A 72,089-nucleotide genomic window follows, 5' to 3' on the forward strand; every position below is an offset into this window, starting at 1 on the left:
CTGATTGAAACGTTTTGGTACCTCAGAAGTCCATATCGCATCTACCAGGGGGTTGCAGTTCAGTCCCGCCACCACCTGGCTGGCCACGCCCGTCTAAACCTTCGTTCGCAGAAGATTTGCCTCCCGGTCATTGTTTATCATTTGTTGGACTTGCTCCATCGTTAATCCAGTCACCGGGTTGTCCACCAGAGTCGGTCCCTGTCCCTCCTCCTCCTCTGCCTTTTCGTTCTCCGATTCCTCCCCTGTCTCTTCTCCGGACTCCTCCTTACTCCTCTCTCTTTCTCTTCTCAGCTCCTCATTTTCCTCCCTCAGCCTTTCAATCTCTTCCCGCATAAGCCGAGCTTCTTCTTCTCCCCTTCCCTCCTCTCGCTCTCGCTCTTCCCCTTCCTCCACCGCCGCTTCTGGCATTTGTTCTAGGACTCTTATCTTTCGAGGTCTACCCGCTGCCTTCTTTGGTGCCATTTCAACTGTCCCCACAGACGGCGCCAAATGTTACAACCCAATCGCTGTTACTGTCACTATTCCCTGGTTCTTATAGCACTATTCCCCCCTACTCTCTGTTGGCCGCTCTCCTCTCTTTTCTTAGGTTTTCCCTCGTATCTTAATGAATCCTCCTCATTTCCACTCTTCCTCTTTCTCTTTATATCTCTTTCTTCCTCCATCCAGGCCCTCCACCTGTCCCTCAATCTCGCGGTCTCCTTCTCTCCGCGTGTAGGGTTCAGATCATCGCGGCCATGTGCCTTAGCTCTGATCTTGTACGCCGCGGCTAAATTCCTTTCGTCGACTCGGGCGCATCCTCCCTTTGATATTTCGGACCCCCATACTACCACTACACAAGTCTTGCACTCCCGCTCTGAAGGTAATTTTATTCGTAACAACCAATGAGTGAAGAATTGCTTGAAACCTGTAGAGATTGGAGCTGGGAGATGGGTTGCAATGTAAATAAATGCAAATAAATTTATTTATTTAACAACCAATGAGTGAACAAACAATTTATTTTAAGACAGAATGTAAATAAATCGAAACAAATCTCGCAACAAGGAAATGAAAAAAAAAATGAAGTTGGAATCAAACCTATTCAAGAGGCATTGTTGGCAATATTTGATACAGCAAGGCTTATTATTATTTCACTGGTTCTTGCAGTTAGCCAACAAACGGGATGTTCTTTGTCGACACTACATCAACCAATCAATCAATTAGATCAAATTAACAAACGAAACCTCAACAAATCAATTTACCTGGTGACACATCTTTGAGAGTCCAAAGAATTGATCTTTATCACATTTGACTCGTTTTGAAGATGGGAAACAGAGAATGGGAAATGGGTTTCGCATGGTGTCAACCTATTTGGGTTTGATTTTGGGGATGGAAATTTTGGGAGAATGAATTGGGTTATTCCAATTTTCGATTTCCAGTAGTAGTGGAGGAGAGAGAGAGAGAGAGAGCGCGAGATGGTAATAAGGGTTTTTTATCACAGAAACAGAAATGAAAAGAAAAATGTCTCTTGACTTTTGCTTACGTGGATATGACATGTCACCAGCCACCTCAGTGTGTTGGTTGACTGTGTCGATTATCCGTGTCAGTGTAGTATTATTCGTCGGCTATGGATACATTTAATAGTATCCAAGTTTTAGAATCCTGCAGCAATGTGAATTGATGTGTCTTTGATGGGTGTGACTTGTTGAAGGATGTCCGTGTTTAGAGGCTCCAAAAGATCAGCTTTTCCGGAAGTCACAGCATAAAATAATATGGGATCCATTCTCGTCACCTCAAGTGCTAGACCATTGGCATATGCCATTTGACCCTCGATCGTACTCTCAACTCTCAAGTGCTATACAATTGGCATATGCCATTTGATCCTCGATCGTACTCTCAATTGCTAGACCATCTGAATACCCAGCATTTGCCACCTCAAATAAGATTGGATCCATGAGTAGTACTACTATCTCTAGCTATTATCTCTGTCAGTTTTTGTTTTTGCTATTAGATAGATAATCAAACAAACAGCTGAGAAATAAGGACTTGTCCCTACTTGTAAAAAGATGCAATGCTTATTGATCACTGATCAGTGATGCCAACGAAATCCTTCTATTATTCTCTACTCCCCTTCATGAAAGATGTAGTGATCACTGAACTTGGAAAAATGAGAATATTATTTAATTATCAGTTAATTAAACTACATAAAACTCTATGATCAACCTAGATGCAAAACTATTTTAATACAGTAAGAAGAAATCTAGCATATATACTTCAAAAAACTCCTCAGTGGCGAAATATGTAACGATTGCCTAGTAGAAAGTATTCCCTGGTATTTATTACTACTAATATCCTATTTAATATTCCATTAGAAGTTTTTAAAAAAGGTGTGAAAGGGAAGCATGCAAGTCTTTAGATATATATTATAGATGTACCCTCTTGGCTCTATTTTTTGAGCATTTACAGTCTCCAATATTTGTAAAACTCTTTGACTAATTACGAAAAAGTAGGAGACTAATATGGAAAAATCAGACAATTGGAGCACTAGACTCCAGTTTTTTCTAAACTCTATTACTAATTAGTAAAAAAAAATATGATATAAAGAAGTAAACAATCCCATGATCTAGAGTTTCATAGATTCTCCAACTTTTCCTAAACACTATAGCTAATTATAAAAAAATAGGAGACAAAACTAAATTGCTAAAAACAATAATTTCCACCGAAAACGATTTTCCTAAAACCCTTACCCTTACGCCACGAAGAATAGTTTCCACACTAATCTTAGGTGAAGTTTAACATAACAATTTTTTTTAAGAAAAAATACAATGAAATAACGAAGGAAAAAATAAATTGAGTTGCCTAAACATTTACTTTCTATATTTGTTAACCACACATGTGACTGAGACAAAAAAAGAAAAAATAAAAGTCAACTAATCATAAAATAAGTAACAGTGTACACTCAAAACTAAGCGGACAACAAATAAAATTGTATTGTATGCACTTTATGTCTATATGGGCCTAAACAAATAAAGTTGGATAGATTTAATGCATCATCCACTTTGGGATTTAGACATTTAGTCATCGTTAAGGATTTCAAAAACCACAGTAATTACGACATATTCCAATTAAAATTTTGAATTATAATTTTTTTTTACGATATACCAAACCAAAACAAATTACAGTGGAAAATTAAATTATATAAAGAATAACATCACAAAACATATAATAGAAAATTTTGCATTCATTCTAATGCAAGCTCACATATATAAAATAAAATAAAAATAAAAATAACGGCAAACCAATAATGACAAATATTTTAAAATATATATAATACTACATGAAACTAAGCTCAAAGAACAATTAATGGAAACCGAAAGATGCAAATGCATCGAACTAACCTCAAATAATATTTAACAGGAAATCGGAAACTTAATACAAATGCAAATATTAAACTAATCTTAAAAAGTAATTAATGGAAAATCGGACTATGGATACAACTGCATTAAACTAACCTTAAAGAATAATTAAGGGAAACTCAAAACTTTGATACAAATACATTGAATTAACATAAAAAAATAATTGTCGAGAAATCGAAAACTGGTTGGAAATGCATTGAACTAACCCTCAATGATTAAATTAATGGAAAATCAGAAACTGGATGCAACTGCATTGAACTAACATCAAAGAAAAATTAACTATAAATTAGGAACAAGATGCAAATGCGAAGAACTAATTTTAAATAATAATTCATGGGAAATCGGAAACCGGATGCAACTGCATTGAACTAATCTAAAAAAATAAACTGGATGCAAATGCATTGAACTAACCTCAATAAATAATTAACGAAAAATCGAAAACTGGATGCAAATTCATTGAACTAACCTCAAACAATAATTAACGGGAAATTGGAAACTAAATGCAAATGCAACCTTATCGAATAATAAACGAGAAATCAAAAACTGGATGCAAATGCATTAAAATAATCTCAAAGAATAATTAACGGAAAATCTGAAATTGGATGCAAATGCATTGAACTGACCTCGAAGAACAATTAATAGGAAATTTGATGCAAATGCATTGAACTAACTTCAAAAAATAAATAACGGAAAATCGAAAACTAAATACAACTGCATTGAACTAACATCAAAAAATAAATAATGACATTGAAAATCAGAAACTGGATGCAGATGCATTAAACTAACTTTTTTTTTTGTTCGGTAAGTGTAAATTGAATTAAGGTAAGAAACTGTACAGGAGTGGTAGAACCTACATGCTATACGATGTAGGTTCAAGATATTCTAAAATAGCAACCATATGGAACCTCCCATTCATATAGCCATGGGGGTCTGCCATTTGATACAAAAGCCTCATTCTCAGCTAAGAAAGATCCAAATTTTGTCACCGGGTCCATGACTAGGTTAGCCTCTCTCCAGTTGTGCGACACTTTCAAGCTTTGCACCTTCATCATGCAAATTTTCCATCTACATAGGAGTTGCCAAGGGATGCCCCCTGAGTTAAAAGCTGTGACAACTGCTACCGAATTTGATTCCACTCAGATATTGCTCCATCCTTTTGAAAGGGCAAGCTCCACACTCTCCAATATAACCATGCACTCGGCTGTATAGTTGTCTGCAATTCCGATACTATTGCTTAAGAGTAAGACAAAATCACCATTAACATTTCTAAAGTATCCACCCAACCTAGCTGGACCTGGGTTCCCTCTAGAAGCCCCATCTATGTTGATCTTAATTTGATCACCAATTGGAGGAAGCATTAAACTAACCTCAAAATATAGTTGTGTTATATATTGTAGGAATGTCTCGATAAGTATAGTTTTGCATTTAAAATAGTATTTATCTTATCACTTTTCATATGATTGGAAACGCCTTACTATTTAAGTAGCTTCCATATGAACTTTGCCTTATTAGGCAATCTCACAAAACTTTAATCAAACTTCTATTATTAAACAACAAAATGAAGTTGAAAGGTTTTATCAAGGGTGAGTTCTTTCTTTTTAATGGATAGTGGGGTTTTCACGTTATAAGAAATTTGGATGAGTGATCAATATAATATTTATATATAATAGTTCTGCATATATAGTTGCAAATATTTTTCAGAATAATTAATATAACATCACACGTTCGTAGATAATCTTTGAAAATCCCATATAGTAAGTCATGTATAATTCCAAGAATAATTAACTAGAAATCGGGAACTGGATAATTTTTGATGATCCCACATAGTAAATCAAACATAATTTATTTTTATGTCCTGTTTGAAGTTGATATTACATACCATATTGGATTATTAAAAGAAAATCAGAAACTGGATTCAAATACATTGAACTAAGCTCAAAGAGTAATTAAAAGAAAATCGAAAACTTTATGTAAATACAATAAATTAGATTAAAAAAGTAATTAACTAAAAATAAAAAACTAGATGTAACTGCATTAAACTAACGTCAGAAAATAACTAACGATAAATTAGAAATTGGATGCAAATCCTTGAAAAATATTTAACCGGAAATTGGAAACGGTATGCAAATACATCAAACAAACTTCAAATAATAATTAATAGGAAATAGAAAACTGGATGCAAATGTATTGAACTAATCTAAAAAAATAATTAATAGAAAATCAAAAACCGAATACAACTACGTTGAACTAACCTCATAGAATAATTGGCGGGAAATCAGAAACTAGATGCAAATGCATTGAAATAACCTTAAATAATATTTAACAAAAAAATCAGAAATCGGATGTAATTGCATCATATTAACCTCAAAGCATAAATAATAAAAAACTAGATGCATATATATATTTTGATGGTTGATGCATATATATTGAACTAACCTCAAAGAGTTATTAACGGAAGTCAGAAACTGTATGCAAATGCAATGAACTAATCTCAAAGACTAATTAACAAAATATCGAAAAATGGATGCAACTGCACTGAACTAATCTCAATGAATAATTAACAGGAAAGCATAAATTTGATGCAACTACATTGAACTAACCTCAAAAAATAATTAACGGGAAATTGAAAACTTGATATTGAACTAACCTCAAAGAACAATTAACTAGAAATCGAAAATTGGATGCAACTACATTGAGCTAATCTCAAAGAATAGTTAACAAAAAATCAGAAACTGGATGCAATTGCATAAAACTAAAATCAGAGATTAATTAATGGTAAATCAGAAATTGGATGCAATATCTTGAGGAATAATATTTCACGGGAAATTAGAAACTTGATACAAATGCATTGAAATAACCTCAAAGAATAGTTAACTAGAAATTATAAATCGGATGTAACTGGTCGAACTAACTTCAAAGCATAAATAACCAGAAATTTGAAACTAGATGCAAATGCATTGAACATCGAACTAACCTCTAAAAATAATTAACTGGAAATCAGAAACTGGATGCAGATGTATTGAACTAATCTTAAAGAGTAATTAATGAAAAATTGGAACCTGAATGGAAATGCAATGAACTAATCTCAAAAACTAATTAAAGAAACATCGAAAACTGGATGCAACTGCACTAAATTAACCTTAATGAATAACTAACGAGAAATCATAAACTTGATGCAACTGCACTGAATTAACCTCAAAGAATAATTAACAGGAAATCGAAAAGTTGATGCAACTGCATTGAACTAATCTCAAAGAATAATTAATGGAAATCGGAAACTCACATTGAACTAACCTCAATGAATAATTAACAGAAAATCGGAAATTTGATGCAAATGCATTGAACTAACCTCGAAACATAATTGTAGGGGAATATAATGTCTCAACAAGTATAGTTTTGCATTTTAAATAGTGTTTATCATAATTCTTTTATTATGATTGAGAGTGTCTTGCTATTTAAGTAGTTTCAATATCATCTTCGCCACACTAAGCATTCTCATAAAACTTCAATCAAACTTCAATTGTTAAACCTAACAGCTAAAAGAAGTTAATATTTTTTATCAAGGTTTGGTGTTTTCTTTTTATTGAGAGTAGTGTAAGAAATTTGAATGAGTGATTAATATAATTATCATATATATCTCATAGCTATGTATAATTACTAATATTTTTTAGAATAATTTAATATAACGGCACCCGTTCGTAGGACGGGTTCGAAAACTAGTTTGATTGAAATAGCAAATTAAACTCTAGATTGGAAACAATATTTTATTGTGTTATGTAAATTTCATGTGATTAGTGGGAGAAAATAAAGATTAAGCACTTTCCATTCCCAGTTGTGGATGAAATTCATACTTATTTTAGTTTTTAGGTTAAGAATCAATTCAATGATTAAGATTTAAGATTAGGGCACAAGTAAAAAGACCAATAATAATTTTGCCATAAGTCTACTTCAATTTTAATTTCGCCATAAGTTCAAAATCGGGATGAAGTCATCATACGACATCATTTTTTACTTATAATTTTGGCTCAAGGACAAACCAGGCTAACGTCATCAGATGTAAATTCAAATTTACACCGTTTGTTTTTACCTAAATTTAAATTTACATAGTATTTTTACATATGCAAATTTATATTTACATATAAAATTTCAATTTAAAAAATTTACATATATAAAATTAAATTTTCATATGACATATTTTACATATGAAAATTTAAATTTAAATTGCTGACGTCGTCCCGTGGTTTTGGACTTAGGGGAAAATTAAAATTCAAGTGGACTTGGGGCGAAAAGATTTGGGAAATTGGGCTCTATGCCCAATTTACTTGTATTCAATTTTGGATTGAAGATATAATTTGAAGTTGAAATTTCGGTGGTATTTGTTTGTTCGGTGTCTAGGGAAATATGTAACGCTCGTATTTTTAAATACGTATTTTTCTATTTATTTATTAATTAATTTAATTATTTATTTTCAAAATTGGCCGGATTGGATTAGGGATAATGGGCACGGTTTTGGGCCCGAAGTTCAGGTTGGGCTTGGGTTTTGGGACCCAAGTATATAAACACATTTTTCTAGAAAATAGGGTTGAGAGAATAATAAAATAATGAAAAGGAGGCGAGAGATAGAAGTTTGGATTTCTAGAGCGTTGAGCCTGACGGTTCGACGACGAGGGATTCGTCGAAATAGCGTCGCCGTGAGTAGCTATTTTGCTATTTCACCAAACTTATGGTTTTCTGTGTATTGATATTGTTCATTATACTGTTGTATGGGACTTCGTGTCATTTGTATTAGTAAACTTTGTTAAATTCGGATTTGTATTAAACTGTCCAAACTCTGTGAGTTAGGTAAACTGTCGAAACTTCGACAGAGCATCAATGGCAGCCCCTGTCCGTAAGCGTGTTACTGGGATACTGTGGGGGGGCTAAGTGATTGTTATGGGTTGTTTGAAATCGGTGATTGACTGTTGGGATGGAATTAATCGCCGGTTTCTTGGGTTTCTGGAAGCTCTGTAAAACTCGTTAATGGCGGTGGCCGAACCGGTGGTTGGGCTGTTTTGTTGGTTGGATTGGTTGTGGGGTTATGTGGTGATGTGGTGAGGTTGGTTAGTGGTGTTTGAGTGGGTGAGGGCGGTTGAATAAAAGCTGTCGAAGCTCTGTTAATGGCGGCACGCCCCACATCCTTCCTCAGTAATAATTTGAACTGTTTGGATGGATTGTGTTGGTGTTTTAGGATTGATGGTTGGGGTATTGGTGGAGTGATGAGGGCTGTCGAGTGGAGCTTGGAGAAGCCATTAATGGTGGCCGAAATTGTAGATCTAGGTTGAGAAGAGTTTTAATTTACTAAGATTTGTGATTTTCGGTTTCATTAAAGTTGTATGGGTTGTTATGGGCACTACACCATAATAGGATATTTGCAACACAGACCTTTTTTGCTTTGCAACGATTATTTAGCGTTAGTAAATTGTCAACGCTATATAAGCGTTGGTAATGTTATAAAGTGTTACTTTATTTAGGTGAATTATAGGAATTAATTTCTAACGCTTAAAAATCGTGTGAGAAGTGTTGCAAATTAAAATCTTAAAATATAAAACATAACTTTGCATTCTCTCCCCTCTCTCTCTCTTCGCCGCTACACTCTCCAGTCTCCTCCCTCTCTCTCTCTGCCCACACACACTCTCACCGTAAGAACCCTAACTCCTGAAAACATTTTGGGTTTTTCTCGTCTTCGCGGATTTTCTATCGTCTAAAACCCCAAGTTAGTGAGTTAGGACTCTCGAGATTTCGATTTGGAACATGTTTTTAAGTACCGATTTAAAAATCAATTTTAGCGATTGAAAAAGCTTGTTTTTTTACCAATTTAATCAATGCTTTCTTCAAAACGAGAGCAGAGAAAAATTCTAGGGTTTTGTAAACTTGTAATCAAGAATGGGTTGTGTTTTAAATCAACTGTAGTAAAGGATGAAACTTGCAACTTCGTCAGGGTTGGGGCAGCAAGTTCAAGAAGGTAAACAGTTGTATTTGGCTCGTGTTTCCGATTAGTTTGGTGTATGAAACATCCTTTAATTGAATTATTCTGCTAAATGGTGATTACGTACTGTGGAAATTTCTAATAGGGGAGAAGAAATGTTTGAATTCAGAGCTATGGCACGCTTGCGCTGGTCCTCTCCCTTCTGACAGTTGGTACCCGCGTTGTCTACTTTCCTCAGGGACATAGTGAGCAAGTATGATGGGACATTGCATTTCTCTACTTGTTCTTTTTCAATCTATTGTAGATTTTTTGTTTAAAACTGCTTTTGAACTCAGGTTGCTACTTCGACTAACAAGGAAATTGATGGCAGTATTCCCAATTATCCAAATGCCTCAAGAATCGATCTCCGTCAACTTCACAATGTTACAATGCACGTAAGTTTGATGTTGTAGTTGACACATAAGTGTATTTGTATTGAAATATGGATAATGATTTTATCTGAAGATGATTCTTCTAATCCTCACTTATTGGTATGTTTTCACTTCCATCCATTCATTAATTTTGTTTACTTTAATTGGATCTTAATAGTACTAGTGTAGTTATTAATAATGCACCCTTTATAATTTATGTGAAAACAATCTGTGTAAGTGGCTTGACACGCTTAGCTCATGAAGGTTTGCTATTTCAACTAGAATGAAATATGAGTACATCATTAGTAAAATTATTAAGTCATTCCAGAAAGAATGTATTTGGTGAAGACTGAAAAACGAGAGAAAATAATGAGATTATTGAAGAAATGTTTAAGGTAAGTAATTTATGCAAAGAATAAATTTGATTGCTCCATATAGATGATCAAATCTGGTGCTAAACATATATTTTTAAGTTTTTATTTATTGTATTATACCCCATGTGTCTGTTTTGTTCGTTCTTGTGAAGACGTGAAATGGAAAAACAATGTAGATACCACTTGAAGTTAGGGCAAGAACTGTTCTTTCACACTATTACATTGTGAGCACGTTAACTACCACCATTATTATGAACCCATTTGCCAAAAAGAAACAAAAACTTATCAAGATTATATTGTTTTCTTAGGAGCTCAAGTTTGTAAAACAGTAGGTCACTTCTTCTAATCATATGTTATTTTTCGCCTTACCACTTGTGAGGTTTTTATTATTGGTAATTCATTCTGAAGAAATTGCTGAGGTATTTAAAAATCAACAAAGATCCTCAAATATCACTTAATGCTATGATGTAGGTTCTAGTTCAACATCCTGCAAATTTATATGCTGACAATGGCACTGCAATGGTTCTCGCAGAAAAAGGACAGTTTGACGTTTCCAAAGATATTTTTATGCAGGTTGGCTGAGTCGACTTTTCCCAGTTCTGAACATTCACGTCTAATTGAATGTCTAATTGACGTTTGACGTTTCCAAGATCCTGATAGAATTCTGAACATTCATGTCTAATTGAACTTTTGAAATCTGATTTAATCTTTGTTAATTTAGGTTCAAGAAGCTGCTAGTGGAAGCATTTTTGTCCAAATGCCAGATGTTTGGATAAATTTAGCACATGTTTATTTTGCTCAGGGACAATTTACCTTAGCTGTCAAAATGGCAAGTCAACCTTATGATTCCTTCTTTTCATTTATTATGTATATTTTATTCATCATTTATTGCTATTTGGCATACACTTATTATTTGCTTTTCGCCTTTTACAGTATCAAAATTGTTTGCGGAAATTTTACCATAACACCGACACTCAAGTACTTCTTTATCTTGCTCATTACACATTATGAGGCTCGAAAGCAATGTCAAGATTGCAAGAAGACGTTGCTTAGAGCCATCCATTTGGCACCTTCAAATTATACGCCACGGTTCGATGCAGGTGTTGCATTGCAAAAGTTCTCGGCATTTACTCTACGGAAGACAAAAGAGGACTCGCAGATGAGGTCGGTGACCCAATTTCTTTCTTTCGCCATTTGTAAGTGCACCCGGAGCTCGTTGTGTGTGCATTCCTTCCGGTTGAGCCCTATTCTGAACCCGACCTGAATTCAATTTTTTTTTTTTTTTTTTCTTTCTTTCTATATCATCCATTGAAGTAAATGTTGCTAGTGTCATGAACACGGTTATTCCTTAATTCATTGAGAGGATCGAAGATCGATTAGGGATGTTGTTGTCCGAGGATATCATATGCCTCTTTGGTTGCAGATTTATGTTCTTTGTTACTTTTCTCGTAAGGGTCTAGCGTGTGTCTTTTTATTAGGCAACTTAGTTTATGAGCCAAACTCGGTGCTTGACAACTTCCTCTTGAAAGCTTCTTGTTCCCAAATTGCTTGCTCCAATTGTTCGGCTTGACATGATGGATCGAGAAAGATCAATATTGTCATTCCAATTTTTTTCCAACCCGATTGTAGTTGTTTCAGGTTGGCTGTGATAGCAAGTGAGATAGTGGTGAGAACACTTAAATCGATGACTAGCTTTTCCAAATGTGCATCTTAGTTAAGTTTCCTAGAAAGAGTAAGACCGGGGATGTCTCATTTGTGATTATTTAAAATGAAATGATTCTATGGACCATATCTACTGCTCTGTCTTAATGTGTCTGTAAATCTTTTGGGATGACAGAACCTGCTTTGAGACAAGGAGATTCAGTCTATCTTGTGGGTTTAAGTAGAAGTTTGCAGGCTATATCTAGAAAATCCCTGTGCTGCTTTGAATGTTGGTTCCGTTGACTACCCACGCTATAGAGCAACAAACATGGAAGTTATTGAACTTGATACAAGTACTTATTTTTCCATGTCTTGGATTTATCTAGGTGGCTGATTTACTACGATAGTTACACTTTATGTTTTTCTTTTCTATGATTAGTTTCATATTGTTCTTATTTTCTTTTTGTTCCAGATTTCGGTAGTACATTCTCTGGTGTGCTAACTGATGACCGTGGAAGGGTTCAAGCAATTTGGGGAAGCTTTTCGACTCAGGTTTGTTTAGTGCTACTTCTTTCTCTATGATACTTATTGGTTGGAAGAGCTAACATACCCGATTGTAGCTAAAATACGGTGGTAGTACATCTGAGGATCATCAATTTGTAAGAGGGATTCCAGTATTTGCAATTAGCGAAGTACTTTCGACCGGATAATTTCTACGGTGGTAAAGGGACTGGACTGATAAATGGAATCAAAAGGCCAATGCTTCTTGTTAGAATATTGGTAGTTGAACTCTATCCGATTAATCGCTTTCAAAGGCCGGGGAGTTTGGACTAAGCGATGATTGGGTTCAAGTATGTTTTCATCTTCTAAGCTGTTTCCTTTTCCTTTAGAAATTCATACATATTTCAAGCGTTTTCACCTTTAGTATCGTTTACCAAAACGCTGATTTATTGGTTCATATGTGGGAGAAAAAAGTACATGGAAGCCAATATGCTCATAGTTCAAAGCAGCTAGAACAAATTCAGGTTCGAGATAAATCGGTGTTTTGGACTAAAACTATATTATTTATTTTGTCTACTCTTTACCTCCAAATTGTTAGATACCATTTTGAACTTGTCTCGATATGAGTTTTTGTAGTTTGTAGCTTCATCAGAGAGCGTGGTTTAGTACTTTGTATGTAGTGGTGAATTCTAGTGGATAAAGTTTTGGGACTAGTTAAGGTGGTATTGTCTTGAAAAGATTTTGTGGTGGGGATAGAGTTAATTAACCATATAAAGTATTGCACCCATGCAAAATCTATTAGGAGCGGATTCTATAGCATATTTTCGTGGAAACTATGTTCTCTTTCTATAATTTACGATATCTCTGGCACCTCATATGGTGCATTGAGAGAAAAGAATAGGAAGTTGGAAAACATAAGTAAATGGTATGGACCACACAGAAAATTTGTGTGTGTGTGTGTGTGTGTGTGTGTGTGTGTGTGTGTGTGTGTGTGTGTGTGTGTGTGTGTGTGTGTGTGTGTGTGATGATGTATGCAGCTACATCACAGTTAGATGCAAAAATTATGCTTTTTGAATTATTTATTATTGTAATTTTGTGTTGCACTTGAATAGAAATACTTTTACAAGTTACAGTTTTCCCTTGTTTGGATCCTTCATTCCTTTTTTTTTTTTTTTTCTGAAAGTTGAATTGGATTTTAACTAGTTAAGGGATTCTGTGTTTACACTATCTCCAGGCCTGTTTAATTGCTTAGATGGTTGCTAGTTAGCCCTGATTACCCTAATTGTTGCAGAAACTATTAGGCACTATCATTCTGGAGTTCGCGGGTTTGTAGAGGAGACGGGGATGGAACAATGGTCTATTACTTACTTCCTTACTCGGTTCAAGCAAAGGATTCCAAAACTAATTTTAGTTACGTTGGACATGAGTTTCTTAAATTACGCTTTCAAAGTCCAACAATTTTTCTTAAAGTTGCTTGTGAAGGAGATTGGTTATTACCAATTATTGTTGGTATGTGAATACCGACCTTGTTGCACCTTTACTCACTTCTTGTCATATTGGTATATTTTTGAAACTTTTTCTTCTATTATCTTTTACGGCATAATTTATAAAACTAAGTAGGCCTCAATTGACCCACCTGGAAATGTTGATAAGAGCTGATCTTTGTGTGGGGACAGTCACACCTGATATAGACAAAATCACATAGTTAACAGTGAGGATTGAAATTTTGGACATTGTAAACTTTTATCCATTCATCATATTTTTTTGTAGTTACTAAAAAAAGGATTTCCAGATGATCCCCATGGTCGTGTTATCCTTAAGAACCATTATTTTGGCTTTGAGAAGTTTAGTAATTCTATTTGTACCGTTTGGTCCACAATCGGTCGGTTTGCTTCAATATCGGATAAGGAAGTAGTCGGGGGGACTTTTGAGCCGCATAATGGTTAAACTTCTGAAGGTGACTCAAGGAGCTGTTAAAGCAGAGCTGTCTACAAACTCCACTTCCACGAAGATTGAGAACTCGGCAAATGGAAGTTCTCCGTTGCCAACTTTGCAACTTTTAATTAATAATCTAAATTGAAGCTATTAATTGGGATTGTCTTGATTGGTGGGCAGTAAACTACTTGAATTGGCGGGAACTGAGATATCAAAACTTAGAACTAATGTTCTCAAATTTCAAAGAATGAGAATCGGCTACTTGCTCAAACAAATGCACGGATAACAATAGTCGGTTATGCTTTACCCCTTCTTTTTACTATATGTCTTTGGATTACTACATTTGGCGATGGATGTAACTCTACTTTTTATTTGATTTTTGCGGAACGCACTCGTGATAAAAGGGGTAAGCATTTAATGTTCTAATTTCTCTTTCTTTGGATTACATGCTTTTAAGAGATGGGTTTATTAATTTTGTATTTTTCATTTACAGATAAAAGTTCTCGGCATGAGCTTGCTTACTGTAAAGGAGCTTTGCTTATAATAAAGGATGTGGAACTTCGGTCGGTCTTGCTTATTATACCCCTCCTGTTTTTTATGCTTTTGGGATCACTTGCCAATATTGTGTAGTCCCATTAACATAGAATGCTTGTTTCACGGGGAGAAAGTAAAGAAAGAACCAGGTCAAATGTCTCAAACAGCTAAGGTATTTGTGATTTTAATAGAAATTAAAAGTTGCAACAGCTACGGGTCGATATAAACATTTGGTGGAATCATAGATACATTTGCCAACTTTGTATGGGAACCTACTTGTTGTTAATGTATTCAATGTTCTTTCCCATGTTGTTTTGTTAGTTTTCTTTTACCTACATTGGTCGTGATTGCAAATGTCTCGGATAAATGCTATAAATGCGACAACAGAGGATGACTTGCCTAATTCTAAGTGTGGGCGAGACCGTGAAGAACCCAAAGGTAAGGTTTTCTCCGGCTAGTTGTATGGCGTTTGTAGTGTTATCTATCAAACATGTTACACTTTCGGCCAAAAGTTCGTGTCTTCATATCCCAAGAGTTCGGTTTGTTGTTCAAATTTTATTTTTTTTTCATTCCAACGTGCCATCCTTGGTAGTCCGCGGTGTTTTAATTTTTCTTTGCATTGTTATTTTCTAATGGCTATTCATTGTATTGATAATCCAGTCGGAGAGTGCACAAGGAGATGCTACTGCTAGAGCGATGGGTTGAGGGTGTGGCGGGGCAGGTTTCTGTGGCCGTGGAAGGGGAATGCAAAAGCGTTGAACTTTTTGGGTTTGAAGATGCCAAGGACTTCCTAGAGTGAAAGGAAGATTTTGAAAGCAAGGGTAGTTTGTTTCGTGGGAAGTTTGCTTTCTGTCCTTAATTTTGTTTGCTTCAGTTTGGAGTGAGTTTGTAGCTATATATATATTTGTCTAAACCATTCTTGTATTCATTGGATTCTTGTATTCATTGGTTATTGTAGATTTAGCTGGTCTCGCTACAAAATATGAGAAATTAATTTTTTTTTATTAGCAACCCATCAGCAACGGTTTATAACCGTTACAAATGAATTTTAAATTATGGAAATTTCTGTTTGCAACGCTTTTTAAGCGTTGCAAATATTTCCAACACTTTACCGACGCCATATTTGCAACGCTTAAAAAGCATTGCAAAAATTATTAGCAACGCTTTTTTGCCGTTGCAAATAGCCTGTTATGGTGTAGTGGGGGAGTAAAACCGCGGGGTTATTTTTGGGTGATGATTTGGAATTTGTGGTGGCCGGATTTGGGCTGCTGGTGGTGGAGGAGCCTGTTGGAGAAGATGACCGGCTGGGCTTGGGCCTGGGTCGGTTTCTCTTGAGGCTTGGGCCCAGTTTAGTCTAAAGTTTTTGGGCCAAACCCCATATTTTATGTTGGGCCAGTTCATTCTAATATTTTGTTTGGGCCCGGTTTGTTTTAGTTGTTTGGGCCAACCTCTTATTTGTTTTGTTGGGCCGGTTTCAGTTCTATTTTTCGGACCGAACTCAGTTGTGTTTTGGGCCAATTCATTCTAAAGTTTTTGGGCCCGTTTCTAATATTGTTTGGGGCCAGTCCATAGGACTTAAAATAGATCTACTTGGGTCTTTAAACGTTTTAGACTTTCGGGTTCTAAGGTTTGGGCTTGGCGGTTAGTACGAACCATGACCTTAGCCATGAGCCCATGAACCATACACCTTTGACCTTAGCCATGAACCATGGCTATGACCCACGATTTGTCGAACATGGAAACGACGGTTTGACTTTGACCATGACATGTTGAGTTTGACCTTGACCATGATGTGTTGACCTTTGACTAGGACCGTTGACTTTGACTAGGACATGTTGACTTTGACCCGGGCGGTTTGACTTTGACCAAGACCTGTTGACTTTGACAAGGACCTGTTGACCTTTGACCATTGACGGTTGACTTTGACTTTGACCGTTGACTAGGAAATGTTGACTTTTCTAGTTTTCACACGTTTGTTTATATTCATTATCTAATTATGATTTGACGTGAGTAGTGTGTAAAGCATATATATATTGGGCTTTGATTGTGGATTGTAGACTGTATAATTGTGCTACATTTTATGTTGTAAATGGTATGGACAAATTAAATGTGGAAATGCTGTGGAAGCTGATATAAATCAAGTTGTCATTATCTAATTAAGATTTGACGTGAGTAGTGTGTAAAGCATATATATGTTGGGATATATATATTAAATGGAATAGTTTTAGAGACATAAAGGTATTAATACTCCATTATTATATATGTGAGATGCTACTATGAGGTAGCACAGTATTGGTGAATATTTGCCCACGGGAGTGTGGTGTAGTGCAATAATATATTGGCACGTGAAAGTATGAAAGTGGTTATGAGATATAATTGAGATATTTCTAAATATTATGGCTTAGTGCAATAAGGTAATTGACCTGCACGTGATATAGTGGATTTATTATGAGTCATTAATGTATGACACTTGAATAAATTACGTAACGAAAATCCTAGAACCTGACTACCACAACTCATGTGATTGGCCCTTCTGGTGTTTCAGTTAATCTGAATGGCCTTCGGGTGGCCCTTCTGGCGTTTCAGTTAAGCTGAATGGCCCTCCGGGTGTAGCCGAATAGTGGCTTGATTATTCCGTTCGCAAAATAGAACGATGACGCGCGATATTTTATGCCGAATAGTGGCATTACTTACATAATTGCTTCCGTGTGAGGATTTACCTGGTGTGCGGCATCCCGCTCAGGGTGGTTACTCACGGAGTGGTTCATTATGTAAGGGGAGGCATGTGGATGTACATGTTCGGCGTTGGGTAGCGATTGTGGTAGCCAGGGAAACTAGGTAAGACATAGATATGACGTGATTTTAGGGACACGCAAAGAAAACCTTAATTAATATAATTATGGTAATATGTTTGTTAATGATGTATATGTAGATAGATAATTATATATGGTTTTGCAGAGGGTGGGTCAAACTAATTACTTGGGCGAGACGACCCACTCGTGATTGAGCATGAAATGAGGTGCACGATCTAATATGTTTGTTTGGTTATTTGTTTAGTTGAACCCTAAGGCCTCGATGGAGGAACTACATGCCTTATTTATTATGTGTATAGTTTGTTGTGTGGTTAGTGGGAATTCGATTGGAGGAACTACCTGCCTTAATTATTATTCTTAAGGATGTTGTATTTGTCGTTTGAAAGTTAAGGAGCCTCGGTGGAGGAACTAAGCGCCTTGTGGATTGTGTTTATATTTGTATAAGTATATGTTGTTTTAGGGCTACTCACAAAGCATTGTTTATAATGTCAACCGATTGGATGTTTGCTTATCGGGTGTGTTCATTAAATGAACATAGTTGATAAGTCTTGACGAGTTTAGTGATGAAGAAGATTGGTTCTTTGCTTGTGGTTTATGCGTTAGCATTGCATCTCGGGATAAGTTTTGTTTTCCTCGAGGTGATATAGATTTTCAGTTGAGATAAGGTTATTTGCATTTTCATTTGTAAATTGTTTTTGGTAATGAAGATGACTGTTGTTTAAGTTAAAATTTTTATTGGTTTTAATTATCCGCATATTTTAAAACTGTTTATGGGTTTTTGGGAGTGGAGAGTGCGTCACACCTCGGAAATCGAAGAGTCGGGGACAAATAATGTTTTTCCGAATTCTGTCGAAATTCGGGGTGTGACAAAATATGTGTGTTTTACTCATCCAAATAGCTATCAAGGTTTAACTAGTTTTTGAACCCGTCCTACGAACGGGTGCCGATATATGAAATTTTAATAAATATCCATAGGAAAAAAAAATGGTGCACAAACACACTCAATGTCGCCTATATCAGAATAATCACTTCAATAACTACTATGCCAATATTATTATGATATATCATTAATATAGTGAAATAAATAAACTTGTAAGAAAAAACATAAGATAAGAAACTTAAATTCAATAAGGTAAGACATTGCTATTTCAAGTCTGGATCTGTTTAAGATAATTCCTCCTTATTCTATATATATTTAATAACAAACAGATTCATCCTACAAAATCCTTGAATAACATACAATATAGTACAACAAAAAACTCACTTACTGGAATGGTGTGCATTCTTTGCTAACTGATGATGTTCTTGCTATCCATAACCAATTAACTAACTGCTTGAAGAGTCATTGTCAGAGTAACTCCATTATGTTTAATCTTGTCCATATTACTGACCCATTTCAGCTATAGTCATCCACTTGCAATGTTAGATAAAGATTCAACCCTTGCTTATGATCAAAGATTATATTTCTAATGAAAATAAGAGAAACAAACCAACATAATCACATAAATGTAGTGACTCGAGACACTTGAACTATGATTATCTAGTTGATAAGCAATATAATTTCAAACTCGAGCTCAAATTCAAAACTCAGGTTATACCAAATTCAATTGATCACTTACTATTGTCTGAATATATGCACGTACCAAGTACCTTAATAAGTTAATAACCGTGGGACGTCATTAGGTTTTCTATTGAAGGTATTTGAAGTCTCACCACTATCTGTGTAGAACTGTAGCATGTAGAAAATAGAAGCAGATCATAAACCGTGGCGTAACAATAGTTCTAGAACTCCACTTGACATGCCTAAAGTTCTCAACGTAACAATAGTTCTAGGCATCCACTCGCCGCATGACATTGCTAGTACCTTCAATGTCTACATCTCTACTTCACAAACAAACCTTTAATTTCAATTACAGCCAAATCAAGACTATCTTGTAAAACCTAAGCCATTATTTACGCTGTCCCAAACTCTTTTAAGATTGTTTGTGCTACACCTGAGTCTTTATACTGCTTCCTACTTACATAACATCAGAAAGAAACAAAAGTGATGCAACAGACTTGAAGAAGCCAAAACAAACTACACATGCCAGTGGCCCTTAAGCAACTCCAAATAAGTAAGCCTAACTGGCAATAAAATCTAAATTTTCTAGAAACTTCTTCACCAACTTTTGCTTCAACCATACAGAACTCAGTTACAGCCTTAACTTTCGTCATTGGCTGTTGCACTTAGGTGAGTATTTTTCAGTACTAATTGTTTTTATTATACCTGAGAAACCTTACTTCAATGAACCTAGATATGAAATGACACATGGTAAGAGAGAGGGTGAAATGCACACCCAGAATTACAATGAACCATGATCACCATCCTATATAGGAATTCATGATAGATTTAAAGAGTAACCTATATTACATTAAATAAATCAAACTACCAAAAGATTATTCAAGAACTTTTCAAACCCAATTAATTTCTCAAGTATTAATTGATAAATAAACTACAATACCAACTATGCTATGTTTGAATAGTGAAATTCAGACATTGTGAATGTTTGAAGAATGAACCTTTATGGAGAGCTGGATCCCCTTTGGAGCTAAGCAGAAGGGAAGGACTCTATGTTACAGCTCGCAACTATGTGCAAATGAGTATGAACATGCTTAAATAATAAGACCAATTACAATGGCATCTCTATGTCGAATTACTCGAACTCGGAGAACTTGTACCGAAAACAACCCCTAATCTCATTTACCCAGACAAACTTGTATTGAAAACAACCCACCAAAGATGCCGTGGCATCCCCAAAACCACCACACTATTAAAACTAATTATTGATAGTTCTACCAATACCAATTCCAATACAATCATCCTCATTATAACAAAATTAAAAATCAAACTCAAAATCTCACCAACAGCGAGTTCACTAAGATGCTTATTGATAAGCACCCAAAAGTGTATTCCCTATTAAGACATATAAATTTGGTTAATTATGTGTTTAATAATCATGAAATAAATATGTTTTCATACTTTTGCAGGTATTCGCAGTAAACATGAAAATATTGATTAAACCTGCGATAAAGCACGGGGAATGACGTATATATGAATTCTTCCAAATCCGCACAGAAGCATCAAACTTCCGAAGCTCCTACCTCTTGAACCAGGACTCCGAATGCAACAAGTGAGCTGCCCAGACAATTAGGGCAATGAACTCTACGCATAGGCGGGAAGTTGTAAAATTGCCCAAAGATCAGACTGCCACTAGACTGCACATGGATCCACTATGCGGGCCCACAAGATTGGATGAGTCATCAATCATGGAGCATGTCAAGACAAAAATGACAAATTATTGGTGCAAAGTTGACACATTGTATGTAATTAATTAGATTAGGTGTTAATAGTGAAAAAAAAGGCAAGGTGTCACTTTGTTTTAATGTGGTGGATAAAAATTAAGTAAATGTGGTTTGATATTTCACGTGGGAGGAAATGAGATTTCTCTCAAATGGAGAAGAAAACAAAACAAGGGGGGGACACTCCATTTACTCCCTTGACTTCTTTTCCTTACCTTGTATTATTTTAGTTCCTTAGTCTTAGATTTTTATTAAGTTTTTTATTTTGGTAAGAAAAAGGTTGTAATAGTTTTAATGGAGGAAACTTTGGTTTTCTTCTAGTGGAAAATAAATCAAAAGCAAGTGAGTTTAGATAGTTAGTTTTCTTCTTCTTTCTCTTTCTCTCTCTTTTTGTTACATTCTACACTTGTAATCCTTTATCCCAAGGATCATGAGCTAACTTCCTTTTTGGGGAGTTAATAAAACTTATGTAAGGGAAAATATAATCTTTGTTGTTTGGTTTGGTAAGTTGTTTAGGAAGAACAACTAGACCTACATCCTATCCCAAAATGATAGTTGGTGTAGTGTCTAGTTAGGGATCAAAGTGATGAGCTTAAAGATAAGTCATTGCCTTGGTTCCACATGCTAGAATGTATGAGCTTAGAGATGAGTCATACATGTTAGGGATCAAGTTTTCTTTTATTAGGACTTGTCTATGAGTTCTAGGAAGAATAAAATGAACTTATTAAAATCAAACAACAAAAGTTATCTTCACATGAAGAGGATTAACTCTCCACCTTTGCTTTTAGTAAAATTGTATTGTGTATTAGTTGCATGATTTTTGTAACTTAATGTTTTTTATTTTTGTGTAGTAAAGAAACCAAGTATTTAGCATTAATATAATCATATTTAAACTTACTCACTAGTTCCCTAAAGAGTAAAACAACCAAGTTGTAGTTTGTCCTAAGATTTAGGTTGGTTCAAATCCTTACTCCAAACTATATGAACACGAAGATCGTGAGTAAGGAAAATCTTTGAATTTGCACTTTTGCATAAAAAGAGATTCAATTCTCTAACATAAAAAAGGTGAACATCACTTATGTTAAAAGGACATAGCTCTAAAAGCTCACATGTACTGGAGTTTGAAACCTTTAACCCTGAAATTGATTTCAAAAGCTCACATGTACTGGAGTTTCAAACCTACAATTACTGAAATTGGTTCCATCCATGAAAAGTATAGATAACTTTTTTTCGTAGATTGGTGAAAGAAGGGACATAAGTGCCATACCCTCAGTAGCATCCCTCAACAATGGTGGGAATAGCTGCGATTTCTGGGAAAGGCTGAAGGGCCAATACAGAGAGAAATGCATATGTATCAACTTCATACCTGAATCATAGAGAATCATAAATGAAGAAAATTTTATGAGATATTTAGATAATTCATAAAAGTGTGAAAATCGTCCTAACCAAGGGTAATAAAGAAACTTTGCCTATTCTGGAAGAGCTTGAAGATCTATTAGAAAATGAAATAATGCATCTATGCCAACATCAATTTCATAGATGTTGAAGATACAACATGACCACCAAATATAGTTCGAAAACTTGAGAGAGAATTTAAATGTAACCTACTCCTACTAAGATTAGTAACATCTTCATTACTTATATTAGTTATATGCATGTTAATTTAACTTTTCGCAAGGAAGCATATCACTTGCTTGGTTTGAAATTGTACATAACCACTTGTTCGCATACTCGTTCCATATAGAAGTTAACTATTCAATTGGAATATGCTTTATTTTGTGGATGAAGCTACTGTACCTTTCCACACTTCTAAAATCGCCTAAAACTAAAAGATAGATTATTTGTTTTAAGACACTTACATCAAGTTCACAGGGCTAAAATTGTCACTCTAGCCTTGAGAAGTCCACACTTTGATTAAAAAAAATCACCTCTATTAATTGGAGTTGTGGTTCGCAGAGACAATACTAATATATGACTTTCAAAATGGTTTAAGAGTCTTCAGGCCGAGGCCCAAAGCCCTTCAAGTGCACACAAAAAGAAATTGTTCTAGGTTCAAATATGACCGATCTCCCTTTGCAGGCAATATATTAACAGAACACGCCTTATCAACAGCTGCTCTTTCAAAGGATTTAGTCAAGCTAAGGCTGCAACTCTACTCCCCTTTTGGAACAAAATAAATGGGTAACCTAGATCATTATATGCTAAATGTACTGAAAAGGACTACATATATATCCCACAATTATTCATTACTTAAGCTCAAGTTAAGTTATTTGCATTGTCTAGGCGTCCTTTGTGCTGCCAACCTATTGATACTTTGTTTCCAATTTCATTCCAAAGATACTCTCTCTCGAACTCAGTGCAAATTTGTCAAAAAATGACAAAAATACTTCCCCTATTTTGTTAATGAAGCATTACACTAATAGAAAACACCAAATCAATACGTTACCAAGAAAGCATTTTGACTTGCTTGGAAAATCCTAGCCAATTCTCTGGGCTAAAGAACATGTGATGCACTGATACTACATTGCCTTTTACTGTATTGGTGAAGTACATATTACAACCTGCCCTTACTATTTAACATATACAAACAATCTGCGTTCTACAAAAACATTGGAGGATCTCAGATCGACTTTTCGATCTTTGGGATCCGGAACTAGGCAAGATGTCGCCACTTTGACTCTTGCCTTTCTAGTCTGCTGTTGGTAGCTATGCATTTGGCAGGATATAAAATTGGGACAGGGATAGGCTTTCAGGGGAGGGATGCCACGGGCCCCGGATCTATTATAGGCTCTAGAGCGGATGAATAAACAAAATCCCAAGAATCGTTTGTGGGTTGGCATTCGTACCCCAGCATGCTTCATTGCCTGTACCCACTTGCTGAACTCCTCTTCAAAAGCTGATCTTTATTCATAAAAAGCTTCCCTTGCCCATCCGCATTAGTTAAAACCAAACTGTTAAGCGTCTGATGCTCAGAAATTATAGGCTGTAGCAAATAATGCCTAGCCGAAGCAGCAATCAAAGAGCTAATAGTCCAAACCACTCGCAATTTCAAACCGCCATTTGTATAAAACAATTTAGGAATACATTATCATCTGAACTATTACCAACAGCCCCAATAACATTATTCTCCTTAGGAATAACTGATGACGCGCATAAAATGAAACAGTTATCAACCGATGAACCAAAATCCGCTCGCCATTTCAATAAAACAGCATCCCCTATCCCCAATTCCCTACTGGGCAGCTCAATTCAAAGGCTACGAATCTCGTTAAAATTCTTCAACACCTGTGTGGGTGAATGATGAGTCACACCACTTGATGATGATCCAATCTCATCATCCGACATGGAAGTAGTAGTCAAATTTATAGACCCACCACTCAATCTTTTCAACGATCCAAGAAATTGTCCAATAGATTGTAGTGGCTTAACAATCCCACCGTAAAAGAATCTAACAAAACTCGAGAACACCCCTCGAATTTTTTTTTACAATTGTTATTAAATAGAATCATAGAAAACCAAATAAAGATCAAATGAACTAAAATGGATTAAAACAAAAAGTGAAACCTAAAAACCAAATGAAAAACCAACAGACCTCAGCTTCTAGTGATGTTCCAGAATCCCCCATGGTGCCACATAAATCAGGAAAAAAGAGTAGCCCACTTGACTGCCTTCCTCAGTCTACCAATAAGGTGCCTTGGCGTGCATTTGGCCCATTTGGCAACTGTTTTTTCTCCATGGCATGACTTCAAGCCCTCTTTGCCATATAAATAACCACATGGAGATACCTATTTCAAAACTCAAAAGATTAAGTACATCAAGATCAAGTATTGTGACAAAGAAAGCACATGACCACTGAAGAACCACGACTTTAAACAAAATGACAGCTTTCCATAATACTATTGCAATTTCGTGTTGAACTTTCTAGCAATACTGTAAACGTTCAATGTGGCGAAGCTTTCCACTTCAAAAAATCAAAGATGAACAGGGAAATAAACCAACCCATTATCTGAAGATGGATTTCATTGGGAAAAAAATGAAAAATAAAAATAAAAAATAACAATAAAATATTCGGGCTAAACGCCTATGTTAGGTCCAAAGAAGAGAGAGAAAGTTATGGGAAGAGAATCCAAGCAATGGATAAGAATCATAGAGGTTCTTATGTGAGAAAAACTGACTTGTATTATTCATCACTATTATATTTCCCTTAAACCCAACTCTAATTGGTACAAACCACACTGGTGCATAAACCCTTGAATAGGACTCAACTATAGTTTCATGCGCTTTTGTCTTCTAATAAAAGATTTGGTATTCGAAGAGATACAATCTAATTGAGAATGGAGACGGAGTGTTTTAAAACGAAGGTTTAGTGGGATTCTTACTTCCTATTTAGTTTTTTCTCCAAGAAATGGGGCTCAGCCCATTGGTTTAAATCCGGATGAGTGTAAACTCCTTCCTATCGGCCCATACCACATAACCTCCCTATTTATCGGCCCATATCACAAAAACTCCCTGCTTTCCAATAACAGCAAAATTCCAGTCCGATTTCTATTTCCTATTTTATGTTATTACCCATTTTACCCTTTTTCCATATTCATTTCGACCAAGAAGAACCAAGAAATGGGGATCAGCCTTTTTTTGAAGAAGAAGTGAAAAACGAGAAATCCCCACTTTCTGAGTTTCTTGAATCACATTCAGAGGCGTTGAGTAGTTATGAAGAGCTTGCAAAAGAGGATCCCAACGACTACCAGCCTTATTTTTATCAGTTTGTGATTTATAGCTTGCTTGATCGGAATGAAGAGGCGAAGGCGCAGTTTGCAAAGTGTCGTGAAGTTTGTCCAAAGGATTTTAAGGTGGAAGGATTTGTGCACCCCATTATCAAGAGCGAAGCTCTTTGGGTCAGGCTTGGATAATTGATCTTAGAGCATTGTTTCGGTATTGATAATAATTGGAGGTGAGTACTGTCTTTGTTAAATTTTGTTATTATGTACTTTTTCACTTTAAAGGAATTTCATCCCTTCTCTGTAAAGTTTTTATGCCCTGATAGTTTTGTCATTCTTCTTAGACAAGAATTCTATGAAGCTTAGTTGATGAATGAAGTAGTAGTTTCTATTATTTCTTAGAATGGACATTAAAGTTGAAGGAAATGTTTTTCTGCTTTTAATTGTTCCGAAATAATCATGAAAATGTATGAATTTAGTGAAAAAATAAAATGAATAAAACTCGTGAACTTGTGAGCTATTGTATCTGCTTATTTACCGATGCTCTAAACATCGCGCATCAACCTTGAGAAACACCTGCTATGATTGCAATGGTTGACACTGTAAAGTATAGATATCTTGTCAGCCAAAAGTTGGATTGCAACCGCTCCAAACCTCTGATTTGCACAGGGAATGCGTGGGTAAACAAACCTGTAAATCTATCGTTAGGATAATTTCACCATCATCTTTTATATGTGCTTTTTGTTTAAATCTAGGTAAAGGGGTGACATCTGACAACAATTGACACTACGGTTGCTGATGGCCTTGGCTAGATTAATTTTCATTGGGAACTCTCTATCAATGAGTGTCTCAATTCCATGACTAATGCAAGTACTGTTGAGATTTGGAGATTCCATAGTATTGTCAATCGATTTATTGAAAATCAAAGCCTATTTGATAGTTCTGATGTGGTTTGTTTATGCTTATAAGTTCCCTACCATTATCCCTCATTTCTGTTTTTCTATGAAACTTCTTATGGCTCAACCTGAAATCAGTTTCACTGTCAAGGTCATATAGTGGTCGTAGGGGTTAGAGGATTGCTAGTTAAATTATTAATAGGAGTCCAACAATGTAGGAAGTCTCATTCTTTCAGTCCGTGTCTCCATAGAATGTTAATGCCAATCTTGTGCTATAATTCTTCGTGAACAATTGATATGGCTTCTGAAAAGCCGCTAAAGTCACAAGATACATTCAACTTTTGATGCAAGTGTTTGAGGCATCTGCTACTGCTAGTATTGGTCATTGGATTCTGTCTCATGTTTGCTATAAACCAGAAAAATAGCCTTATCTCAAATTCCTCACTTCTTACAGGATATGTATATTACAATTCACAGAAATAAAAAGAGAATAGACTATAGGATGGAGTCCGAAGAAATATAAAATGCCATGCTCCACTGTCACTATTTATTCATAGAATATAACTTCCTTGCATGCAGAACTAACTTATTTTGTAATTATTTTGCAGAAAAAGCCAGGCAAAGAAGGTGGTATGTATTCCAACACCGGCAAAACCGCTAACAAAGCTAAGGTGCCAAGTGGAGAAGTTGTTCCATCTGACCTCTGGGCATGGATAAAGTATGGTCAGAAACCAATCAAAGGTTCTCCTTATCCTAGGTATGTATACCCTATGAATGTCACATTAATTAATTTGTAAAGTATCCAATGAACAAATATAACAGTTTTTTTTTTCTTGTGACCAAAACACCAAACATGCATTCTCATCTCATTCAGCCAGCTATTACTATTCTCTTAAGTTCATGAATTAAGATGTAACTACTTCTTTTCGATAATCTATTACAAAGTATTCAGGCATTCATTAATTTAAGTCGTAATATCATTTAACTATGATCCGGGGATATTATAGATGCAAAGCAGCTCGAAAGGTTGCTCGGCCAGAAACAAGTAGAACAAAGTCGAACCGATCCAAACATGTTGGTAATCACCTATACCTCCGAACATAATCACCCATGGCCAACACAAAGAAATGCACTTGCTGGCTCAACACCTAACACGACCACCAAAGAACAATGCTACTTCAAAGAGCTCATCATCTCCTCAAACTTCATCAAAACCCAAAAGTTTGAAGGAAGAACATAAAGATAATGTCAGCAATGGTATGTCCATATCTGTGGTCGACGGGTCAATAAATGTGAGCTCTATTCCTATAAAAGAGGAGATTGAAGATGTACATGAGGAGGCAATTGAAATGGATGATCAAGATGGTTTGGAAATATGAAAATATGAATTTACATATGCAAATATGAAGTTACATATGTGCATACAAATTTACATATGCAAATATGAAATTTCATAGACATTTTTTTCGATTAACCCGGGTGACACAGGTTATGTAAATATGAATTTTCATATGTAAATATAAATTTAAATTTTCTTATGAAAAAAAATTTTATATGAAAATTTAAATTTAAATAGGTTAAGAAGACTATGTAATTTTATATTGTCATATGTAAATACAAATTTACATAGGATGACGTCAGCCCGATTTGTCCTTAAGCCGAAATTATAAGTAAATATTGATGACGTTAGCCTGGTTTTTACAAGGGTATTTTGGTATGTTTGGGTATTTTAAAAAAATAGGGGGTTTTTATGGGTTTGTACGTAATGAGGGGTTTTATGCTGATTATGTATCAACCAGGGAGATTAAACCCAAAATCTGGTTTTTTTTCTCACAGCTTGTTTTTCTTTTTTATCGGCAGTTTTTTTCCTCGTAATCTTCCTTTTTTCTCTCCTGATTTTCACAGAAGTACTTTCGTAATATTCCTCTTTTGTCATCCTTATTTCCTGTGAGTAAAAACCCCTAGGTACTTAAAATTTGCTGACGTGGACACCCTCAGAGACCAGGAAAAGGGACTTCTATTATATATATATAAAGACAAAAGTTTTCTACTCAATGTAAAAGTCAAAGCAAAACATTGGAAAAATCCAACACTCGTACGTCACTCACTGGCAATAAATAGAAAATACCCATGCCAGAGATTAGGGGTGTATTAAGTAAAGTTGAACAAATCAGCTTAATTGGCATTAAAGTCTAAAAATATGTAACCACTTTCATGCCTTCAAAACCATGTTAAAACTTTGTTGTTAGTACTTCAACAACCCAAGACAACATAGTGGTTTAACTCTCAAATTCTCACCCAAACAAACTATTATCATGGGGTGTTTATCAAACAAAGATTGTAAGAAATCCAATCCACACAACCAGCAATGAACAAACCAACTTTATCAATTAAACCATAACACTCATGTCGAGATTTATATCCCATAGATTACAACACCCGTGAAATAATATATATTTTTTGAGAAAAGGCAACCATTTGCTAAACAAACATTGCTTGAGATGTAACCAAATTTCAACTATATAAGTCACTTATTATCAAACTTTCCAAATTAACTGCCGCAAAATACCCTACTCCAAATCAAATAGTCATGTCTCATACTCGAACCACATTCAAAATTTAAAACCACCCATCCATGACAAACCAAACAAATAATAGCAGAAAACACAATTAGAAATAAGTTTAGAGAAATGAAGATAAATACCTCACTTCACATATCTTTCTTTGATTTATGCTAAACATACATGCTCCTTCTCCAATTGGTGCTTTGCTGCTTCCACATTGCTAAAGAAAGCAATCCTGATCTCTAACATCAAAAAAAGTAATAAAGCTAAGCTGCATTATCAAACATAAACAATTATAGGAACATATATGAAAGTAGAATGATATCAATGTGGCTACTTGCTGATTTCAATATGCCAATCAAACTGCTTCAAGCATGTCATTAGCTTATCAAATAAACCCAAAACCGATATTTAGATAATTGTTTTTGATAATTATTTTATTGTACTTGCCCTAAGATCATTGACTGTGGAACTACAAACATAGCAAAAGAAAATTTACACATTGGTAGCCTTTTTATATATGAATGATTCTGCATCCTAAAACCTAAAGGCTAAAGTCCTAAAACTTGAACATGGTAGATCACGATAATATTCATATGAAAGTTTCGGTGTGTTGACTGAAAATAATATCTATGGGTCATACATAAGACAATCTGGGACAAAAAAAAAAAAAAAAAATCAAGACCGATGATACATGGTGAACCATATGCAAGAAATTTACTCTGTATCTAGCTACCAACTCTAACTGAACTTTCATAGTAACATGGTTCACGTTGACGTTGAATGACCAAAGAAATAAAACTTAACTTCTTAACTTTGACTCTAACTACTGCTCAAAGGCATTCAATATCCACCTGTTTAATTTAGCTTTGAGGTTAGAGTGTACCTTAATTTCTACTGAAGTTCACTCATCTTACCTACGTAGTTGAAATTTTTGTTGAAGCAGAACCAACTATATAAGCAAAATAAAGATATGTATCAATGCATATTTGAAAACAATGGGTGTCTTTTACATGCTACTAATATAAAAATAAAAATTAATATTTTAGAAAAGAATCCACATGTTCTCAATCTTAGCTTGGAAAAATAATTGAAGCAATCCATTTGCTACAAAGAACCAAAATAACTCCGCTTCTCATATTGCCAACATATTTTTCAGTGTGAAATTATCAACAGTAGAGAAACATTGGACAAAAACAAAAATAGCATATGTTACACCATTTAATAATCAATCACACTCGTAACGCGAAATATATAATCCTATAAGTTCAAACACGACTATTGGATTGGATTTCTCAAACAATTAGGAAGACTCTGATCAGGAAAAAAAAATGTAGTGGGTTACCACGTGTTGGGCATTATACTACTACTTTTTCATTTGATTCCTTGAACGGAGATCCCTCAGAGGAGATGATTTCTACAGCAGTGCAAGCAAATGCAAACATTAACAAAGACAAATAATATGAGACAAACACAACAAAAGTTCCAATTCACAGTGAAAGTTAGATACCAACTTTTCCTTCTTTATTTAGGTTAAGAGGGAAACACTGACCTATCATTAAAGTGGTTTATGTAGAGTTAAACGGAGCCATCCCTGTTGTTAAGTCATTTTAAACATGTCCACATTGCAATGCATGAAAGGATGCATAACTGTCTTCTTTAAATTCCACACACCACACATCTATTTGGAATACTCATCCCTTGCCTTTGTACAATGTCGACTGTCAAGATTCGATTAAAAAAGCGCACAACATGAAAGAACGAATTTTTTAGGGGATTGCTTTCTTCCACACAACCTTGTAAAAAAAGTTGATTGGTCCTGTTGCTCCTATTGCAATCCCATGCTCTCCAATTTTTTCATACAGCGAGTTACCTGAAAACACATTGTTCATTTCCCATGCCCACGTCCATTGGTCATCACTGTATTCTCATTGAAATTTTTGTAGCAGCTCCAACATTTGCACCACACTATTGACCTCCTAATTATTAATTAATGCTAGAATATGAAGATTCCATGATACAATGTTGCCTTCACCATTTATAAAGTCCAAACTTTCTCCTTGACTTTGCATACAAATGTCGAAACCTGTTTGCAAAAGAAGTTTCAGCATACAATGCTTCTTGCCATAACAGTGTTCATACCATTTCCTTTCAGCATTATCAGAAAAGTAACCGTTAGCTGGCATTGAGCTACCAACTTACCAGTATACATTATCCTACGTTCTCCTTATGTATCATATTTATGCCTTTGGAAAGGTTTCTTAATGACTAACACAATCTTGCTTTCTGGTCACAGTATCTATCAGTTTGGCGCTTCTCTAGTGATACATATGTAGATTTTCAAGCCATTTGGCTATTTCCACCAATTTTTTAAATTGCCCACGTAAGTTTGTTGAAGCCCCCACCTTTTCGGACGATGGAAAGTCTACAGGCGTATTGTGAGGTTTGACCAAGCAGAGTCGTAATGGCTAGTAAGACTATCAAGTATCAACCAACACATTGTAAGATGTATCAACCAACACATTGTGGGATCTTAGGGCGAGTAATAACTTTACTTTGACTATTGATGCATTTGTATTTTGTGAAACTCATGAACAATGTAAAAACAGTGTGGCCTGACCATTAAGGATGGAAAGTCAAAGAAGAGAGTCTGTTTGGAGTTCCTGCTAGCCAGTGGATTTAAGTTTTATGCTGCTGAGCGACCTATGAAGCAAAGGTATATATTTGTACTTATTGCCCCATGCGAGTAGTCGTTACAAACTCATTTCTTTTACGACTATCCTTTGGACATTCATAATGGATACTGGTTTCAGTTAATTCACATCTGAAATTTATAAACTTCCATACATAAGCATGGATACCAAGTCCCGACTCCAGATCATCCAGATATTTTGAACTTGGTATCCATGCTTACATATGGTGTTTCAGAAATCCCATTCAAATTCAGGTACTCGTGATATTCATTACTGCTTCTATGTTGACAGAAAACTTCACACAATGAATGAAATTAAACTAACCATTTATTCTTAACAAATCAAACTTAACAAACAAAAAGCCTATAAGAAACGATCACGCAAATTCAACCATGCACGGATCTTTGTTGAATATCCAAAATTCAATCAGTAAATCGGTTTGTTTGATATACGTACATGAGCAAACAAAAATTTCTCAAAGTAATTAATACATCAACCAACACTTGAAATATAGCAAAGAGAAAGTAAACCTCACCAACCTGTTAATTCGAGCATCAAGCCTGCACCAAAAGGAGAGTGAAGAAGACGATACAGTAGCCCGCAGCAGGATGGGAAAACTCGATCTGTAGCAGATTGCAAGAATGGAACACCAAGTCCCTTTATGAAATCGTCCTATTTCAGTCTGGGAAATATAGCTATTACAGAAACAGCATATATAAAGATTGAAAAGATTAGAGAGAAGAGACAAAATTTTAGCGAGAGAATCTCTAGGGTTGTTTTTAATTTTAGTCGTGAGGTTTTTTTTTTTTTTTTTTTGGAATAGTCGTGGGTTTTTTAGGAGGGTTTAGCTAACTTTCCATTCTGAGTGGGAGACATCTATCGTTGTCTAAGATAAAAATTTATTCTAAATAGTTACATGAAAGGTTTTTGGAAGGGGAAGAAAGGTTTTTTTATGCGATGAATTGTTTTTAGTGTGAGGAAGGTTTTTTCAGTTTCGGGAGGTTGTTTCTCAATTTAGTAAGCAATAAACCAAATAGTAAATTAAACAATGTAGCAGTATAACCAAATTTCAAATGATAAACATCGATAGTATTGGAGAAGAATATTAGACCTGTTATAGATCAAACAAACTATTTTCTCAAATCCATCAAAATAAACAGTGCTGCCGAGATGTTTTTTCTCAAACACCGAGCAATGTTAAGATGGGAAACTAGAAAGCCCCAAATACACCCGAATATAATAAAAGCATAAATTCAGAAGTGTACTTTCATATAAAAGAAAACCCATACAAACTAAAATGGCGATTTTCATATAAAGAAAACCTGTACAAAGACCTAAAAAAATAAAAATTAAATGAATGACATAAAGGCATACCTTCAAACACTTGGAGAACTGTCGATATGGCCCATAATCACAACCTATTAATACCACGACCTGCACAGCCAGTGTGAATTTGATCATCTACTACACTTACAATAAATGAAACAAAGAGCTCCCATTTGTTCCTAATATAATAATCTGTTGTAGATTGGAAAAACAGTCAATGTGGAAAAGTAGACCTTCATCTCAGCAGATTTCACACCTGGCGAATCTTTCCTCTTGACATGTATATTGAGCCTTGGCTGTAAACATTGGTGGAAATGAATAAAGCTCAGAGATTCACCTTTATTAAAAAATGATTTCATTAAAGCCTATCACCGAGATGAATTTTTGCAAATCTATACAAACCCTTCTTAATTTCACGTGAAAGGCATTCAAAAAGGCTGTTATTCTACTGAGCATGAGATGGAAGGTAACCTGAAAGCCAGAATTACCAAATAAAAGAGGATTTTTTTTTTTCATTAGGAATAGGAAATCAAAATGCTAAATTGCTAAATCAATCAAAGTGTTAGTAGTTACAAAGAATGAGCTAAGAGGACCTCGGCTCATTCAACAATTCATGTTTCCAAATTTAGAATCCCCAATCCATAAATTTGATAGTGATAGATACATAGCATTGCTAATGGAAAGAAGAAGAGAGAAACACGATATATTGAAGTTTTGTAAGAAATTTTTATATCATATAACAGGAAGAGATCTACTACTTTCTTTCTTAATGAGCACATATTTTATCAAGGAAGTAGGAAACAATGGCTTGAAGTAGATCATCGATACTTTATGCTCTATTTGGTTCAATGTATTTACATGCAATTGCACCTATTTCCATGTAAACACTCACAAAACAGTGTTTGGTAGCAAAATGCAAATAGGCGGTTGATGCAACAAGTTGCAATTATATGCACTATATAAATAGTTTCCATGACATCCACTTGTAGCCAAAAAAATTGTGTAAATAGATGCAAACACAAGAGAGGTGGTTTCTCTTATATAAGATGTGAAAAAAAGTAGTAGGATAATGTAACCAACTTTATAAGATGTGAAAAAAAGTAGTGGGATAATGTAACCAACTTTACATCCTTTTGCATTGGGTTTACCAAGCACAAGTAAGTTGGATGCAATGCAATCAGATGCAATACAATCACATGCCATTTGCAATTATTTGTCATTTGCAACTCGGTGCATCGAACCAAACAGAACATTTAATCTATTAAAGATGAGCTGATCCGGTCAATGTATTCAAGCATGGAGGAAGAATCAAAGATCCAATGAGTTGACACAACTTGGGATAGCGTTGTCGCTGAATCAAAATAGAAGGATGCTTCAAAGATTAACTTGATCCGGATTTGATACCACTTTAGTCAATCAACACCCATGAAATTAAAAATTAATCAAAATCCATAAGAAAATTAAACACTCAATCATGGCGGAAGGAACTTTTTATGAGGAGAGAAGTCTGTCTTAGTAGGGAAGAAGAGAAAAGTGGGAATACATAGGGTTAATGGGTATTGCATTGCCTTTTCTTATTTCTTGTAATTCCCCCTTGTATGATAGTTTCCTTATCTAAAGAGGCGTGTTATTCTCCTCAATTATCGTAATCCCATTATGACGTTGACACCCTTAAAGAGCTCAATAAAGGGCCTGCTATTATATATATCTTTACTGTTTCCTAAAAAAATTCGATATAATAATAAAATTCAGTAAACTGTTCCATCATAATAAGGCGCCATATAAGATGTTCAGATGAATGGTAAAAAAGAAAAGGTACCTCTTCATTGGGGTTGGGAAACTCAATCTTCCTGCCAATTCGTCCAAAGGAAAGGAGTGCTTATCCAATATATCAATTAAATTTTTAGCCATTAAGACCTAAGATAGAACAACACAATAATGTGTTACAAATAATAAGGTGCTAAACTGCTACCTTCTTGTCTAATGAACCAAGCTAAGGGTGTATGAAACTTAAAAGAGCAAGGAAAACCTTTCCTTTGTTTGTTGCTTCAAATCCATCCTACTGATTAAGAAGCTCAAGCACTTCATTGTCACCATTGCCAGTCCCAGATTCCATTTGCATATCCAATGCCTATCAATTTCATCCATAAATATGATTGATGGGGCAGGTTATCTGTTGGAATATCCAAAGAACAAGGAGAACATTTATGCACATAAGACATGGAAGTAAAAAAAATATTTATGAACACTGTAAGGAAAGAGAGTGGGTGAAGCATGTTCCAACTGAAGTTTGGTTATTAACTCGTTGTAGAAGCACCCGGATAGCACACACACAGACACATCAACATCAAGAGTAAGCATTCAAACAAACACAACCAATATCAAAATTATAATGTAGATACCATCAAACTAACTTAGTGACATGAAACAATTTTTATTTATTTAAATCATAAAAGATTCCTTCATAATGGAAAACATAACAAAATACAATCAAGACAGGTTGCTATCAATGCTCAAATTACATATAAGAGTTCTTGTCATTTATGCAAGTACTTATAATAGTTTTTTCCTTAAGGGTTTCGTATTATAGATTGTGTATGCATTAGTTAATTAATTGTAAGATCTATAGGGAGTTAAGGCACACAAATTTATAAGGCGTGTTTTGCCAGAAAAATAGGTACCTAGGTTTAATTTGTACATATCGTCATGCCCAAGACACTAAATCAAATAAAAAATATTCTATACATGTAGATATGGCTCACTCAAAATAACCAATTTGCACAACTTCAAAATGTTCAAGTAATTATTATCTGCTCCGAAGACTTTTGCTTGAAGCTAGTTGTCTCTACTAATTGCTTAATTGTCTTGAAGTTAATTGGGTAGTATGTTAATTATCTCTTTGTAAGGTTCGTCATATCTCGAGAACTACATATTCTACACCTTACCAACTATACAAATAGTAAAGGTGAATCTAGCTAAGAGAACGATGAAGAAATGAACAATTATCCCTTGGTCAAAATTTGAGAATATACCAATATAGTTGATTACTTGATTGTTTCATAAACTCAATATTCACACATATTTTACAACAAATATGTTGTTAAATTCCTTGTGGGTTTAGATGTAGCAGTTCATTGTAAGAGTAATACACCACTTAACATATTTGGAAGAAGAGCAGGAAAAAAAACAACAAAGTACAACTTAACATTTAACATTGTACCCAAGTTTTCAACTTAACATTATTACCTTGAGAGCCACCCAACATCTTAATGGCATTCGCAGATCATCGGTGCAAATTTGGTGACCGACATCTCCTTGGACATCTGCTTGCTTTGCTATGAATCTGTGAGTTTGGAGTAGAGGCCATTAAAAATTAAAGATTATCTTCTTTATTGCAAAACCATGAGGTGATTTCTTCTTCATCAGTATATATTTTTTTTAAAAAAACTCAATTTTTCTCAGCATTGTAAAAAAAAAATGAAAATCTTTAGAGATAATTTATTTGGGTTCTTTACCGGAGTTGAATTCGGTAAGGGGAGAAGAAAGAGTTTTAGACGGGGAAGAAAGGGGTTTTTCTAAGTGTTGTGACCGAATTCGTATTGGTTTTTGGGATTTAACTTTAATTTTGGAGAGGAAACCATAGGTTAGTACGTAGGGGTTTATTGAGTTTTTTAGTGTTTTGTTCAATTTAAAGGTTTTTTTACTTCCTATTATTTAGTCTCCTATTTTATAGAAGCCTATTATTAGGAAACCATCTATATATTCGGTGAAACTAACAAAAGTAGAATGAGGGAGGTTAGCTTTGGGACTCTAATTCTACTTACGCCCTTGTTTATTTCCTATTTTTTAGTATGTTTCCTGTTTTATCTGTGATTTTATAGTTTTTTTTTTAAAGTAAAACAAAATTTTCTTTTTTCACTCCTACTTTTTCGTAATTAGCTTTAGAGCTCTATAAACGCTCTAACAAAAGAAAGCATTGTGCTCACAGTATGGAGCAAATCAACAAAAACAAATGAAATTGTTTCAAACATCTTAAAGCGCCCAAGGCTTTTAGTGTAATAAAGACTTTTTTACCATTCAAGTTTTTGAAACCGTAGTTGGAATTGAGATCTCATTCAAAGAGAAAGATACCTTCGATCACCAAGAACAGCTTAGAAATTCTTCCATACTGCAGATAGTCTATTTGAATCCATTTAATTAATTATGTACTATCTTATTACCATTACTTTGGAAAAAAATTATGCACCACGTTATCATACACACCATAATGGTCACTCTATTTTCTTAGCTCTTTTTCGGTCCTAGAAGGTATAGGTAGTTTTTTTTTTATGAAAGATGGCATTTTCCATAGCTCTGCCATTAGCAATAAGCCCTTATAACGAACTCGTGATTTAAGTTGGAGTCTCTTCAAATTGGAAACGTACTGCTCCATAAATAACTCCGTAGTATTTATAAGAAATAATATTAAACCTATCATACACTTTATATAGAACTTATTCTTAAGCCAAACATTAGCTAATAAGTGTTAAAAGGTTAAGCATATTCTTATGTTTTAAAAAGTTTTTGACATGATTTTGAATTAGCTCAACATTAGCAATGCATTTTAGTTTAATAAGCTGATATGAGATGTTAAGTAATTCAATTAAGCGCACGCCATGACATAGCATATAGTTCAAATTTCACGTATTAATTATCGTACAATCAAAACACTAAACAACAAATGAGATGTGTACCTTATTGAGTGGTGTTTTGATGAAGCAACTCTCACAATTAGACTCCTGCCCCTGTAATAGAGATTTGAAAGAGATCCATACAAATTTAGACTTATGCAATATAAACACCTGGAAAGCAAATTCGAACACCATTTGAATTAAGTCATGAGATTTTTTTTTGTGTGTAAGCGACACCGAGACATGTAGCTCGTTCTCTCATTGCCAATGTGTCACAAACTCTTGTTTCCAAAGATAAAGAAATGCGTCAAGGAAGTGACAAAATTCTGGTATATATGTAAATATTTTAATGTGGTTCTCTATGAATCAAGCATTGAAAAGAGTTGGTGATTGTGGATCAAATTATGCAGCATTAGTAGCATGAGTTCATTGTTGTAATGAGAAAAATATGGCCCATTGGCAAATCAATACCTGCTATCACTACCTGATGATCAATCGCCCGCATCACAAATTTTTCAAGTATGTTGTTCACAATTATGATTATCCATCCACCAGAATATTAACAATAGTAGAGTATATCATATCAGAATAGATTATTGACGTACTACCACCTGATTCTATGGGAATACTTAATCTAATCCTTAAGTAAGTTTTTAAGAAATAAAAATCATCAAAAGATGAACAGGAAGAAATCCATGGCAATAAAAAAAAATTAATGTATCTATCAATGAGGTTGGCAGAGCCATAATAATCTAAGATTTCTTGAAACTCAAACCCCGATATCCCCATCCAAAATTAAACCCATCTTAGAACTCATTAATCCCAACAACACATTGCAAGTCATTTCAATTTGCACCCGTCCTACGGTAACAAACATGTTTCAGTTGTAGGTTTATCAAGAAACAACAAAAAGATTTCATAATTAAGTTGCCCAACATACTGAAATGTTAGTGAGTAACGCAACTAGCCAAAGAACTTGCCTTGCAGATGTATCTGAAGCCACATCAAGCGACGTTGCTGTGCACGTTAAATTTCACTGGCAACAGATCATCTAGAGGTGGCTCACATGCAATTTCAGTGATGACCTTATAGTTAAGAGTATCAAACCCCTAAACAAAAAAAAAATATAGTCGAGCGATTGTAAATTATACTTAGGTCGAGTTTTCGAACACCATAGCTGAGTAATAACCATAGTCCTATATATATATATATATATATATATATATATATATATATATATATATATATATATATATATATATATATATAAAAAGTGCACAATAACTATATTTCATAAACAACGATAACCCCATAGTCGAGTGATTGTAATAAATATATATTTTTTTAAGAGAAAGTGTAATTAATCTTCATTATTCAAATTGAAGTTACCTTATATGATGCATGTTTATTGTATCTTAGTTGAACATAAATGAAACTATACACTATTCATAGTTGAAAAGATTATGCTCATATACACCTGAGCATATACCATTATGCTAACACTAAAAGAATTCCAAAAAAGGAATGATGTACACAAACAAAATAAAAATAAATTCTTAACATTTATCCATGACCTATATAGGCATCAGTTTTGACTCGTATCAAGGAATTCAAGGTAAGACTACAACTTAGACAAAGAAGTAGTATAAAAGGAGTGATCCAAAACCCCTCTAATTGGAATCCCAACTCATTTAACGCTTGCTTGAAGGTTGCAAAAAAAAGAACTTAATCGCACTATTGCCAAATTGCTTTACCATAAGCCTTGTGGAAGCTATTGTTAGTGAGTGAAACCAAAGATAAATTATTGTGCATACAAAAATATATACCTTTTGCATTTTTTGCTTCTTGTGCATCACGGGTTCACAAATCAAAATTCCAACAACGTGCATTCCACTTCATTATGGTCAAAGGGGCATGTAGGTACGTGCCTTGCATAAGCAAAACAACTACAATCAAAAGTATATAAAGTAACATGGTTTAGAAATACTTGAAGTTAGAAATTGCAACAAATAATTTGAATTAAAAGATAAAATAAAAATAAAAATCCAAGTCTATCTCTTATACAACGTGTTTCATTTTCCCATACGGTACATTAAAATATGATTTCAATAGAAATTATGAAGTGTTTAACAAAGCCCAATTTGGAGCATAAGTTTCTTCAACAACAACAATTTAGAGTATTAATATGACGTTCTTTATAATAAAAGGAGTGAACAACAATTTAGAGTGTCACTCACCTAAGTGCAACTCACCTAAGTGCAACAGCCATGACGAAAGTTAAGGCTGTAACTGAGTTCTGTATGGCTGAAGCAAAAGTTGGTGAAGTGTTGTCCAATCCCAGCAAGTAGAATCCTTGATTTGCAGTTCTTCTATAATCAAACAACTCAATTCATGAAGTTGTAATACCACAGTTAATTAACATTAGAAACCTTTATCAATAGACAACAGTGACTATATTATTACAATTGTACCCGTCTTTGATCGCTTCTCGCCATTTCCATTCCTTAGTAATGCCATTAATGTTGGATTTTCCATCGGTTTCCCTTGAAAAAAAAAATTAGGGCTTTTTTCAACAAAAGAAACCTGTGATCAGTATGTTATTCAGAAAAACCAATTGTAGAAACTATAATAGTTGTATTGGCAAAACCAATTGTGCTGAGTGTGATAGAAGCAACTCGAAACCTCAAAAGAAAATGATGAATGATAGTACTTGTAAACTGCCTATCAGAATGATTGAAATTGGCAAAACACCTAGAGTTAAAAAGGATGTGAATTCAGAGGCGAAGAAAGAAGGTTTTGGGGGACTCGTGGGGTTTAGAACCTTGTTTGTGGGGGACTGAACGTATAATTCTTTTTTTCTCTCCTTCTTTCCTGCAATTTTTTTTTCCTCTCCTGATTTCTCGTGAGTAAAAAGGGTAGTTAAAATTTGCTGATGTGGACACCCTCAGAGACCAAGAAAAATTACTGCTATTATATATATTAGCCATTTGGCCCGGCCTATGGCCGGACTTGCTACATAGATAGCTAATGACTCAAAAGCCTAAAGTCCACTTGAATAAATAATATATGTATATTGATAGCTAATGATTCATTGCATACTTTGTTTGAAGGGTTTATGTTTTTTCTAATTTTTTTTAAGAGATTGCAAACTCTCAAACCTTGATCTAGTGACAAATCGATGTCAATTTCAAATCTAGATGAATATCATGATATAGGTGACAATGAATGTTTGTTTGTACACCATATTGCACCATTTGCAATATTGAAGTATTTAGACAAATAATAGTTATCACAACAAAAATGTAATTTCTTTAGATTCCCAAGTCAATTTGATCATTCAGGTTACCTGCTTTGGAGATTGACATTTGCTCTATCAATTCATTGTACTTAGGACTACTTCAGGAAACTGTTATACATGACAGCTGAATTCTATAGTCTTTCGAAGTAGATGCAACTTTAAGAGCTTGTCATTGAGGCAGCTATTTACTTATTTTCGAGACCGGGTTCGGCTAAGATAAGTCACATTTGCACCACACAAATGTTTGCCATCTGAATGTAATTGTAGTTGTGATATTATTTTCTAGTCACTTGGAAGGGTATGTTGTTGTGAATACCGTCTCATTTATTTGTGGGCGTGTCAGAAAATTAGAGTTGGAGGCCGTTTGGTTTTTTAGCCTCTGAATGCAATGTGCTTCTCATTTATCTGTGGGCGTGTCTGAAATTTAGAGTTAGGGACCAGTTTGGTTTTTTGTAGCTTCTGAATGCTAAAATTTGAATGTGCCCTCTCCTACCTCCGAAAGCCTTTGAATGCAAAGCTCTGAATGTTGTAAACATGTTTGTTTTTTTTTTGTCAACTGAACCTCTTAATCAAAATAGAGGTTGTATGAATTAAACGATGAAGGTGCAACTAAGCATTAAGAGGCTTAATCAAAAAATAGAGTAGTTAACATCATTTTTTTGTTAAACATAAGTATTTGATAAAGACGTACTTCACAAAGGTGGTACGATAACTAAAGAAATCCACAAAGCCATAATGTTTTGCTCACTGCTGCAAATTGTTGGACTTACTGTTAGATAGTTTAGTTTAAATCTAAAAGCTACCTGCATCAAAATGACAAAAAATGAAAAAGAATATCGTCCACTAAAGCTGTAAGCCTCAACTTAGCAGTAGTGCTCTTCCCTTCGAAAGTGTTGATTGTCCCTTTGGCATTTTCCTTCAACAATAATGCTCCTAACCTGCTGCTGTTTGGCCAAGCTATACTACTATAAGAAAGTTGGGTTCCATAGCATTTTTTACCCTCACCATCTCGATCAATTGCTGCTGCCACTCTCATCCCATTGTGGTCCCTAATAACCAAATAAGCACATTTTCTCTATTTCACAAAAATAGCAACAAAGTTTACTTTCATCCAACCAGGAGGTGGAGAGATCCACAATTCCTCAATGGTTGGAGACTTGGAGGTATATATAACAGTACCAATGGAGAGGTTTCCCGTATCAACAGATTCCGACATTGTCCAATTCCCATGAGCACTTGTGAGAATAGAGTGCATGTTGGATTTCACATTACTATTTTTTTCCCCGATAAAATCAACTTTTATTATTAAAATAAGAAATAAAGTACAACTATGGACATTGCAAAGAGAATGGTCCAACTGTTTATCTTAAAGAAAGCAAGATAGGACGATGTACTTAGAGAATCTGTTTTCTATGAACTCTCTCCCTCATGGGTTATTCTCAATATAATCTATTAAATGATATAAGCCTTTGAGGGCGGGGGTTCAAAGAATTTTGGTTCTCTCTCTTAGAGTATGTCTACATGTTTAGACTTTAGAGCATCACCAATGGCAATTGGAAAACTCAACAACACTGGCTGCTGTATGCGTTATCGAATTAAGGACATTGATCAACTGTGGCACATACTGTTAAACAAAGTGGTCGTATACTTTGGTTGAAAACTAATAATTGAATCCCCCTCCTTTGGTTGTTTATTGCATGTCTCTTCCTTTTTGTTCTGTGGTACATATTTCCTAATCAACTTTTTGGTTTGTTTTGTTTAACTTACAAGCTCACAAATTTTCTATTCAGCAAAGGCCGTCTCATTCTCTAGTTATGAACTATTCATATTATTCGTGTACCAACAATTAAATGTTTTTACAGCTCTCTTATAAAGGACTGCTCTGGAACATTCAAACCTTCGGTACTGTTTCTACCGACATATAACAATTTTCATATGAATGGTGTAAAATGTCCAAAATCCTTATCATAGACTGTTAATATATATTGGTTTTTGAAACCTGATTTATACAACATATCACGGTTCTGACACACAATAACACTGAAACCTGATTGGAACAGCCCTTGTTTAATTAAAGGGATAAAACAATACGTCTTTTAGATGTAGATATCAGAAACTACTTCAATCATCCAATCTTTTCTCTATCTGTTAAGCCACGCTCAATTCCAAACTCAGCAGCCAACGCATATATATCGGGTGTGATCTCCCAGCTGCCTTCATGATCCCAGTGCGTGTGTCTTGACTGGGTTCCACATCTCTAATAAGCTTGCTACAAGATCTATTTGGTTATGAATATCATCAAACTCCCTCGCAAGAATAGCCTGCCTTATCCCACCCATTTCCATGTCAAAGCTTTTCTTAGGCATTTCTAGACTCAAGCGATGACCCAATGACAATGAAGTATTGATAGCTGAAGAGTAATCCTTCTTTAGTTTTGCTCTGAAGTCTTTTTTGGAACCAAGACTTTTTTAGAAGAAGATGTCTCTGACGTTACGTATCAATCCAAGATTATGAGGATTTGTATTTCTATGTATCAATCCAAGATTATGACGATTTGTCTTTCTACTATAACGGTACCTGAAATTCTCATACGTTGTCTGCAAAAAGAACAACTGGAACTTAATGTGCTTGAGGAAAAAATGTATGAGCAAGTTGTGACAATCATAAAGGAACAATACCTGGTTAGTGCAGATTAAGTAGATGTGGAAGATCGTGAGCCCACCCACAAACCAAGCACCCACAAATGTGTACAATATGAGAGTTGCTTAAATAGGGGATTTCTTAAGAGCCTTCCAGAGGTTACAATAGTGTGCGTTCATTGTGCTCCTTATGTCCAACCAGCAGAAGGAAAAAATACATAGGCAAAACATAGTTGTTGAAGTCACAAACATGAAAAAAACCCGGTAATTCCTCTGCACGAATTGAACCAATTTAGTTGTAGCAATCACCAATGGTGTCCGATACGTATCCACGTATCCGTGTAACTTATTATATGTGATTTACCTCTATTTTTCTTATTTCCCCATGTCAGACACTTCGTATCCGTGTCAGATGTGGACAGATGTATACGTGTCAATGTAACTTAGCATAATATCAATCATCCAACCCAATTACCAGTAAATTAAACTTTAACATCACGTCTTATAGACTGCAAAAATCCGCAATACTGTAAACTTGTAAAGGGTGTTGATCATATATAGCTTTCATCAACAACATCCTATGCCTTAATTAAAGCAATCATGACTATCACTTCTTGTTTTATGAGCCATATCAATTTGAATGATGAAGGAGCAACAATAGCCATTATGTGATAATTTATACAAAGTACAGGACCCTACTGAAAACATGATGCAAATTGGGCTCATCTAAAGGATGTTTTATCCCTAATATCATTGCAGTCTGACTACACTACTAATAAAATCAAAGTCCTTGTATGGCTTCTCGCACATATAGTATTATAACTATCTGTGAAGTACTCGTAACAAATTAAGAAACTAATTAAATGAGAGATAAACTATCGATGCGGAGGTTTTCTCGAGTCAAACACATTAGGCCATATAATCTCGACAAAGCATACATTTAATAGGTTTTGTAGAATATAGAATAGGTGCCTTAAGCAAGTATTCATCGTTCTTTCGCTCCACACGCGTCATGCACTATGAATGTTCTTAAAGATCATAACTTAAATAGTTTAATGTGTACATAGTAATTAAAGTCAGCAGACTCGGTTTGAAGTTTACAAAGTCTAATGCAAATCAGCAAAGGTTTTGGGAAACAACTTGTATAGTGCAAGATAACTAACAAAGTTTAGAATTAGTGTGCTTTCACCTTCTTTTACCCCTTCGTCACATCGGCAAGCATCATACTTATGCACCATGTCTTGAATCCCCCAAAGACCACACTACCAACTCTAATGTCGTCTTGTACCGTGTTACAATGTTTTTCGTGTTTAAGCTTTCTTCACAACATACATGAGCTAAAAAATGAGAATAACCACCTAGCTAATTTAAAACGTTGTAGATGTTCAAGAATTGCAAAGATGAAAACATACCTAAGTTAGTGAGTTTCTTGGCCCGAAGTTATGACTTTGTAAATCTTCGTGAACTCCGCATGAATACTGCCGTTTGTTTTACCATGACTGATGTTACCATTTTTTGTCGGTGAGAATGGAAGTTAGAGTCACCCTCCTCAATCCTCGTCTAACGAATCAACTGTATTAAAACTCGGTAAATCATATTTGTCCACCTTTAAACACCCTGATAAAGATAGAGAGAGTGATAAATGTAAAATGAGTAGTCTACCTACGAATGAACGATCAATTCAATCCGTAAGTAGGCTAAAACTAATCTTTTAATCTCAATTATCAAAGCTTCTACTCTCGATGCGAATTGCACTAAGTGGAGTAAGAAGTTCGTTCCACTCCTAGTTCCCTAGCATGGATTGTTTTCTAAGTCTAAGAAATCAGTCTTAAGTCTAATGAGAGCTTTACGAAATGTTATGCTAACAAGACACGTTAATTTAAATAACAAGATATAATAATATAATAAATAACAAGATAAAATATAAACTAAAGTTAATCTACGAAAGCTACGGAAATACGATTGTTTGAATCTAGATAAAGAAATAGAGGGGAATTAAATCCACCTCGAATCCAACTTAATAACCTAGTATAAATTGTCGTATCTCGATTCTTACGTTTTCACGGCAAGAATTTCGAGTCTAATCCCTAGTGTTCATGGCATTTCTACCAAGTACTAACTAGCATATGAGGTCGCCCACCCATTCTCATGGCTTAAACACGACCTTCTAGAGTGGAATAGATTCTACAACGATTCTATACTAAACAACTAAGTTTTCATCAAGGCTTCATCAACCCTCTAATGTAGGTTTTAGCCTTGAGTCATCAAAACATCATTTCCCATATTATTATAACTAAACATAATATCAAGATTCAAATTTACTTAATCTAACAATAATGAATCTAATTTAATGGTTGGAATGAAATAAGAACAAGAATTGAAATTAGATCTAGAATGGAAATAACCAAATTCAAATTGACAAACTAACTATTTTATTTATCTAATCAATCAAGAACAATGATTCAAGAATTTAATCTAAAACAGAATTGAAATGGAACTAAAAACTTAATTAATTAATAAAACTAGATCTAGAATTCTATATATTAATTTAGGTCTAACTAGCTACCATTAACAAAGAGCTAAGCTTTTGTTTTTATACATCCAGATCCAAAAATCGTGCATGGGCTTGGAGTGATGTTTTGGGCCAGAGGATCAGGCCCAAAACTCAATTCTTTCAGTCCAAAAAGGCCTCTTCAGCTGCAGTTGGCTTCAGCAGACTTTTCGTCCACTTCTACTCCTCTAATTGGGTCAAGGCTTGGTCCATTGGAAAGCTCTTTCCGAGCCGGTCGTTTTGACATAAGGTAGGCCCAATTCCAAGGTCTGAGTCCAAAGATATGGTCTTCGGAAGTTCTCTTTTTTGTGCACTTTTTCGCACTGCGTGGACTTTGACTTTTCATCTTTTGACCAGGCTTTACAAAGGCTTTGTCTTCTTGAATCTTGGCCTTTAATCACCTAACTCCTTAGTAACCAACCATTGCTCCTTTATCTCATCAAAGTGGCACATTCTCGCACATAATTGACTTTGAAGCCCTGAAATACATAAAACACGAATCGGCCTTAACTCTTACTTATTACTCACATAATCGGGTCTAAAAGTATGATTGCTAAGGGTTAAAACTACAGTTTTGGGCTCTTATCAACCACCCCCAAACAGCATTTTGCTTGTCCTCAAGCAAATATGAGAAATTAGCATAAGTGACCAAAAATGGAGTTCTATCTACTCGCTATCTGATGCGATTGCATTGACCATATCACAAAAAGGCTTTTAAACCACTAGGAATTCCCTAGTGGACGAAGTTATAGCCTCGTGAGAGTTTTTTCGATGAAGGTACTCACAAACTTCATCTATACATACAACGACTAAGAAATAAAACTATTGTTTTCTCATTCATGTCTCAACTATCTATACATCTCACTAGCAAATACATAAGAATAACCCAACCATAACCCTAAGCTAATATATGCATAATAATCAATCATCTAAAAAATAAACAAATAACAATGAGTAATACTATGAAATGTAATAAAGGTCCGTTTGAAAACTTCGAATAGCGCCCTTAAGTAGGTCCTCACATAAATGTCAAGACAAAACCACTCTGATTTTTCCACTCAAGTTTTCATTTACTCCAAGCATGCGGTGGTGGGCACACTTTACCTTACAATCTCAATGAAACACAAGGAAGTCTGGAGTCGATCAAACACATCTACCACTTACTATCACACTAACCTATTCCTAACTCGAAGCTAGAGGTCTTTATTAGGTGTGCGGGGATTAGGAGATGGTTTAAGAAGGAAGGAAATAGATATTCAAAAGGACAAGTCCGAGATAATAGAGTCTTCATATTATGTAACTTAGAGAAAACCTTGTTATTTTTTTGCTTCTATACTTTGTTTCCATCCTTAGCCATATTTTTCTTTTTTTCTTTTCTTTGGCTTTTGACTCATTTTATTCTATTTTTGGAGTTTTTATTTATTTCTATTTTTTTTTTTTTTCTTGGATGGAAACTTCTTTTCTTTTTCAAGCAACTACTAATTTTTGTTTACAGGTTTTTCTTCTTCTTTCTTCACTCATTCTATTCTCGGACTTATTCTAAATTGGGTAGGTTGATTTTTTTTTATTTTGTTTTTGTTTTGTTTTTAACAGGGTAAAGGAATTGTGGTTTATGGAAGGTAAAGAAAGGCTCAGAGGGGCTTAACTAGCGGAAAATAATTCATAGGTTTGAATTTCTGGCTATATCGATCCAAAAAAGGGCCTAAATTCTCGCTTAGGATATGGCATAGTGATCAAGCAAGTGGACGTGTGATTTTCTATCCGATTTTACTTCTCCCTTGTGTCATTTCTCAAATGTTTCGCTCATATAAGGCTTTAGGCTATATTCTCACAGGATTTGTAGAATAAGTACTCTAGCCTAGATTTCGTAAACTTATCGCTAACAATCCTAGATACTCATGTAATAAATTTATAGATAGATGCAAAGATTATTACCTACATATTAACCTAAGTTTCTAACAATTATTCGATGCAAAAGCTATGTGAGACTTCTAAATTGTTAAGAGCATAGAGAAAGAAAACAATACCAATATTCCTAAGTGTATAGCATACTTTTTTTCTTTATTTTTTGAATTTTTGAAATTTTAACTAGAAAACAAGTGCATATTATACATATCTATATCCTAACAGATGTCTTAATTACACGTGTTTCTATGCCCCCCCCCCCCAAAGAAGAAGCATGCTTTGTCCTCAAAGCATTTAAATAAAGAGGGTAGGAAAAATACCATTGAAACGCCGAAATTCAGAACATCGCAAAACAAGGTTAAAACATACAAATATAGTAATATAAAATCCGACGAACTCTATAAGAGTTCCACCCATTATGGGGTTATCGGAATGAAATTGCTTGGGACATAAGCGGACACTAACTTAACTAAAACTTACCTGCACCCCAAAGATTTACTCGTCATCCTCCTCCTCTATATGAGGTTCTTTCGCGATCCCGCCATGCCATAACAACTTGCCACGCCTTCCGGCCGTGTATCATCAACTAGTGCTAACCTCTCCGGTGTTACTTGGTCCGATGGGGTGTAGGGGGCAACCAAATGTGGTTGCACCGCCATCCCCGCCAAGTCATGGCTCGGAATGATCTTACCATTGACGATTGGTGGGTCTCATGGTTCGACCCTTTCCCAAATCGGTAATCGTACGTACGTAATATGGGTAGGCAAGTCGCATAATGCGACAAACCGTGATGCATAAGAAAGTACTTATGCCTCAAGGTATGGCCTCGCTCGTAGTAGCAACTAAAACTCGGGGAATGTCATACCGACGACGTCCCTCGCCTAAAGCAAGGAAAACGCCACCCGTATTATTATCGTATAAACCGCCGTTCCTCTAGAATGTTCATCATGATGAACAACATGGTTGCTCTACATTCACCGATAAAGCTACTTTCGGGCGATGTTATATTGGTCTTGGTCCATGATCTAAAACACCCTCCCCATAATACTCATGGAAATAGGCATATTCATATAGGTATGAGTTATCCGGTCATATATCCCCACGTGTGCATAGTGGTCGTAATGGCAACCCCGAAACCAAAGCTATCAATTGCTTACTGAATTCCATAGTCGTGCCATCAATAGCAAGGGAAAATTTTTGTTCTCCTTCTTGGGTACAAAAAAAAGTAATATTATTATAGAAGATTCAGTTAGCTTAGGTGAAAAAGAATTGTCATCACTCACCGAGGAAGATGCCGCCATCCTAATCGCACGATCCGGCCGCGAACGATGCTCCATAGGTATCGGTTCCCATCAAGTCTTCAAATGACCGCTTCGGGAATCACTATAGGAGGTGTCATCTCAAAACTACTCAGAGAACAGCTCGCGAAAACCTAGAAGAAACCTCAGAAAATCGGAATTTCGCGGTTTACGGGAGGAGGAGAAAAGGCGCTTCCAGATATAAAAAGTCGCGCTCGAGGTTTTGGAAATACAGTTGTTTCATGCTGGTCGCGTCATTTGCTGGGCGCCGTGAGATTTTTCGATTTACATGTTGTCAGGGCGAAGTCGCTTGCTTAAGCGCAGCGCCTCGACAAAAAATTTATGGCAATGTATGTGGCGCAGCGCCTTCGTAAGCGCGTAAAACCGAAGTTTACAAGAAAAACAAGCGAAAAAGCTTGGAGTGAAAGGTGAGATGATTGTGTGGGTGTAGTATGGGTTGTGAGTGTAGAATGATGGAAGTTTAAATAGGTTCTGGTTTCCAAAATGAATCGGCAAGTTGCCAAATTGTTTTAAGGCAATTTTAGGAAATAGAAAAACGCCAAACCCAAAACGAAACTAACCCTAGTTTTGATTTCCTAACAACCCCGGTATCTTTTAAACTTGGTTTAGAATAGTAACTTCTAAACTCTCCTACATATCATGCTACCACTACAAAAATCATAGATATGCCGATATCGACCTAATTTTCAACTTTGACTCCAAGACAACCTTTACGAAAAGATGATCAAAATAAATTATATTAAAATAATATGAAATCCAAGCAATCTAAAACAAAGAACTTAATATTTAAATCTAACTACTGAAATAAAATTCCACTAACAAAACAATAAAAAAAAAACAATGAAATAACAGGACACAACTGATGGTGAACACCTAGGCGTGTGAAGAAGATGGTCCCTGAGATGGAGGTTGGTTCTGTGGTGAAGAATGGCTTGAGCCATCCGGCTGGGCGACGACGCTCATGCCCTCGGATTTCGGTGAGACAGACTCATCCACGAGTGGCATGCGTCGTAGCATCTCTATCCTGAACAAGCGATGTGCTTCCATCTCAGTCTTGAGTACTGCATACTGGGCTTGGTGATTCTGGTGGATAATCTCCAAGTTAGACAAGATATCTTCCTGACCCCTTTCGAGCATTTCAACTCTCGTCGAAAGTTCGTTTTGCTTATTGAAGTACAATTTGTCTATGTCGGATATCTTCACAGATACGATAACCGCATCGCAAACCAGTTTGCAGTATTATCATTCGTTCTAAATTAGAAGTATGACTATCGAAATTATCCTCAACCAACCATGTCATATCTTCCCCTTCATTATCCGACTCAACTTCATTCTCTGCAGACAACGGCCAAGTCTCTTGGATGCATTCCTTATAAATACTTGCATTAGAATGCAATTTGATCTTAATAGAGCAGATTTAGCGGCGGCTCTAAATGAGAGCATAATCTTAGTGATCAATGGGGAAGAGGCCATGCTCTTTCCCTCCTCTAATCACATTCAAAATTAAATCGAGGATGCAGAAATTACACTCATTCGTTTGCAAAATCCAGAGAACGCGGATTCGAAGTCCGATGTCGCCGACTTTGTCTTTCCCGAGGGCGTTCCTACCAATCCACCGAGCTCTGACCGGTTGATTGGTTCTCGTGGTCGTCCCCGCTTAACGAATGAGATATCGTATTGTATTCACCCTCTATGACCGTATCTTTCATCAAAGCAGGAACTCCAAGATTATCTTTGGGATTCCTGAATGGTGGTATCTAGGTTGGTTCAAAGCGTGATTCCTAATAGCTCGACCAACAATGTCTCGTTACTTCCTCCTCGTTCTCGCTATCCTAATGAAAATCCTATTTCCTCTCAATTCTCGTTTCTTATAAAACTGTTCTACCAAATCATAGTGATAGAACTCCTTTGTCGAATACCACAGTCTGTTCCAATCCCTCTTAATCATATTGGCGCCGTAAAATGGTGCGAAATGGTCGGCCCTCAAACGCGTTCTCAAACATTCTTCGTCAGAGCGCCATTGACGTTTGAACCGATTTGTGGTTTGTAGATGGTGGTGGATGCAAGTTTGATGAAAACCAACTAAAACACGACGGTGGTGGTTATGGTAGGTACGGTGGCAGGTTTGAAGACTTGAATTGGTGGGTGTTTTCTTGGTGGAAACGGTTGGAGATTGTGTTGGTGTTTCACAAAGGGTGGGTGGTCTTTCTATTTTGATGTATTCTATTTTTATTTTTATTTATTTATTTATTTATTTATTTTTGGTTGCTAGGGTTTAATTTAAATTAGTGAAAGGCGGTTTGAGAAGATGAAGTCAGCGATTATGTTTTGGAGGAGGATGCCTTGTAGAGTCTTTGAGTTGGGTACGAAAAGCCCAAGCCCATTCGATTTTTCGACTTTCGCCGATTTTTAACAAGAACTTCAAACTAAATTTCCGCCGTTATCGGTCCGATTTTTGCGAATGAGATATGGAAATGATCAGGAGAGAATTTCCAATCCAATGATCCATAAACTACTCTATTCCGACCGTGGGTGACATATAAGATAGTGGAAAACGCCTTGAAGTGCGTGCATGACGTAAGTTATGCGAACGAATCAACACTAAATTAGATGACGTCAACCCCAATGAACTATACTAATGGACCTAAGCAACACAAATAGAAAGTTCGAGCAATCCGGATGGAAAGACTGATTTCCGACCCCCAAACAAATTTTTAAACACAAAATTTGTTTTAACATGGGTCGTTTAGAGTCAGATTCCCAAGACTTGTTGGATTGCTAGTTTTATGGGTTTAGATATATATCTATATCTAAAAATGAAAACAACTATTATTATTATTATATATATATATTTTTTTATTTTTTTTTTGGGAAAAACAATAAGCAAATAAAGACATAATTCACACCATAGAGAAACATGACTCAAAAATCCGAGAAAACATGCAAGAGTGGAAAACGTGAAATATGTGAACCGTGGACTTAGGATCCGGTACTTACAGCCACACACTCCATAGGGAGGGCCCGGTTACCTTAATGGTGCACTTACCATTAAATGGAAGTGAAAGGAAGTACACCAATGACAAGGGTCATTCCTCATAGATAGGGTCCTGTAAAAGGACTTCCTCTATATCAGGGGACAGAAGTTCGTGAAAATGTTTTAATCGTTGACCGTTAACTTGAAAGGTACTGTTGTCCTTGGGATTTACCAAGGTAATTTGCCCGTAAGGGGGTGACTTGATAACGAGAAAGGACCGGACCAACGGGTTTTAGTTTCCACCGGGAAAAATATGTAGGCGGGAGTTGTAAAGAAAAACCTTTGTCCGACCACAAACTCTTTGGCGATGATATGCTTATCATGAACACGCGTTTCATGTTAGCTTTATAATCCTTGGCGAGATCGTAAGAATCGCCACGGATTTCTTCAAGCTCATTTAATTGTAACTGCGTTTGACACCGCCTCATCAATATTGAAGTTAAGGCTTTTATAGCCCCGAGCGCGGTGCTCTAATTCAATGGGCAAATGACATGGTTTCCCAAATACAAGTCTAAAGGGAGACATACCTATAGGAGTTTTGAAAGCAGTTCTATCGCCCATAAGGCATCAGATAGGACGCTCGACCCGGTCTTTCCTATCGGGGTTTTTGTTGTTTCTAAAATCTTTTTGATTTCCCTATTAGAAACTTCTACTTGGCCGCTAGTTTGTGGATGATAAGGAGTTGCTACTTTGTGTCTAACTCCATACTTTTTTCACTAGGGATGCAACAACTCTCTTGCAAAATGTGTTCCACCATCACTAATGATGGCTTTAGGAATGCCAAACCCATTTAAAATATATTCTTTAATAAAAATACAACGGTCTTATGGTCATTGCTACGGCAAGCTAGGGCCTCTATCCATTTATACACGTAGTCCACGGCAGCGAACTAGAATATAAATATAACCGTGGGAAAGCAGGGGAAAGGGCCCATGAAATCAATACCCCAAACATCAAAAATTTCTACTATCAAGATTGGATTTAATGGCATCATATTACGCCGTGATTTAAGCCCCAAGTTGTTGGCAACGAATACACGCCTTCTGCAATGCACTTGGGCATCCTTAAAAAGGGTAGGCCAATAAAATCCACATTGAAGAACTTTAGCGGCTGTTTTCATTCCACTAAAGTGGCCACCACACTCTTTGTCATGGCGAGTAATAGAACTTCATTATATTCCCACCGGGAATGCAACGGCGAATAATAATCGATGCATAATACTTAAAAAGGTAGGGCTCATTCCGGTAGTATAACTTGACTCGCCAAGAACTTCTTACGCGTTCATTTCTTGACCAATTATAAGGCATAACATCACCGCTAAATAATTTGGCGATGTCCGCGATACCATGGTGATGAAAAAAATAGCATACGATGCTCATCGGGGAAAAGAGTCCAGGTATGGACTCGGAATCACTACTATCGCCATTTGTAAGTCTAGATAAGTGAATTGCAACTTCACGTTTTCGACCCCTCTTTGTCCTTTATTTCTAATGTGAACTCTTGCGGGAGAAGAATCCATCGGATTAATCTCGCTTAGCATCCTTCTTTGCAAGAAGGTACCTAAGGTCGCATGGTCCGCGGTAAACTAAAGTTTTAGAACCAACCAAATAAGGATCTAAACTTATCTAAAGCATAAATGATGACTAAGAATTCTTTTCAAGTAGTTGTATAATTCCGTTGAGCATCGTTTTGTTTTACTAGCATAATAAATAAGCGTGGACTTATTATCTAGTTTACGTCCCAAGACGACACCAACCGTGATAGTCACTAGCATCATCACACATGAGTTGAAAGGTTTAGACCAATCGAGGTTTACGTATAATAGGTGCGATGGTTAGGGCGGCTTTTAAGGTTTCAAAAGCCCGTTTACGTTAAAATTAAAATCAAAGATTGCATCTTTCAAAAGCGAGGTTAGTTAAAGGCCTAGCTATTTTGAAAAATCTTTAATGAACGCCTATAAAACCCTACATGGCCTAGAAAGGCTCTAATCTCATGGACAGTCCGTGGTTTAGGTAGGGTGGTCTATCTTATCAAGTTTGGCTTTATCTACTTGATGCCATCACTAGATACAATATGACCTAGTACTATGCCCTTTTGACCATGAAATGACACTTTTCCCAATTTAAAAGCGAGGCTCTTTTTTTTCACGTGTCAAGACCTTAGACAGGTTAGACAAGCATTCAGTAAAAGGAGTCTCCATAGATAGAAAAATCATCCATGAACACTTCCATTTCTACCATGTCACTAAATATATGAAGCATACATCGGCTGAAAGTACCGGGGGCATTACAAAGGCCAAAAGCGCATTCGTTTATAGGCATATGTTCCGGGGACATGTGAAGGTTAATCTTTTCTTGGTCATCAATATCAATAATAATCTGAAAATAGCGGAGTAGCCATCCGGAAAACAATAAAAGGCATGACCAGCTAGCGTTCTAGCATCCGATCTATAAATGGTAAGGAAAGTGATCCTTTAGGTGTCATAGCATTTAAACGTCTGTAATCAATACTGATTCTCCATTTCATAGGACCTTGAGTGACAACATAGTCACCCTTCCCGTTACGATACCATGGTAACTCCCCGATTTCTTAGGAACTACATGAATGAGACTTACCCATTCGCCATCGGAGATTGGGTATATAATACCCGATCGAAAGTAATCGCAGAAGACTTCTTCCCTAACCACCTCTTTCATGGCGGGGTTCGACGCCGAGGTTCGGGCGAGAAGTCTTGGCGTTATCCTCCAAATGGATCGATGAGTGCAAACATTAGGGTCAATTTCCTTAATGTCGGCTAGGGGACCAACCAATGTCTTGAGACCGATGTTCCCTAATCACCCTTATTAAACATGTCTCTTCATCCTTAGTTAACGAGAGAAGATATAATTATCGGGTGACTACCATCCGGATCAAGTTGAATATATTTTAACTTCGGGAAGAGGTTTAAGACCTTGGTGTGGACGGAATGTCCGTTGATGTTTCATAAGTGTCCTTATCTTGCGTAATGAAGACTTGCTTAGGTAGCAAGTCTTCGTAATCAATATATGGAGCAACCGGCGGGTCTACAATTGGTGTGGACTCGGGATGGTGTTGACTTCCCTCTAAGTAGGAGTCATTTACAAAATCTGAAGTTCCAAAAGAAAGGAATTTGTACATATTGTTTTTGGGAAACGTGTTGTTAAAATAATCTTGAGCTAAACTCGATCATGCTAACCTCCCCATCTACGTGCATCTAATCCGTAAGCTGTTTCATCATTTTAAAACATTTACCTCGGCGAGGAAAGATGGCCAAAAGATAAGGACATATTTCCATCGCGACAATTTATAAAAAGCGTTGGCAATTGGCAGAAGCGGAAGGCGCCCTAAGATGATCGATGCAGAGTCATTAGCGACTTACGTATCGAGGATAACAAAATCAGCGGGATAGTAGAAATCCACGAACCTTAACAAGCACGTTTTCCACTACACCTTTAGGATACTTAATTGACTGTCCCGCTAATTGCAACGCGTTATTTTTGTAGGTTGCATTTCGTGAACCTATTTGTTTATACAAGTAATACGGGAGTAAGTTAACACTCGCGCCCCGTGTAATAAAAGGTCGGTCGTGGTGGGAATCTCCTAAGGTGCATTTTCTGATGAGGGCGACCGGGGTCCTTGTGACTTAACAATTCCATTATTTTCGGATAAAGTTGGGGAACCGCTCGATTAAAAATCGTCTTTAGGTATGTTGGTCTTACGCCTAGTAGTGCACAACTCTTTAAGAAACTTAGCGTGGTTAGGTAGCTTTTAATAGCTCGAGAAAAGGGAGGTTTATCGTTAGATTCTTGAAAACGTTCCTAATTTCCTCAAAGTTTGTATCCCGGTTAGCATGGCTAATTTTTGGAAGCGGTGGTTTATTTCTATATTTCGTGATATGGCTCTACGTGTAACCTTGGCTTTCGGTTTCTTTGGTTGTGATTTAACCGGTACCTCTACCGTGGTAGGCTCCTCGATTTCTATTGCGGTATCTAGTTCGATATCCGGTGTAGGAATCGATGGGGTAACTATGAATAGTTACTTTCTTATCAACCACTCTTCCGCAAACGCAGAGTGGTGATGGCATTTAGGTCACCTACGATTGTAGTTTCCGTACTAGAATTACCGTTTACCTCAAAGGTCGTGTTTGCTATTTTAGGGTTTGGTATCGCTTGTCCCGAAACACGCCTTTTGGTTGGGCTTTTCGGGCTAAGCTGTTGTATGCCCCGATTTATGGATTGTAAAATTTGTTGGTTTGATTGAGTCATTGTGCGGAAAAGTTGTTGGGTAACTTGTATAAAGCGTCGATACGATCCGGGTTGTGTAGGTGTAGTAGTCACGGGTGGTGCGATGGAACTATCTCGTTGATTATTTATGGGTGGGTTGTGATAGTTATTATTATTAACCTAACGATACCTCTATTGGTATTATAATTATTATAATTATTTCGACCTTTGTGCTTGACCTTGTCGTGGTTTGCGCTTTGGTTGTTATAATTATTATAATTCCTTGACCTTGTCCTTGTCCTTGTCCTTGCCTAGGTGGAGCTTGGTTATAATTGTTTGCTTGCCTAACGTTTTGATTATTGTACCACGGAGGTGTTACTTGTTGATTATTTCTCCAGTGAAGTTGGGATGTTTGTCTCAGTTAGGAATAGGATAGTTATTAATAGAGTAAACATTATCTTGTTACGGTGGTTGTTGTTCATAAGCTAGAGGGACAATAATCGTCGTGGTGCTCACGGACTCAAAACAGAAATTACATGGGTTGGAGTTTACATTCATGACGGGATAGGCTTTTGTTGAGCGAAATAGCCTCTACTTTTTAGTTAGAGATTCGAGTAAATTTTTAAGTTCTCGGATCGGTTTTCTTCTCAAACATACCTCGCCCTTATTTGAAGAAGAAGAACAATGGAGGGGATATCATCACTACCCCCAATTATTATTCCGTTTAGTTTGGTCTTACAAAATTTGTAAGCCTCAGGCTCCTTTACTTAGGAAACTACCCCCATTCATTATGTCAATGACTTCTTTATAGTGGTGTAGAAGACCTTTGAAAAAGGCACGAACTAACGTGTCTTTTCGCTAAGTTATGATGTGGACACTCTATGGGAGATCGGTGAACGATTCCATGCCTCGAAAATGATTCATGAGGATTCCATCGGGAAAAAATGAATCTTGGAAAGCATCTCATCCGTCTTTAGGGGTGGGTAAAATGTTCCATAAACAAATTTGAACAAGTTTAGCCCACGAGTCCACGTAATTAGGCGCGCAGGCGTTAACCAAGACGCCTTATCGGCTAATGTGAAAGGGAATACCCTCGGTTTAATTTGTTCGCACTCTACCGTAGTATGATGGAATGTTGTAAGGACTTGTTCAATCCCACGATGTCGATAAGGTTTTTCATGGTCTAACCCATGAAAAGCGGGTAACAAATTAAATATGTTTGGGGATTCGAAAAATCCCCAATCGGGTCCGCTAGAACGATGCAAGATTTAGGGCTATCGCTCGAGGCTTTGTAAAAAGTCGGAGAGAGGAGTCTCTCTTTCTTGACCATTATGTCGTTATGGTGTGTGTGATAGTAGCTAGAGGTGTCGTGGTTGGTGTACTAGATAGACTTGTTTGTTCGTGTAATTACGCTTTTGTTGTTTTGTTCGACCGGACCTTAAATCTCATGCAAGACTAAGTTGAGCTTAACTAAACATGCAACACTCCAAACAATTTCGATATACAAAGAGAAAACCTCTAACCGGAAATGCGAGGTATGGAAGAAAGGAATACGATAGCGTCCTTGCTTCGCTTATGAATGAAGCGTCTTGTAATGCTGCGTGTTCGGTGTATATAAGAGATTAGAACACCGAAAAACTTGACAACTTCGAAGTTGAATCAAACTGTGGAAACCGAAATTTGAAATTAAAAGCGCTGGCGCTGGCGGTTGGGTAGTCGCGGCGGTAAAGTCGAAGTTCCAGATAACTTAGCGGTCGCTTGGTATGGTATGGTAGCTTCGATGGTAGATGAAATTCCAGTAACTTAGCGCGGGTCGCGCTCTCTCCTTCGGCGCGGGCGCGCTCCGTGTATTTTCTCGCGGAATTTGTCAAAGCTGAAATGGGCAACCACAGTATGAAACAACCAAGGGTGGGTGGGTTTAATGGGACTTAAAAATGACTACTTCTACAAAGAAAACAATGCTAAAGTGCAACTAAGATGGCAGTGGCGCCATTTGATAAATGTAAAATGAATAGTCTACCTACAAATGAACGATCAATTCAATCCGTAAGTAGGCTAAAACTAATCTTTTAATCTCAATTATCAAAGCTTCTACTCTCGATGTGAATTGCACTAAGTGGAGTAAGAAGTTCGTTCCACTCCTAGTTCCCTAGCATGGATTGTTTTCTAAGTCTAAGAAATCAGTCTTAAGTCTAATGAGAGCTTTATTTAAATGTTATGCTAACAAGGCGTGTTAATTTAAATAACAAGATATAATAAATAACAAGATAAAATATAAACTAAAGTTAATCTACGAAAGCTACTACGAATCGATTGTTGAATCTAGATAAAGAAATAGAGGGAATTAAATCCACCTCGAATCCAACTTAATAACCTAGTATAAATTGTCGATTTCGATTCTTACGTTTTCAAGCAAGAATTTCGAAGTCTAATCCCTAGTGTTCATGGCATTTCTACCAAGTACTAACTAAAGATATGAGGTCGCCCACCCATTCTCATGGCTTAAACACAACCTTCTAGAGTGGAATAGATTCTACAATCCATTATATACTAAACAACTAAGTTTTCATCAAGGCTTCATCAACCCCTCTAATGTAGGTTTTAGCCTTGAGTCATCAAAACATCATTTCCCATATTATTATAACTAAACATAATATCAAGATTCAAATTTACTTAATCTAACAATAATGAATCTAATTTAATGGCCGGAATGAAATAAGAACAAGAATTGAAATTAGATCTAGAATGGAAATAACCAAATTGAAATTGACAAACTAACTATTTTATTTATCTAATCAATCAAGAACAATGATTCAAGAATTTAATCTAAAACGAGAATTGAAATGGAACTAAAACTTAATTAATTAATAAAACTAGATCTAGAATTCTATATATTAATTTAGGTCTAACTAGCTACCATTAACAAAGAGCTAAGCTTTTGTTTTATACATCGAGATCCAAAAATCGTGCATGGGCTTGGAGTCATGTTTTGGGCGGAGGATCGGGCCCAAAACTCAATTCTTCAAATCCAAAGGCCTCTTCTTGACTGCAGTTGGCTTCAGCGGACTTTTCGTCCACTTCTACTCCTCTGATTGGGTCAAGGCTTGGTCCATTGGAAAGCTCTTTCCGAGCCGGTCGTTTTGACATAAGGTAGGCCCAATTCCAAGGTCCGAGTCCAAAGATATGGTCTTCGGAAGAGAATGCAAATTTTTTACTGCTGCGTGGACTTTGACTTTTCATCTTTTTTGACTGGGCTTTACAAAGGCTTTGTCTTCTTGAATCTTGGCCTTTAATCACCGAACTCCTTAGTAACCAACCATTGCTCCTTTATCTCATCAAAGTGGCACATTTCAGACATAATTGACTTTGAAATACATAAAAACACGTAATCAGTTTTAACTCTTACTTATTACTCACATAATTGGTCTAAAAGTATGACTGCTAAGGGGTTAAAACTACAGTTTTGGGCTCTTATCAGAGAGCAAATACAACAGTATGAGTATCGCAGAAGGTCTCTAGTTTCTAAACCATGACAATGTTGCCAATTCTAAAGGGAGTCTATGCTTTGGCATGAGAATTTGGGATACATCCTTGGGTGTGCATTGGGTCATAGTAATAGGTTAATAGGTGGTTCATGGTGAGCAGCGAGATCTTTTTTGCATTCATGCTAACCATAAGTTTAATATGAACGCTCCTAACAATGACATAACGCTGCTCAATACCCAATGCTTAGAATTATCTTCATGTCCAACAAAAATGCAATGTTATTAGCTATTTAGACCCATCATAACAAAAAAATAAAATAAAACAAACTAAACTTGTCAGCAAGCATTTTCTGCAACACTCTAACGACCTAGGCTCTCTGACAAAATGAATAAGATGGTCCTCATCCCACTCAGAGTAGTGCCCTGCATTCCAATCAAGTATACCGACAATATAACAGGAAGAATGGCATGTTTCAACATAAATACAAACTACATCAAGGACTCTTAGGTTGACTTCTTCAACTTAATAGCATCAAATTAACCAATCCGGTTTTCTATTACTGACAGCAACACCTAAGTCAATCAGACTTGATAGTGATTATGTTTACCATTTTGATGATCCAATGTTAATGCAACCAATCAATAAAGAGGAAATCAATGTTGTCATGCTTAAACTTTGTTATACACTAATTTCATTACCGAGTAAAGCCTCGTTAAAAACATTTAAAACTGAAAACATAGAAGAGACTTTTCAACCTTTCAATCTGCAAGAATGAACTCGTGTATTTAAGCAAGAGCACCTAAAGCATGTAAATCAGTACTTTGCTTAAAAAGTCGTCCAGATCTTCAACAGTGTTTCATGACACAAAATATTGCATCTTTTTTTTGTGTGTGGAGGGCATGAAGGGATGACTGGAAGAAGAATAAGAGAGGGTTTGAAAAGATGATTTTTTTTTTTTTTTTGCAGAGTTGGGAGAGAGTATGGAAAAAGGGTTTCAGTTTTTATTTATTTTGGGTTACGAACAATTGAAATCTGCAAAAAAAAAGAATTTCTTTTTCTCTGCCGAATTATCACAAAATCTGATGTGTCAGTCTCGAAATAAAAAAGGGGGCTGACGTGGGTGCCTGGGAGCATTCTCAACTACTCAGTATTCATGGTCTTTGATATAAAGAAGACTGACTTCACACTTAAGTCTCCTGCCTAAACACGACAAATTAGACCATTAGTCTTTAGAAAAAACGGTCTAGGAATTAAGTAGGGCGGTCAAGTCTTTGTCAAAAGTAAGATTGAGCTTAGGTTTAATTGAACACTAAAACCAGTCCAGTCTGAGTGGGGTCAAAAGGCCCCAAGTTAGACGCTGGAGTGCTGGACTATGAGTGCACGAACGAGGCCGGCCAGGAGAATTGTACATTTGGACTATGAGAAAAGGACAATATGTGGATAGAATAAGGATATGAGTTCGGGATGCATGAATCCATTAAAGCATTCTCATTGGTTGAGTGAGAACCCAAAATCCTCATCACTACTTCGCTCCTCAAATTTCTAACCACTCATTTTCAGATTTTCATTTAACTACACATTTAAAAACACCCCTCAGCCAGTCATATTTTGCACATCTAGACACCACGAAGTAACTGAATCCTCAAATCATCTAGAGATGGTGTCAACAATCATGGCAGCAACAGCCAGCTCCAGCACTGTTCTTAGACCATCACAATTTTTGGGACAAGTCCGGAGCGCGAACGCCAACTCATTGCGAAATGTCGTTGCAATGGGGACTGGAAAATTCTCTATGGTAAGCACTCATTGAATATGCTCAAAATCTATGGTAAAAAGAGACCATCTTGTTTTTTTGAACTGATAAACGTTTTATGACTAATGTTATCAACAGAGTAATGATTTATGGTATGGACCAGACCGAGTTAAGTATTTGGGACCATTTTCTGCCCAGACCCCCTCATACCTCAACGGAGAATTCCCCGGTGATTATGGATGGGACACTGCTGGACTATCAGCTGACCCTGAGGCTTTTGCCAAGAACAGAGCTCTTGAGGTAACTAAAGCCCACCCTTCTTAATTGTATGACTAGCTAGATCGAGTTAGTTGTCTCATTACACTGTTATATTATAGCAGCAGCATTGATGTTCAATACTATGTTTCTGATTGTTCAGAAATACGAAAATATGGAGTGGTGCATCTTTTTAGTAACCTTTTGTTAACATACAATATTAGGTGATCCATGGACGATGGGCAATGCTCGGCGCTCTTGGCTGCATCACCCCTGAAGTGCTAGAGAAGTGGGTTAAAGTAGACTTCAAAGAACCAGTATGGTTCAAAGCTGGAGCTCAAATCTTTTCCGAGGGGGGACTAGACTACTTGGGAAACCCCAACCTCGTCCACGCTCAGAGTATTTTAGCAGTACTTGGTTTCCAAGTCGTACTTATGGGACTTGTTGAGGGGTTCCGTATCAATGGCCTTGAAGGAGTAGGAGATGGTAACAACCTGTACCCTGGTGGCACCTACTTTGACCCTCTAGGCCTTGCCGATGACCCTGTAACATTTGCCGAGCTCAAGGTGAAAGAGATCAAGAACGGTCGTCTAGCCATGTTCTCCATGTTTGGGTTCTTTGTCCAAGCTATTGTCACCGGAAAGGGGCCACTTGAGAACCTTCTGGACCATCTCGACAGCCCCGTTGCTAACAATGCATGGGTTTATGCGACCAAATTTGTGCCTGGATCATAAACTGAGCTGATTTTTTCATTCCCACCATTGTGAGAATGATCTTAACTTGGGAGTATGTGCAGATTTTATTAGTTATCACCATTTGGAGAGTTTGGAGAGCTTATCTATCAATCAAATTGATTTTTAATGTATATTAATGATAATGTTTTGCCTTTTAAAAGGCATTTGAGTATGTAGTGTGCATGAGTTGTCTTTGTATTTATTGCTAAAGATTCACCAAAACTCGCTATAAATAGGTGTTATATCACCCATAGTCTGGATATCTCAATCCATGCTCATACCAATGAAGAATGAGTTATTGCTAATGAAACAGCTAGCTCTGCGTTACAGGATCGATAGATATCCGTAAGTTTTCTTTCTGAAAATTCCAGAACACTGAGACTCTAAAAAAAATGGAAATGCTATATTCACTCCAATATAAAGAAAGTCATCCACCCCATACCACGCCATTTTGTTTATGCCTTCCTTGATCCATGAGCACACAAGCTATAATTTTCCAGTAAAGATTTATAAATGTGAGTGTAAAGGCAGCGCAACTTCTTTCCTACACCTTCCTCAAGGCACTGGGTAACGATTATTCTTATCTAACAGCCAGGGACATACGACTTCATGCTGACATTGCAGTAAGTCCAATCCAAATGTTCGCGGGAACAAAAAGTTGCGAACAACAAACAGAACGAAATTAATTCGGTTGGTTATACGTTACATGAACAGAACTCCAATTTTAAAAGGTCCAGTAATTTTCTAACCGAAAATTGGATCAACGACATTACAATTAGCCATTTCTAACGAAACAGAATTACTTTGTTATGAAAACAGTGAGGGAATATCAGTTGCAGCTTAATTTGGAAAGCGTGGCAAAGAATTACTGTTGGTGTGATTCAGTTTCCTCGTTTTAGTTGTAGTCCAAGGATTTTGCGTTATAATTTGAACCGATCAAATGTAATGTTGGATGCAGAAAATTCGCTCTTCTGAAACCTATATTATGTTTAAAGTTAGTAACCAAGGCGTACACAAAATTATTACTTAACAATAGTTTATCTTACTCTTCCTTTCAGCCAATCACTAAAAGTACGGATGTGTTCTTCTTGTAACCAAGTTGGTTTCTTTGAGGAACGGGGGTGTTTTTTCTTTAGGTACTCCATGTGCTCCTATTAAGTTTTAGAATGAATTAGTTATAGAATTTCTAAGCGAATGGAATAATCAACACGGAAACACTTAAAGAAATTTACCCAATGTAAGGTTCAACAACTTTTGTGTTTCGCAAGACATAAAGATGTGCTTGCTCTAAGGCAGTACCATCAACTGCAGTGGCAACACCCCCCACTGGAGTGATTCCTTCCAGAAGCATATCATCAGGTGTGATTTTAGAGTTGGCAGGAACTCCAATTGGGTCCAAATCAGATAAGAATTCACTACAAAACTCAATTGCTTCCTCTGCAATATAATTTTCAGCCATGCAACTTTCTGGACGATTGCGATTTCGTACATAACCCTTCAACACACTCATATACCAAAGACATTATAAGACAAAAGGATAGGATGATTCTCCATTTTTCATACATTATAAAGACTAAAAAGTGGGATAAAATTTTTTTTACCTCTCAAATGGGTACATCCATCGGAAGAAAACTGGACCACAAAGTTTAACCTCTCTAACAAGATGGACAGTGAGATGAACCATGATGTCGAAGAACGACGGTGGAAAGTATTTCTCCAACAAACATAGTGTGACGACGACATCCCTTTGAATTTTACTCAACTGCATCACATCTATTACTTTCGCACAAAGTGCATTAAAGAAGAAGCACAGTCTAATAATTGTATACCTCACATGTTTGGCAAGGCGGACCACTATTGCCCTTTGGAAGCAATTCTTTGCATCAAAACATGGCAATCGTGTGACTTCAGCCCTTGTAACTTCAAGTCTTCCATTGAAACACGTGTCTTGAAATTAGAAGAGTATCCTTCTGGGACTTTCATCTCATGCAATGTTTGGCAAACCCTATGTTTTTCAGCTCTAGACAATGTGTAACAAGCTGGGGGTAAGAATGTCCTAGTTTTACCAATCTTTGGTGCTAGTTCATCCTTTCCCATGTCCTGAAGGTCAAGACGACCATTAACAGTGTCCTTTGTTTTCGAGGGAATGTTAAGCAATGTACCAATAATGTTGTCACACACATTCTTCTCAATGTGCATGACATCCAAAATGTGTCTGACAAGCAAAAACTCCCAATAGTCCAATTCAAAAAACACTGACTTCTTCTTGGTGTGGTTGACCTCTTTGCTTGTCCTCCTACACCTCGTTGCTTCCTTTTACCCACTCGCTTTACTGATTTTCCTCCTAGGATTTTTTTTCCCCTTTTGCCGTTACTAATTTGCTTAAACCTGTGTTCTTCACTTTTTTCCCCCAAGAGACTTTGATCATGCTAACCTTTGCTTTTACTTTATCACCATCCAACACTTCGGGTCAGAACTCAAACTCTTGCTTGCCATAAAAGCGCCTTCCTTTGTTTTCTAAATGGGTGGTTCTTTGGGAGGAATCTTCGGTGGCCATGTATACATTTTACAAGAATGTTTTAATCTAAACGAAGCGTGTTTTTCACCACATCTGGGACAAGCATAATACCCTTTAACACAACAACCGGATAGATTACCAAACGCTGGGAAATCATTTATTGTCCATAATAACACAAATCTCAATGTGAAGGTTTCTTGTCGATAAGCATCATAAACATCAACCCCAAGTATTCCATAGAACTTTTAAGTCATCAATCAAAGGCTGCAAGTATACATCTATATCGTTTCACGGTTGTCGTGGACTGATATTAACATAGTTAACATCATAAACTTTCTTTTCACGCCTGACAACCAAGGTGGAAGGTTCTAAGTGATCAACATAACGGGCCAACAAACTGTATTTTCTTGCTCAAAGAACCATGTGGGTTAAATCCATCTATAGAAAGGACTAGGCGAAGATTTTTTGAATTTCTGCGCAAACTCGGCCACATAGCATCTGAGACTTCCATGCGGGAATCTGGCGGGTGACGAAGTTTGTCATCAACTTCTCTTTCATTGGCATGCCATGTCAAATCCTCGCCAGTTTTACTGTTGGAACATCTTTCTGAACCTCGGGATGGGTGGAAAATACCACATAACTTTTGCGGGCACACCTTTACTTGTCTCAGTCATATTCTTATTCTCCTTAAACCTTGACACTCCACAAGTAGGACACGTAGTGCGATCCTTATTAGCATCTCCTCTATATAGTATGCAATCGTTAGGACATGCATGTATCTTTTCATACTTCATTCCATAAACGGACAACATCTTCTTCACCTCCCCATTGAAGAGGGTAGTAAATTACCTTCAGGAAGCCCGTTTCCAAACAATCTCAACAACTCATAAAAAGACTTGTTAGACCACCCACCCTTCACTTTTAGATTGTACAATTTCACCACCATTGATAACTTGGTATACTTGGAACACCTTTCATATAATGGTTCCTCAACATCTTTAAGCAGTTTTCCAAACTCTCCATGATCCCCTGGATATTGTTCAAGTCCAGCTTGTAGCAATTTTTTTGTGCTCGCTACATTGTCTGGAGTTTCCATCCCGTGAACGAAAGCATCCTATCTATCAAAACAAGGAGCTGCACTAAGAATTTGCTCCCCATGAAATACCCATCTCGTGTATTGCTTATCAATACCGTGATGGAAAAAGGTGATTTCTAACCACCTTTTGACTTAATTTGCACAGATTGACACAGTGCTTACATGGACATCTCATACAAGTCTCCTGATTCTCTGTGGGGTTTGCAAATAAAAGAAAATTTGTAACCCCTTGAATATATTAATCTGACAACCTATCCTTGGACATCCACGATTTGTCCATTGAGTATCTAATAAGTATGTGACAAGAAATTCCTGAAGACATCCAAACAGAGCACTCAATTTTGCTAAACATATAAATAAATAAATAATGCAAAAGTATATAAAGGAAATAACTTAGATGAATTATGACCTTTAAATTAAATGTTTTAGGATAGTTTCACCTACAGTTTTAATTGACCATATTAGCTTAAATATGAAACCAACACTAAGAACTAAAAGGTTAATAAAATCAACCTCAAGTAAGATATACAATAGCAGCTCAACAATTAATCTTTCCACGTGTGTGGTCTAGTATACAATACAAGTTATCAATTAGTCAAAATTCAGAAACCTTACTTTTAGAATCAAGGGAGAATGGTATAGAGGACATAGATTTCAATTAATTCAATTTTTTATGATAAAGTTAGAGTCACACAAAAGCTAACAACAAGAAGGATTTCTCTATCAAGGTGAAAAAGTTCCTCACTACCTAAACTAAAGCTTAATAATATCAGTACCTTATCACTTCATTAACTGTTACTCACGTGGAGAAAAGGATATGTAGAGAAAGAGAGAGTACACCATATTTAGGAATTCCAAGCAAAATGAACGAACGTGGTGATCGACAAGAGAAAGCAATTCCTTTTCAGAAATCCCAATTCCACTAGACATACATACATTTTTTTAAAAAAAACATACGAGGAATCCCAATAACATGACCATACTATAAGAAAATATTTATACATAGTAAATGACAATACACGTAAGTAATAACTAGAAGGCAAAATACAAAGTCTAAGCATACTCAATTAATATTCAACTCTGTTAAGGCAAAGAACCGATCGTTAGCACGTAAGAGGTTTATCTTACTTAAGTTAATTCACTTTTATTTCATTTGGCTACATGCCTACATTTGGCTGAAAGTATGATGACATGCTATTGAAGAAAAACCAAATTTTATACTTCGTGTTTGGAAAAAAAGGGTGGAATAGTTGGGCAAACCGTTCGTACTCTTTAAGTTGCTACTGTTATCCATTTTTTTTTAATCTGGAAATTTAGTGCATCATCTCCTGATTCTGCTCATTCCTTGTCTGCATAATCTCTCTTTTGCAGAGTAACTATAGTCTAAACCTACTGAGATTCGAGGACATAAACCCATGACAATGCTGAAGCAACTACACTGAAGAATTGCTTCTTATATATACTAGAAATTGGCTGGGCTACCTAAAGTTATAGAGTTAGGCAATCTACAGTGCGAGTGATTTGCATTCTCTCAAATGGTCTCGAGATGCCAAGGTATACAACAACTAGTCCATGTGAAGAATAGACTAACTATATATAATGGCCGCGAGGGAGAAGACATGCTTCCCTTCATAATGCATTAAAGTAAGAAAAAGGGCTTTAGTGGCAATAATAACTGAACCGACATTACATACATTTTAAAGAGACTCTATCTTTCCATGATCCAGCCCCACCTTCTTTACAACCTTCTATGATTTATAGTTCCACCCGAAAAGCTAAAGTTGGCACTCACATGGGATCCCTTTTTACATCCTTAATGGATTGGTTTTTACGTGGTATCATCTATTAGTTTATAGTCTATTACATTGCTTTTTAGAGATCATAGTTTTGCATTTTGATGAGACAGATTAATAAACTCACAAGACCAATGTACATGTAAAAAATTGCACCATGAAGAGTTGGGATCAAGTTAACAAATTCATGCATATCCTATCTGTTCGCTAAATAAAATGAATCACTACATTTTTTTTTTTCAATGAAGTTCATTCGGCAAGTTTAATTGTGGAGTCAAATACAAATGCGTTGGGTGCAACTGTGTTTCTTTTGAAGTTAGTGTTCTCCGTTAGTGTTTTCAGTTTCTAGAAGGCAAAATACGAAATAAATACGAACATAGATTAATACACATTGAAAGAGCTATATCACAGTATGAAAGTATCAACTTACTAAGATGATGGAAGTAAGCATGTAAACCAGAACTTAACCAGTTTAAACACAACAACATGTGTGCAAATTTGAAACAAGAAAAAAGAAACTTACTTTTAGATTTCGTAAACCTTTACATTTGTAGTAGTAATCGGTGATCGATCCCTTTCTCAAGCAAGTTTAAGCGCAGCGAGGGAAGTGAGTGTGCGAGAAACCAATGAGACAAAGAAAAAGAAAAAGGTGTAACTGGTAGGGTTTGCAATGGAAGGGGAAGAAATATAAATAGGCGAACCCTAACATCAATCCCTTAATATCCGGCGAGAGGGAAAAATAATTGGGGTGAGCGAGAGAATTTTCATCGCGAGGGGAACTTGGATTTCTCATTATTGTTGTTTCCATAATTTTTTTTCTTCAATAAAGCTGTTTCCATAAGTGAGGAGTCTATTGACGGTTCAATTCTAAACGAAGAGTATTGATTTTGGCATTCCTTGTTTCGGTTAACTTGTTGACGGTTTAATAAATGGTCCAACCCAGCGAGTCCCCAAACAATTATGAGAATGTTGACGGTTTATTCTATTGCTAATTTGACTGTTTTAGGAAACACCATCATTTTTTTTTGACATTTGTGTCATACACGACATAATATTTCAACAACTGTCATAAAATTATTAAATTTTTTTGACGTTTGTGTCATACACGACATAATGTTGCAACAGCCGTCATAAAATTATTATATTTTTTTGACGCTTGTGACATACAGGACATAATGTTGCAACAGCCGTCATAAAATTATTATATTTTTTTGACGCTTGTGTCATACACGACATAATATTGCAACAGCCGTCATAAATTTAATATATTTTCTTGACGCTTGTCTCATACACGACATAATATTGTAATAGCCGTCATAAATTTATTATAATTATGTGACGCTTGTGTCATACACGACATAATATTACAATAGCCGTCATAAAAATATTACTAAACACCTATCTTGACGGTTTTTAACAAAGCCGTTAAGATAGATAAAAAACAAGCGTCATAATATGTCATTTTTTTAGTAGTGATATGAGCCAAGGTTGGCTAATTATGGATTGGTTCTGCTCATAAAATTTAAATTAGTTGAAATCAGTGGAACTCAAGTGTTCTCCATTTCTGGTGTTATTGTCGGCGTTTACATGCGTTTACATTAGCTGCTAAACTCTTATGTACGTGCTCTCAACTTGTCGTGTATAATTACTTTGCATTGGAGTCGATGGTAGGTTATGAGCTTTCTGTGATTTCTCTTGTCTATCTTCTGTCTTTGAATAAGAGTGATATCTTCAGTTTTGAGATGATCCTAGCAATTCAGCTAACTGGAAGAGACCCTTGGGAACCATTCTCCGGGGAGGCTCACTACTAAAAAAATGACATATTATGACGCTTGTTTTTTATCTATCTTGACGGCTTTGCTAAAAACCGTCAAGATAGGTGTTTTAGTAATATTTTTATGACGGCTATTGCAACATTATGTCGTGTATGACACAAGCGTCAAGAAAATATAATAAATTTATGACGGCTGTTGTAACATTATGTCGTGTATGACACAAGCGTCAAGAAAATATAATAAATTTATGACAGTTGTTGCAATATTATGTCATGTATGACATAAGCGTCAAGAAATATAATAAATTTATGACGGCCGTTACAATATTATGTCGTGTATGAGACAAGCGTCAAGAAAATATAATAATTTTATGACGGTTGTTGCAACATTATGTCGTATATAACACAAGCGTCAAGAAAGTATGATGGTGTTTCTAAAATAGTCAAATTAGCAATAGAATAAATCATCGTGAACCTTCTCAAAAAAAAAAATTGGGCACCAGCTGGGTTGGAACATTTTCGCTTTCACTTAAACCGTTAACAACTTAACAAATAAAAATGGCATTCAATTAAGGTATGGTAGCCGTTAGGTAGACTCCACTTATTTAGACTCCAATCTCACTCCAAATCCATATCGTTAGATTCTATTAGCATTTACGGTTACATTATTATTTCCACGCCTTCTACAAATCCTAAAAGGGTATTTTCGGTAGATAGATTCGGTTGAGAAAATTAAAACTTACGAGACAGAGAAAAACCCAAAACCTTTCTTCTCCAATGACTAGACCCTTCTTCATCCTCCCTCAACGCTGCACAGTGAGTATATGGTTACCTATTGAACCAAAGTTCTCTATCCTTCTTATCTCATCTGAAAAAAAATTATTTTTTAATGTATTTTTTTTTTAAAATTTTTCGCTATTGTTTTATGTTTCATCAAATATTTTAATTGACGACATAATCCTTCTTATTCACCTTTGCATTGGGCACTGGTTTTCCACAAAATAGAGGTGACTATTTTCACAAACCCCCCATTTTCACCTGCATTGGGAATGCTCTAAGTATTAGAAATATCAAATCACTTTATGAGTGAGTGGTGTTAAAACTAGATGAAGCTAATCACTTTGAAAGTGATTTCCCCATATTTCTAATTAGCCCAATTACCTTTAAAAAAAGTTCAAAACTGAACTTAATATCGAAAAGAAAACCGAAAATTTAAAAAGAAAATCGACAAACTGCCTACGAAATTTTCAGCAAAATATTTATTTCTCCAGAAGCAGGTTAGGTCAAGGAGGAAAAAATATATCTCCTGCTCAAGTCGATTCAGATAGGTATGCTACACTCTCTCAACTCTTCTTCCCTCTCCCAATTCTATCTCACTTTACATTTCAATTTCACTTTTCTTTCTTGGTGTAATGTATTTTGGAGAAAAAGCACAATCTTTTTCGGTGAATTTTGGTGAAGTATGGGAAATAACAACAAAAATAGGTTTGTCTCTCTCATTGTCTCCCTTTCAAATATAGGATTAAACCGCGATTTTTCTGTTTTACTATTGTATTATGATTTTTTAATTTTGTTGTTTGAGTTATCACATTTTTCGTATTCTTAAATTGGGTATTTAGGGTCTGTCTCATATCGAATAAGAAAGGTGGGGTATTTTGGTTGTCAAAATGTACTGTGTTGAATCTGATCTCCCCCTAGCTTAATAAAAAAAGATATTTCATCTTTGTTTTTTGAAATGGTTATTTTCAAAAAGATGCTAATATCATGTTTGACGAGATGCATGAACGAAATGTGGTCTTAGTTAACAAAACTATTATGGGCTTAACTCAAAATGGGTATTTGCAAATCGTTAATGGTGTTTAAGATTGACCATATTATGTTACTTTATTTATTGGCTAGTTGTTGGGAGGGTTTGGACCAAA

The 72,089-nt window shown here is 36.0% G+C and overlaps 1 protein-coding gene, 3 long non-coding RNA genes and 1 pseudogene across 5 annotated transcripts; 4 read left to right on the top strand and 1 right to left on the bottom strand.

Moving 5' to 3' along the window:
- Positions 1 to 9,077: 9,077 nt before the first annotated feature.
- On the top strand, positions 9,078 to 9,746 carry LOC147475628 (uncharacterized). Its single transcript, XR_015207498.1, has 3 exons — positions 9,078 to 9,393; positions 9,503 to 9,610; positions 9,693 to 9,746. It is a non-coding gene; the product is annotated as an uncharacterized LOC147475628 (long non-coding RNA).
- Positions 9,747 to 10,580: 834 nt separating this feature from the next.
- Positions 10,581 to 15,715, top strand: LOC147475629 (uncharacterized). Its single transcript, XR_015208384.1, has 6 exons — positions 10,581 to 10,714; positions 10,863 to 10,970; positions 11,075 to 11,305; positions 12,255 to 12,334; positions 12,403 to 12,633; positions 15,413 to 15,715. It is a non-coding gene; the product is annotated as an uncharacterized LOC147475629 (long non-coding RNA).
- Positions 15,716 to 25,497: 9,782 nt separating this feature from the next.
- On the top strand, positions 25,498 to 27,395 carry LOC147475630 (uncharacterized). The gene is made up of 2 exons (XR_015208628.1): positions 25,498 to 25,855; positions 27,127 to 27,395. It is a non-coding gene; the product is annotated as an uncharacterized LOC147475630 (long non-coding RNA).
- A 15,602-nt stretch (positions 27,396 to 42,997) lies between these two features.
- On the bottom strand, positions 42,998 to 44,204 carry LOC147475631 (putative protein S-acyltransferase 7; annotated as a pseudogene). Its single transcript, XR_015209728.1, has 3 exons — positions 44,184 to 44,204; positions 43,748 to 44,053; positions 42,998 to 43,666 (listed from the first exon to the last, which is right to left on the bottom strand). The product of XR_015209728.1 is annotated as a putative protein S-acyltransferase 7 (transcript).
- Positions 44,205 to 61,723: 17,519 nt separating this feature from the next.
- Positions 61,724 to 63,158, top strand: LHCB3 (light-harvesting chlorophyll B-binding protein 3). Its single transcript, XM_086582086.1, has 3 exons — positions 61,724 to 62,039; positions 62,136 to 62,297; positions 62,477 to 63,158. Exons 1-3 carry the CDS (start codon positions 61,902 to 61,904, stop codon positions 62,984 to 62,986), a joined length of 810 nt encoding a protein of 269 aa, XP_086438212.1. The 5' UTR covers positions 61,724 to 61,901; the 3' UTR covers positions 62,987 to 63,158.
- The last annotated feature ends 8,931 nt before the right edge of the window (positions 63,159 to 72,089 follow it).

This window comes from Coptis chinensis, chromosome 9, assembly GCF_015680905.1.
Source record: "Coptis chinensis isolate HL-2020 chromosome 9, ASM1568090v1, whole genome shotgun sequence".
Taxonomy (NCBI): Eukaryota; Viridiplantae; Streptophyta; class Magnoliopsida; order Ranunculales; family Ranunculaceae; genus Coptis; species Coptis chinensis.

Excerpts from the sequence above, each read along its gene's own strand:
- LHCB3 (XM_086582086.1), top strand. The coding sequence starts at position 61,902 with ATGGTGTCAACAATCATGGCAGCAACAGCCAGCTCCAGCACTGTTCTT. Across the intron at positions 62,040-62,135 it reads GGACTGGAAAATTCTCTATG|AGTAATGATTTATGGTATGG; the intron begins GTAAGCACTCAT and ends TGTTATCAACAG. Across the intron at positions 62,298-62,476 it reads CCAAGAACAGAGCTCTTGAG|GTGATCCATGGACGATGGGC; the intron begins GTAACTAAAGCC and ends ATACAATATTAG.